This window comes from Triticum aestivum, chromosome 7D (genome assembly GCF_018294505.1).
Source record: "Triticum aestivum cultivar Chinese Spring chromosome 7D, IWGSC CS RefSeq v2.1, whole genome shotgun sequence".
Lineage (NCBI taxonomy): Eukaryota > Viridiplantae > Streptophyta > Magnoliopsida > Poales > Poaceae > Triticum > Triticum aestivum.
The window spans coordinates 31,794,503-31,866,591 of record NC_057814.1 but is presented as its reverse complement, the minus strand read 5'-3'; the positions used below and the strand labels follow the sequence as shown (position 1 = coordinate 31,866,591).

The 72,089-nt window shown below is 44.2% G+C and overlaps 2 protein-coding genes across 6 annotated transcripts; one reads left to right on the top strand and one right to left on the bottom strand.

The window, feature by feature from the left end:
- The first annotated feature begins 34,070 nt into the window (after window positions 1–34,070).
- Window positions 34,071–38,465, top strand: LOC123164958 (pentatricopeptide repeat-containing protein At1g11290, chloroplastic). 5 transcript variants are annotated; one of them, XM_044582579.1, is made up of 4 exons: window positions 34,071–36,370; window positions 36,549–36,673; window positions 37,201–37,317; window positions 38,254–38,465. In XM_044582579.1, exon 1 carries the CDS (start codon window positions 34,119–34,121, stop codon window positions 36,303–36,305), a length of 2,187 nt encoding a protein of 728 aa, XP_044438514.1. In that variant the 5' UTR covers window positions 34,071–34,118; the 3' UTR covers window positions 36,306–36,370; window positions 36,549–36,673; window positions 37,201–37,317; window positions 38,254–38,465. The 5 variants fall into 5 exon arrangements, with proteins under 5 accessions (XP_044438514.1, XP_044438513.1, XP_044438515.1 ...); XM_044582578.1 differs by having other exon boundaries at window positions 38,178–38,365; XM_044582580.1 differs by lacking the exon at window positions 36,549–36,673.
- On the bottom strand, window positions 36,909–39,649 carry LOC123164960 (bark storage protein A). The gene is made up of 6 exons (XM_044582582.1): window positions 39,375–39,649; window positions 38,649–38,716; window positions 38,318–38,473; window positions 37,721–37,912; window positions 37,455–37,628; window positions 36,909–37,339 (listed from the first exon to the last, which is right to left on the bottom strand). The coding sequence occupies exons 1-6, from the start codon at window positions 39,619–39,621 to the stop codon at window positions 37,148–37,150; spliced, it is 1,029 nt and encodes a 342-aa protein (XP_044438517.1). The 5' UTR covers window positions 39,622–39,649; the 3' UTR covers window positions 36,909–37,147.
- Between the last annotated feature and the right edge of the window lie 32,440 nt (window positions 39,650–72,089).

Genomic DNA, 72,089 nt, shown 5'->3' with positions numbered 1-72,089 from the left:
AAATCAGAAAAATAAAACTAATTCATTTTAAAATCTTAAAAATACAATTAATATATCAAAAAAATCAGAAAAATAAAACTAATTCATTTTAAAATCTTAAAAATACAAATAATATATCAAAAAATTCAGTTCATCGATCCCTTGAAGGTTTGACAAAAGGTTCGATACATCATTCAGTTCATCGACCAAATACAAAGTTTGGTACAATAAATTATTACACATCAATTCTTCCCTTGTGTCCCTGCTTGCTTACGATTGTGCCATATCCATGGAGCATCCTCATCATTTAACTTAATGCTTGGGTCAGTGTTCACTTTGAAGGGCGGAATTTCACCAAACATATTATAATCTTCTGACATGTCTGTCTTGTCCTCCACTCCCACGATGTTTCTTTTCCCTGAAAGAACAATGTGGCGCTTTGGATCATCGCATGATGTAATGATCTTTTTCTTATCTTTCCGTTTCCTCGGTTTGCTACTCATGTCCTTCAAATAAAAAACCTGAGCGACATCTTTGGCAAGGACGAATGGTTCGTCAAGGTAACCAAGATTGTTGAAATCCACCATTGTCATTCCGTATTGATCGTCCACCTTTACCCCACCTCCTGATAGCTTGAACCATTTGCACCGGAACAAAGGGACCTTAAAGGAGGGTCCATAGTCAAGTTCCCATATCTCCTCTATGTAACCATAATATGTGACCTTTTGCCCATTCTCGGTTGCTGCATCAAAGCGGATGCCACTGTTTTGGTTGGTGCTCTTTTTATCTTGGGCGATGGTGTAAAATGTATTCCCATTTATCTCGTACCCTTGGAAAATCGTTATAGTCGAAGATGGTTTCTTGGCCAACATGTACAGCTGATCTCCAACATCATTGTCATTCATTAAATGTTTTCGCAACCAATTGCCGAAAGTCTCCATGTGGGCCTTTCTAATCCAGGATTCAGGCTTCCCCGGGTTGTCCGAGCGTAAAATATTCTTGTGTTGCTCGAAGTACGGAGCCACAAAGCTGGAATTTTGCAGAACTGTGTGGTGTGCTTCAGTCATAGAATGACCGTCCATACATATCGTGGATTTCCTTCCGATCTTGCCTTTTCCACTTAGTCTCCCCTTGTGCCGCGATTGAGGAATACCAATCGGCTTAAGGTTAGGAACATAGTCAATACAGAACTCAATTACCTCCTCATTTCCATAGCCCTTGACGATGCTTCCTTCTGGCCTAGCACGGTTACGAACATATTTCTTTAATACTCCCATGAACCTCTCAAAGGGGAACATATTGTGTAGAAATACAGGACCGAGAATGGAAATCTCTTCGACTAGGTGGAGCAGGAGGTGCGTCATAATATCGAAGAAGGATGGTGGGAACACCAACTCGAAACTGACAAGGCATTGGACCACATCGTTCTGTAACCGTGGTAGATCTTCTGGATTGATTACCTTCTGAGAGATTGCATTGAGGAATGCACATAGCTTCACAATGGCTACTCGAACATTTTCCGGTAGGAGCCCCCTCAAAGCAATCGGAAGCAATTGCGTCATAATCACGTGGCAGTCGTGAGACTTCAGGTTTTGGAACTTTTTCTCCGCCATGTTTATTATTCCCTTTATATTCGACGAGAAGCCAGACGGGACCTTCATACTGCTCAGGCATTCAAAAAAAATGACCTTCTCTTCTTTGGTAAGAGCGTAGCTGGCACGACCTTGAAACCATTCCGGATGCCGGTCATCTGGGTCTTTCAAAAGTTGCTGGCCCTGCCGTGCTTCCTTTGTATCATTTGTCTTCCCATACATGCCCAAGAAGCTTAGCAGGTTCACGCAAATATTCTTCGTAACATGCATCACGTCGATTGCAGAGCGGACATCTAGGACTTTCCAATATTCTAGCTCCCAAAATATAGATTTCTTCTTCCACATGGGTGCGTGCCCGTCAACTCACCGCGGAACTGATTGTCCGCCAGGACCCTTTCCAAAGATGACTTTCAAATCCTTGACCATATCAAATATCTCAGCACCAGTACGTTCCACAGGCTTCGGCCGGTGATCTGCCTTGCCGTTTAAATGCTTGCCTTTCTTTCTTACGTTATGATTTCGGGGAAGAAATCGACGATGACCCAGGTACACGTTCTTCTTACAATTAACCAAACGTACACTTTCAGTCTCATGTAAGCAGTGCGTGCATGCATTGTATCCCTTATTTGTCTGTCCCGAAAGGTTACTGAGAGCAGGCCAATCGTTGATGATTACAAAAAGCAACGCTCGTAGGTCAAATTCCTCTCCTTTGTGCTCATCCCAGACACGTACACCAGGTCTGCCCCACAACTGTAAAAGTTCATCAACTAATGGCCTTAGGTACACATCGATGTCGTTCCCGGGTTGCTTTGGACCTTGGATGAGCACTGGCATCATAATGAACTTCCGCTTCATGCACAACCAAGGAGGAAGGTTGTAGATGCATAGAGTCACGGGCCAGGTGCTATGGCTGGAGCTCTGCTCGCCAAAAGGATTCATGCCATCAGTACTTAGACCAAATCTTATGTTCCTTGCGTCAGCTGCAAAATCTTTGAACACTCTATCGATCTTTCTCCATTGCGTTCCATCAGCGGGGTGTCTCAACTCCCCGTCGGACTTACGGTCCTCTTTGTGCCATCGCAACGACTTGGCATGCTTTTTGTTCATGAACAGACGTTTCAACCGTGGTATTATAGGAGCATACCACATCACCTTGGCGGGAACCCTCTTCCTGGGTTTCTCGCCCTCAACATCGTCACCAGGGTCATCGCCTCTGATCTTATAACGCAATGCAGTGCATACAGGGCATTCATTCAAATTCTCGTATTCACCGCGGTAGAGGATGCAGTCGTTAATGCATGCATGAATCTTCAGAACCTCTAAACCTAGAGGGCAGACAACCTTCTTTGCTTCATACGTACTGGCGGGCAACTCGTTATTCTTCGAAAACATATTCTTCAACATTTTCAGCAAATTTTCAAATGATGAGTCACCTACACCTTCCTGTGCCTTCCATTTTAGCAAATCCAGTGTGCAACCTAGCTTTTTCAGACTATTATCGCATCCTGGATACAACGACTTTTTGTGATCCTCTAACATGCGATCCAAATTCTCCCTATCCTTGTCAGTTTCGCAGCATCTCCGTGCATCAGCAATGGTCCGACCAAGATCATCAGCGGGCTCATCATGTGCCTCTTCTTCACCTTCACCTAACCCTTCCCCACCTTCAGCATCATCCTCCATGAAAGTATCACCGAAATGATCATGATAGTTGTCATCGATATCATCCCCTTCTTCATCTTCTTCCATTCTAACCCCTCTTTCTCCATGCTTGGTCCAACAATTATAGCTTGGCATGAAACCGTGCTGAAGCAGGTGCATGTGAACGTCTCTTGAGGAGGAGTAACCCTTCTGATTCTTACAGACAGCACATGGACAGATAATAAAACCTTGCTGCTTGTTCGCATTTGCCACTACAAGGAAATCTTTCAAACCCGTAGTGAACTCGCCGGAGAGTCGGGGACCGTACATCCATTGCCGATTCATCTGCATTATTATTATATAAAGTATATAATTAACCATCATGCATTTGTTAAACTAACTAGCTAGAAATAATACAAATTAAACAATGAACTACACACATGCATATTTTATCAATGACACATGAAAGGTTCAAGTTGCTAACCGCGATCGCGGAGGAAAAATAAATGAGAAAGCTCAAGTGTGGCTCGGACACTTCATATCATGTTTGTTTCAGGCTCTCAGGCATTTCATCGAACACCTTGTGTGCATAGGAGGAACCAAAAGCAAACCCACCACCCCCTTCTGAAAATTGTGAAGTGAGCTGAGTCCTATATATAGGGATGGGCCTTCAGTCCCGGTTGGCCTGGCCAACCGCGACTAAAGGCCTTCGGGGACCTTTAGTCCCGGTTGGCCAGGCCAACCGGGACTAAAGCCCCTCCCGTCCGCCAGCTGTCGACCGAGCGCGCTGGGCCCAGATAGTTGGTCGCGGGTCTCCTCCTGAACCGCGACTAAAGGCCCCTTTTGTCGCGGTTCGATTGTTTTGGGGACTAATGGGGGCGTATGGAAGCCTCTTTTTCTACTAGTGTGGTGCGCCTCGCTTGTCTGGTTGTACGGCTGGTGCTGGAATTGGACGCCGGGTTGTGGCACCGTTGCCAACGGGGGCTATCGCTAGTCCGAGAGGCGCGGGGATGCCGGGGGCCCGTGTGGTTGCTGCAGAGCAGGGGCCTGCGGGCGCGGAGGATGTGGTGGTGGTGGTGGGTGGATCACCGTCGGGGATCCCGATTCCTGCGGTGAGGGGGGGCGCTCCAGCGCCTTGTGGGTTTCATCGGCGTCCGCCTGCGTGAGGTCGACTTGCTTGGCGAGGGAGCGCAGATCCTGCGAGACCTGGGTGTTGAAGGCGATCTGGGCCTCGAGCCGCCTGTCGCTGTCGACCTTCTGCTCGTCGAGGCGCGCGAGGATCGTCTCCATCATGGCCTTGCTGCTGGTGGTGTTCCCGTCCATGGACGCCAGCAGCTGCCGGGTCTGGACGGAGGTCTTGGATGGTGCCGTCTCGCACTCCTGCTAGATCTGAATCAGGAGGCAACAGAGAAAAAAAAATTGGCCAGGATTTGTGTCTCTGATTACCAATTGTAACGCCCCGATCTGGATTAGGAGCGACCAGGGTAGGCTGCGGATCGGATCGGGAGGGGAAAGGTGAGAAGGCTTGGAGAAGGGGATGAGCGAAGGGAGAGTAGGTGAGGAAGAGTAGGTGAGGGAAATCAGATTACTTTCAATCAGCATACCGATACATCCCTTCTCCAGGGTTTAAGTACACATGCTACACCACTGGCTCCTGGCCTCTTACACGCTTACAGGTGGAACCCACTCATGCCTACACTTGACCATGCCAACTGGCAGTCACGCGGTGGCGTGTACTACCGCTGTGACACCACCACGTTCTTCAAATATATAGCTAGTAGCCACCGGCAGCTGGGGATCTCATATTGTCTAAGATAATGGTGCTACTGCCAAATAATACGATTAGATGTAAATTTACTATTTCTGGCTGCCATGCCTATTTGTCGTGCTGCGTGGTCCACATGCATGGTGCTCATAGTTTTAAGTACCCCGCTATAGCGTTTGGAGAGGGACAAAATAACTTTTTGAACTTTTTGTTAAAGTTTAGCGAGATTTCACCCTATTTCTATAAAAATTCCATATCTGGCCTTTTTTTTATGACGCCAACATCCATGGCATTTTGGTTGTATGGAAACACCATGGTCCATTGCCTTTACCACCGGGCCAAACGCTAGGGTTCGTGGCGTTTCGCCATCTGTCAAAAATGTCATGTCCCATGAAAAATTGCCAAGAAGAAAATGCCATCCATGCAATAAAAACGCCATGGGTGTTGGCGTCACGTCAGAAGAGGATATTGTTTTTTGAAAGGACGTCAAATCTTGCTAAACTTTGACAAAAAGGTGAAAATAGTGATTTCGTCCTTTGGAGAGAATCGATCAAGTAGATCGTTATATATATGCAAATATTCTCGTCTATTCTTGTGTACTAGTACCAACCTGTGGTTGGTTGGTTAGAGGACAATGATATCCCCAGCCCATTAGGGTTCAAATCATGATGCCCGCATTACTCCTAGACTTATTTCAGGATTTTCAGCGATGAGAGTACAGTGAAACAAGACATTATCATCGACTACGAGGTATCCATGGTGAGTTCGTCAATCGCAAGATGATATGTCGGCTCAGTCTCTATAAGGTGTTCATGTGGGTAGCGTATGCGTGTGTGTTGATAGGGATGAGTCTATGCACGTATATATAAGCGCCTGCGTCGGTACTGCGTTAAGTACAATTCTAAATAATTTAGGGCGCTGATAACGCCCACACGTGTGGTGGGAGCAACACCCTCCCACACAACCTATAATACACAGATTGCGCCACGTCACCGCATGCATGCATGTGGGAATCTTTTTTATTTCCAGTTTTTAAAGTGTTTTATCTCTTAAACGAAAAATCCGATTGAAGATCCGTTTTCACAATCAAATCCATCGTGACGAGATCTTTGAAACTGGATCTCATATCAATATGTTTCGACAACTTTTTTTGGGTTAAAAGTTGCCATGTCTATTGCACATGAATTGACATGGTGTTTACACTGAAATTGCCATGATATGTTTCAGCTATTTTTTCTTCTAGCTTTAAAAGTAATTTTTCCATATTATATAGCGAGGAATTAAGAAACTAGACTTGCATGAACCATAAACTAAAATTGCCATGATACATGCACTAAAAATTGCCATGGTTCATACAAAAGTTAATTTTCATGGTCAAAGTACTGGAATTTCCATGGTCCAAATACTAAAATTGTCATGATCTATAAACAAAAATTTCCACATGGCAACTTTAGTGTAAACACTATTGCCACTACAGTGTAGACATCATGACAACTTTTGGCAAAAAGAAAATCGTTGAAACATATCAACATGTGATCTAGTTTTGAAGATCTCGTCGAGACGGATTTAGTGGTGAAAACGGATTTTTATTTGGACTTTTTAATTAGGAGATAAAACATTTTTACGCAGAAGACCAAAAAGAGTCCCGCTGATGTCATCTGTTTTGAGGTGGCAAAATGAATGGAACTTGAGTCGTTTGGGCCATGTTGCTTCGTGCCACACGTGTGGGCTTTATCGTTTGGAATAATTTATACCGCCTTGTGGACCACGAGCATGTCCAGCATAAGTTGCTTGCCACCAAAGACAGCTCATGCCACATGGTTGATGGTTGTTGGCTCCCACAGCTCATGGATCGGAATCGGATACTTATCTTTTTAAGGAAAGCTCACCCTTCATTCATGAGAGCACAACATCTGCCAAGGATTCATAAGAAAATTTACGTACATGGGTTACCAATTTAGGGAGCACATCAGAAATTAACTACAAATCAATTCTAGTTGAATTATTTCTGTGAATGGACAATACATGACTATTGAAAGACTGGTAAAAAATCATGCCAATTCTCGAGCTGGGTATTTGGCAAGTGTTTATACTGAACTTAAGTTTCAAATGCTCATTTGCTGTCTATGAGACAAAAATTCGTTTCATATAGAAACAATAGGACCAGGACTCTATCCAAGGTGTACACGAGGCTCAATATCATCTAACACCAGGTACAAAGACACAGCAAACAACTGAGAAATACCGGATCGTCATGTGCCAGTACATCATGGGTGCTAGCCTCTCGTTTTCTTTTCTTTAATTTGGTTCTCTTAAGATAGTACAATAATTATTTATTGGTTAGTCCCTCCTTTTCGGTTTATAGGGCTCAAATCTAAAATCTCATCAACCAATGCATTTTGTGAGTGGAGGAATGTATCTCGTACTTTACAAAACTACCCAAATTAAACTCATGCATTAATTTAGATTAATTGCAGTGCATGCATGCTTGGTCACTAGATGAGTAGGAACATTTACATGCATTGTTGTGTTTCTTTTTAATTCTTGCATGCAAAAATTTAATGCGCCTCGAAAACTAAAAATGTGATGGAGACGAGTCCTTTAAATTAGAAAAACAAAAAAATTGAAATAAGCCCTATAAACCGAAAAAAAAAAGTAGTATTCTACTTGTGGAGCTTGCATCTTGATCGAGGCCCTCTAACATGCGCACGCAACTGCTACGTGGCTCCTTCAATTCCAACAAGAAACTCTCTGGGACCTCTCAAGCTAGCAAGTCAAACTTCGTGGAGAGGCTAGCTAGTGATTAATTAACCCTTCCCGTACGATCGGATCGGATCGGATCAGATCAGATGGGCATGAACTGTCAACCTTGATTCGGTGGTCGGTGATTGATACGCTACGGTCAAATTACGTACCCTCACTCGCTCAGCGCGCTGACGCTGCCTGCGAATTATGCTATAAATAGACGATGCGTGGCCCAGGATCACCACTCATTTGCAATGTTGTTCATGCATTTCTTTTTGCGATGGTTATTCCTATATTGTGTGGACTCAAAAATTGTTTATAAATATAGGTAATGTTTTTTTAACACAATACAGTCGAAGTTGCTCACATACACGAGCATACACTAACCCGTATGAATGCATGTATCACGCGCACGCTATCCCTATGAGCACCTCCAAGAGACCGAGCCTGCATGGCATCTTGAGAGTTTACGAAGTCACCACAGACGCCTAGGAGTCGATGAGAATGCCTCCTCCCGCTGAACAAACATTACAGAAAGCCTGAAATAAATCCAAGAATAATGCGAGCAACAATGTCAAGTTTAGGACTTGAACCCTCATGGGTTGGGGATACAACTATGCTCCTAACCATCCAACCACAGGTTGATTCGCTAAATATAAGTAATGCTTCTATGCCATGAATGCATGCGAATACGTTTGATTCGTATGCTTCTTTTTCGCGTCGTCTGAGTTCTTACTTTCAATCCTTTAATCCTCTTCATTCTCTATTCATTCCCCTTATATTCAATTTATTTCTTTTGAGCGATTTATACTCATCAGTTCATGTTGTTCTATCCATTCCCTGCTTCTCCCCATCCTCTTTGCCATGAATATTCTCTACACTCTTAGTGCCTACCTTTTGTTTTCCTATGATACATGATAGCATCTCTCAAATATCTATCTTTCGATTTGCCAGTTCAATCCTCGTATGATCAAATCTGAAATTTTGGGAAGAATTTAATGCCTTCCTTAAAGAAAAATCTTTTAGAGATTTCTTTCTTCCAACTGCAATGAATTTTCAAACATTTGATTTCATTTTCACTCCCACGGTTGTCGGAACTAGACTACCTTAATCATCGATGAGCCTTGCTCCGGTGCACCCCCCTAACTCAATTTCCTAGGGGTATTCTTGACCCCGCCATATAATTTTTTCTCCGGCCCGCCGCTGCCCATATCCAAGCCCCGTAGCCCATATCCAAGCCCCGTATAACCCGTATGACCCATATGTATGTATACGGTGACATCCCGAAAAAAAAAGGATGACACGACCCCACGACCAGGTAGGACCTACCGACGGCCGATCCATCAATCACGCAGCTCAATCAATCACGCAGCTCCATCATTCACGTAGCTCCTCCATCATTCTGGTGAGGTTCTGTAGGAAATCGGCGGCGGCGATCTTATCGCCGGCGATCTCGTCCGAGAGCGCGCGTGGCACCGTCGTCAACCTCCAGCGCTCGCAGGTACCGAATCCCGTTTCTCCACGTTTGTCTCGCTCGCGGCAACATCAAACGAACTGCCGCTGTTTTCGTCGTAGTGGTTAACCTAGCGGGGCGGGTAACCTAGCTTTCTGGCGGTCCGGGCCATCGCAGATCTTGTTCTGGTAGTGCTGCTCGTCGTGATATACACAGTGATCATGCGGGCTAAAGTGGGTTTCTTCTTTCTAGGGTTAACCTAGCGTCGGTTGTCGTCGGTTGTGTGCACGACGGCTCTGTTATTTGATGCGGCGGCTTACCTAGGTATCCGGCGATCCAAAGTAATCACGACTGGTGCCGTGGACTAGGAATCCGGCGGCGCATGTTATCACGGGTAGCGCTGCTTCTCGCGATCCAAAGTGATCACGTACTGGATTCGTGGGACGTACCTTAACGCCTCTCGGTGTGGAGAGGGGGGAGGATCCATGGGCGATCAGAGGTCGTTGGCGTCGGTTGTGTGCACGGTCTGAACGCCCTCGGTTGGGGCGCTCTCCGGTTGGGGTAGTTTATTTAACATCCGTGATCGTGCGCTAGGTGTTGTATATGTCAGCATTGATAATGTTTGCACATGTGATCATACATATTAATTGTTGTAGGAAATGGCGGACGATGAGTTAACTGATATGATGTATGACATGGAGTTTGGAGAACTGATGAAAGACTGGATAGAAGATTGGTCAGATGATGAAAATTCAGATCGTGGAGATAGGTCAGAGAATGCGAACGTATTGGAAGATCTTAATGTGAGTGGCATTATCATGTTGCAATTTTTTGGTGGCATCCGACAATATTATATTTTGAAAATTTATAGATGGATGAACATGATGATGGTCAGGAAAACAATGAGCATGATGATGGTGTGGAAAACAACTCGGAGATCTCGAATGAAAATTACATTAGTCAGGTATGGAAGTGGAATTTTTTGTTGGCATGCATGCAAATTGAATTAATCCTGGAATATTATATGATAAGTACTTATGTATTTGTGTTATATTTTTCAGCTCATTTCCGAATGTCATAATGCGTACGACTATCATGGTGAATCCGACGCGGAGACAGGCCTTGATGTCGAATCATTAGATGCACCTGATTCTGGGGAGTCGCTGTCGTCGGTCATCATGAGTGAGGTATGTATGTAATCAATGTTGTATGGAAGTAATGTTATACCATAGAAAACTGTTTTCATGGCTATGTTATGATTGTGTAGGTGACAGAAGATGAGGGGAAAAAGAATGTCCAAGATACTGCTAGTGCAGATGATAAGAGGGATATGTTCATGCAGATAATACAAATGACTTTTACGTCTCATGAGGCTGCGTATGATTTCTACAACAGCTATGCTAGAGATAATGGTTTCAGCATTAGAAAGAATAGGGTCAGATATAGCAAATCCGAGTCACGTCATATGCGTTATAGGCTGTTTGTTTGTTCCGGACAAGGAAAACGTGATAGCAGGTTGCTAACCGAGGAAGGACACAGCCGTAGGCTCAGACCCGAGACACGCTGCCACTGCGAAGCGCACCTGACCGTGAAGCTTGACCAAAAGCGTGGGGTTTGGTATGTTGATAGTTTTGAGGACAAGCATAGCCATATCTTGGCAGGACCGGACGATGTACCTTTTCTTTGGTCCCACAGAAAAATCAAAGAGTACCAGAGAGCTGAGATACTGTCCATGGGAGCTGCAGGGATTAGAATTCACGACATGATGGATTCCTTCATCAGCAAACATGTATGGTATGGCGGTGTTGGTTTTACCAGGCGTGAAATATACAACCTTTGCGCCAGGGAGAAGAGGAAGCTGCTTTCAAAAGGTGATGCTGCCACAGTCATAGGCTCATGGCCAGTAGGAAACAGAGGGATCCTAGCTTCTTTTTCGAGTACAAGCTAGACAAGGAAGGACATATGAATAGGATGTTCTGGTGTGACTCCCAGTCTCGTCATGACTATGAGGACTTCGGCGACGTGCTTGTATTTGACAGCACGTACAAGATGAACCAGTATGGTATGCCATTCATACCCTTTGTTGGTCTTAACAATCACCGGAAGACCACTGTTTTTGCTTGTGCCATAGTTTCGGACGAGAACGAAGAGACATATGTGTGGCTGCTGGAGACTTTTTTTAGGTCCATGTGTCAAAAGATGCCGAAGAGTGTTATCACGGACGCCGACGCTGCGATGATCAAGGCAATTCGCCAAGTCTTGCCAGACATGTGGCACCGTATATGTACGTGGCATATAGAAAAAAATATGAAGATTCACCTCAGTCACAAGTCCTTGAAGGAGTTCCAAACTTTTCTGTACTACAGCACGTCCACGTTTGAGGAGAGATGTCACGCATTTTCCAAAAGATGGCAGTCGGAAAAAACAGTAACATGGTTGAGACGGATGTATAAGAAGAGGAGACTGTGGGCCGCGGCTTATCTGACAGAGGGTTTTTGGCTTGGCATGAAAAGCAACCAGAGGAGTGAAAGTCTAAACTCATGCCTCCACCTCCACCTAGACGGTGAAATGACCCTGGTGGATATGATTTTGCACTATGAGAACGCCGTTGTACGTATCCGTGAGAATGAGGCACGAGATGATTGCACGGCCTCACAGAGTTTACCGGTGCCAGTTACTAGCTCGATGGAACTTGAGATAGCTGCTTCTCACGTCTTCACTCCAGCAAACTTCTATATGTTGCAAGCTGATCTTAGGAAAATTGGCGGCATGGAGATTGTAGAAATAAAGCTCGGAGACGGATCACAGCAGTACATCGTGACCTGGAAGAATAACCAGAAGAGCCGTTTTTGGGTGGAGTACACTCCAGTAAATTCCGCGGAAACTATAAGGTGCAGCTGCAGAAGAATGATTCGAAAGGGTCTAGCTTGCAAGCACATATTCCATGTACTGAAGTACTTGAATATATCTAAAATACCAAAGTGTTTAGTTCTTGTGCGGTTCACGAAAGACACAAGGTTGGGACTGCCCGCGAGGCGCACAAGCGATCTGTTGGGATTTGGATGGACTGGAGCAGCTGAAAGAATGAAATATAGCCAGGTCAGTGTGTTGGCTTCAGAAGCTATGCATGCAGCATGCAAACACCCAGCTTTGTGGGATCAGTTACAGGAGAGTTTGAAGACCGTGATAGCTAAGAGCCATGAGTATGATCAGCTAAAGGAAAATTTGAGTAAGAAAACGGTTGATCTTAGTACTTGTGCAATTGAATATGTAGACGATGGTGAAGGCAACATAGTTGAAGTTCAAGATCCTATTAAAGTATCAACGAAAGGTGCAACTAAGGTAGATGAGAACCGCCCTATGTCGAAAAATGGTAGGCCACTTTCGTACGACGAGATCAGAATCAGGTGCGGCGCATGCAAATTGCTAGGGCATACTAAACGCAGCAAGAAATGCAAACTAAATAAGAAGTAAGTTTTTGTACGCATTGTAGGTTATAATTGTTTTTAACTTGTCATTCATTAACTTTTCCTGTTATCATGTGCAGAAGCGTGGTGGGCGAAGAAGAGTAGAACAGTTGCTAGAGTTATGTTAGGATGAATCCAGTGATCTAATAGTGAGGTGTTTACAATGTGTTACCGCATACATGATACATGATATATACTATTGCAAGAGGCCAGGACCTTGAGATAGTGCTTGTAGCATATATGGACTAAACAGGAGGCAGTCACTAGGGACTTTAATCATGGAAAATGGATAGCATTTTAGCCATTGTAATAATGGCATCTTTTGTGTTGTCCACTCTAGTTATATTATATTAGAAAACTAGTCAATACCCGGCATGTTGTTGCGGGAATGTTTTGCAATATATTCATAGAGAAAACGTTACATGTAACATGTATATGTTGTTGCGGGAATCTTTTGTTTGCATGTTGTGGTGGACCTTTCTCCATACATGTTGAATGACGAGGTGGCAAACTTGCATGTTAAGAGAAATAGGTTAGTGGTGGCTAGTTGTTTAGATATAGAAGATGTAATTATGTGTGGTAATAATTAAATTTTTTTCACTCCTTTGGTTCACCACCATTTAGATATAGAAGATACCAGCTCACTTTGGTCAATAGTATAGACTTCGTACCAAAAACCCACCATTTTCCCCTCATAAAGAAAAGAAAAACCCACCATTTTATGGGTTGTAGTGTAACTCGGGCCGCTTGTCGCGATGACGTGGAGGGGGTGACGGATGCAGTTAGACGGCACGACACACGGCCGCTCCCGTTGCCGAGCCCATTTAACAATTTTTATTTTGATTACAGCCCGTTTAAATGGGCCGCGCTGGCCACCTGGTCGGGGCGGTTCTTCCCTCGCGATCTCCACACGTGTTCTATCTATCCACTGCGACCGCTGCCGCCGCCGCCACCGATCCACGTCTTGCCGCCGGTCACGTTACGCCATGGTTTCGTGGAGCGACGAGTCGAGCTCTTCTTCGGACGGCGAATCCGTGACTAGCCTGCAGGTACGCTCCTACTATATAATCTCCAGATAGTGCTAGGCTTAGGGTTAGGGTTCTTCATTTTCGGTCTTTAACGCAGGGCGTTGATTTGTGCATTATCTCTGTTGTTTCGTTTAGCTTCCTACGACTATCCCTTGCTATAAATGGAGTGGCATTGCTCACTATCTGTCTTCTCGTTGTCTGCATCAAGAACCTTGCGTCAGGCTAGTTGCTTTTGATTCCTTGGACACTGGCAGACGTTTTCTTGCCTGTGGTCAGAAGGTATGTTGTTCCGTACTGTAAATATATGTTTACATTACCTCATGCTCGATTTACTTTGCGGTAATCCATTGTTCTGCCCAAAATTGCATACAATTTCAATTAATTTGTGCATTTACAAAGTTCGTATTTATGTTGTCTTTTTTCCGCGGTCTAATATTTGAAGACGTACAAGTAGCATATAGCACTTCTTATCTGAGCTACAGAAAAGATTATGTATTCAAGATCGATACGTGCATACAACAAATGCACGGCTTTTTCTTAGCTTGGTCAACCAAGTCATGACAAAATGGGCGTGCAAGTGAGACAAGTATAAATAAAAATTGAGAATATGATTCGCGCAAAAGGAACTATAAACATGCACAAACAAAAGATTGATTCCTCACTATTGATACAACTGCAACACCATGATCGGCGAAGAGGCTATGAACTACTCCACGCTTCTGGTTAATCTATATGCACTATGTATGCTGCCAAGATAAATAGATGGTGCACATAGTGATCATGACTTGATGCACAACGATGTTGGACCATACTGCTATATTGAGTTGTTTACTGCAACAGAACACATCCTTGAAGGTAAACACCTTTTTTTTTGCATGGACCTATAAAGATACAGTGCAATTTATTTACTGGTGTGGCTCTTCCTAGTTGCGTTGTCGTTTTCCTTTTGTTGGAAACCAAACCTAGTGATTCACTTCTAAATATCCCAAATGGTTTTGATCATGTTTCCATAAATATCAGATGCATCGTAGCTCTTAGTTGTAGATATTTGATGATTCTGCATGATGCAAATAACCAACTTAAAATATTATTTTTAGATAAGAGTATTATGTGCAACAATACGGCCAGAAACAAAAACTATATTACATACACAAAAATTACAAGTCCCGTGCATGGTGTATGAAATCACGTAGAAAAGTCCAAAGAGTTATTTTTTTGTGAGAAAATTTTAATTTGTCATGTCTTTGCTAAAAAGTGCATTAGCACATTTGAGATTGGCTCAAACTTATATAACTATTCACCATACCATTTGTAAAAACACCGATGAATTAATTGTAGACATATGAAGAACCTAAAGCTTGCGAAACTATTTTAATTGGCTATGCAAATCGTTATGATGAAGTATCATATTAAAACATATTATTTTCTCCCATATGAGAGCTGTGTTTCGGAGTTCGTGCGCATCTGCACCAGAGTGAACAGTAAACTAAAAAAACAAATTCACACAAATCTAAAATCTTTACAAATCAAAGATGAGAAACTCTTCTAGGAGCATATCATCTCGGAATCAGATTTGAATTTTGGTTCTCAGACGACATTTTGTTTAGTGAGTATATCGATCCATCAAATACAGCTGAAAAAACATCACCACATTTGTGTCCTCCCATCTGCTTGTCTAAAATGGAGGGGCCAATTTTTTTTGCAGTTATGGCCCAGAAAAGCAAATAAATCCTTTTAATGTGTCAATAGCTATATGCTCATGTAATCACTAGATTGATTTGCCATTTATGCCTAGTTTTTGTCCCTATCTGGAGGTACAACATCGTCGTCAAGAGACAACCACTCCATCTGCACATAATTGGATTATCAACAATGGATACGGATGGCTGACCTATACGTATCATACACATATGCTGCAATTAATATCTATAAACAGTATTGAAAGAAATAATGATTGCAGAAAGTAAATTAAAATATATTATAAAACTTACCCATACAAACATGCATGCATTTTCTCTTCAGGCGGAAGTTGGTCTTTCAGTTTTGGCGAGATCAAACACGATATCAGCCCGTTTAGATGGGTAGATCAAACACTATAGTGTGCTTCCTTATACACCGAGTAGAAATGTGTTCAACATTTTCCGTTCTTTATGTATTTGAATATATATGGTACTCCAAGAAATTGTATATAGTTAGATAACACCAACCATTTGTAGTGTTTTTGATTGGTCAGTCGTTGTGATACGACTTGCATGCCCCATCCACGGGCCAAGAAAGCGACCATCATTCATTATGTAGGTCGATCAACTTGTTTAGAAAGCTGTGAGGCAGTGGGCGGATAGTGATGGCGTGCAGCGGTGGTTCTCATAGTAATGTGTATGTGACCGGTTGACGAATACTTACATATCGATACTTACATAGCGATGATTCTCATAATAATGTGTTTGCGCCCATCCGTTGATCGGTACTGATTTGGTTGTAGGTAGAGACGGGGATCTCTTAGAGTGCAGTTCATATGTGGTAGTAATATTAGATCATATGTTGATTATTGTATACTGGTCTTTTGGGCGATTCACCTTTGGGTATCTCTATTTCAATTTTGTTTTCAGAAGGACAATTTGAACCACATGTTAGAGAAAGGGTAAAATAAGCATGTGCCCCGGTAAAAACAGGTTTGGCTTTGCCTGGAAAACATAAATCCATGTTAATCGATTTACCGCCGCCTTCCCATCAACCCGGCCTCTAGAACTGACGCCTCCCACCAGCACCGCTAGTATCGCGTTTCCCGAGCCACCTCCTTTACCTTGTTGTTGCCACATCAGCCATCCCTCCACCCTGCGGAATTAAATCACCCCCAAAATAGCTGCGCTATTTGCTGCCTTGAAACCTTGCTGCTACGCTATAGCTGCTGCCGCAAAATTCTCTGCAAATCCATGTAAACGGCTCCAAAATCAGCAAAGACCTCGAGAAATCCCACTTGAAAAATTGATGCTATTGCCATGATTGCCGCTATGGCGGCAGCTACAGCGGCCGCTATAGCTGCTAGAAGAGGCTGCCTCGAAAACATATGTCTCCCACAATTTAATCTTTGCGCCTACACCCTCCCCCCTCACACACAGACACGCACACACACGCACACACACACACACACACACACACACACACACACACACACACACACACACCCTCTCTCTCTCTCTCTCTTTTTCTCTGGCGTCGGCGACTATTCCGCACCTGCACCCGTCAACCCTCGGTCTTCCCTCCGGCCGCAATGCTGTAACCACCAGGTTCAATTTTATGCGATTGACAATTAACAAACACGGTAAAACTAATAATGCGCCCATACCCTCATTGGTAGTTCAAGGTGCGCGCCCGTCCCCACCCTAGTGGGTTTCTGTGGGTCGTCGAACCATAAGTAATTGGTTTACCTTATATATTGTTGATTGGTTTCGAGATAGCTTATTGTTTATGACGAACGGTGATTTGCCTTATATAACCTTGATCGGTGAAGGACATAGCATATATATTGCTTCTGTAAAGTCTCATCTTCCTTGATCATAGTAATTAGCCAGACCATTCAAATACATTATTAGCCAGTATATTAGACTCATATAGAAAAAATCACACTTCGCTCCTCTTTTTTTTTCCTCTCGAGATAAGAGAGAACAGAGAAGCATAATTATTTGGAAAAGGATGCATTTTTGAATTGCTTCTAGATGACACACACTCATTGTTCAGCCTACAATACTCGTCTCCTGCTAAACCGTTTGTATGCTCGTGGCTGGGAGAAGGAACTTCAAGGCTTCAAGCCATCAGAGGGGTGGTCAGGAGAAAGGAAACAAGATGCAGCTGATGACTGGTAATATAAGTTGTGTACTTATTCGTCTACTTCTGACAAATTGTACTTGACACCTTTTCTTTTCCTTTTCTTATTTTGCGATGGGTCTCCATATATGCTTTACTAACTACCCACCTAGCAAGAAACAGAAAGGGAGTTCTGTTGGCTAGCTATCAAGAGCTAAATTACTACTCCCTCCTTCGGAATTACTTGTCCGAGAAATGGATGTATCTAGATATATTTTAGTTCTAGATACACCCACTTTTATCCATTTTTGCGACAAGTAATTCCGGACGGAGGGAGTACATGCTAGCACAGATACAAACAAGAAATGCTAGCTTCAAGATTAGGAGACATCGGGAAGCAGGATGATGCAGCTGGGCATGCTGGTGCAGTTTTTTGCTTGGTGTCAGACCGCTGTCTACTGGCCAGTGGCAATGGCAAATTGCATTTTTACCGTGCAAAATTAGCAGTGGACATGATCGACAGAATTTTTGTATGCATGTGTGTTGAGCATCGATGCGGGTGTAGACTACTGGGCCGTCTGTCCAACTGAAATTGAGATGAATGATTTCTATTCTCCCGATACCGAGCCGCGGTGTAAATGTTTATCTCCTGCAATATCGTGCCAGGAATGTTACAACATAAGGGTTACAATGTGAGGATCAAGGAAGATAAAAGAAAATCAAAATAGAGTAGGTTTGGTTTGTATCGCACCAAATCTTGTTTAACATGATGAGATCAACCTTCTCAAACATCCTCCCTCAATCATAATTTGTGCAAGTTGAGATTTTCCTTCACTGCTCGGAGCCAGTGGATATAGTCTTTGGGTTGCTCCTCTTCGATTGTGCTCCGTGCTAATACCAATTTGTGCTTCATGAATCTTGGCCCAATCCCTCATCCATTGTCGGTTCAACGATCTTCAAGATCAAGTAAATGTTAAATATGAGCTAGATTGTTGAACCGGGCGACCTTTCTTGGCTAGCGACTTTTCAGGTGCTTTAAAGGGAGATCTCTATTTTCTCTCCTTCTATTGATTGTATCTCTCTAGATAGTCGGCGAAAACGGCGCCCAGAGTAGCATCAACAAAGTGGGATAGAATAGGTTGTTGGCTTACTTTTTATGTCCTTGTTTGTTTGGATACAACTCTAGTACACAACACGTCGTCTCAGTCGGTATGTAAAAGCCCATTGTTGGCGAGTAATCATGCCGTCTAGGTTGGGGGTCAGTGATCCTAGGGACATTCACAGTTGGGTGAAGAGCCGATCGAGAAAGCAATATGTCAAAGGGATCACAACAAGAGCCTCTAGTAATAACCTCCATCACATGCGGCTTTTAGTGGATATTCGTCTGTGAAATAAGGAGCATAGTCTGTTATATGTATCAACCATCTGCTTTATGTTTATCGCAGATGGATCTTACAAGCATGAATATATCACATTCATATATATAAATAAAATGACATATCACATTCGTTTGATTCTCAATCTCTGGAATTGTGGTGGTCTAGTTGTGAATATTGAGTCTCGGAGATCATCATATTTGTCACAGAGTCAACTGAATTCCGGACCGACAGTCTCTTCGGTGAGCAATCCGTGGTTGGTTTGAAGAGTATGTCGTCTTTTGGTCTTTGAGAGGTACCCCTTCTATGCTAGTGTGATCTTTTAGTTGGCCTTCTTCGATTTGTGTTCCACAAAATATTGATCTTTGCTTCATCAATCCCAGTTCAATAGAATGTTCATATTAGGATATCATTATTGAAGCGAACCACCTTCCTAGGCTACCAACTTTTGCAAGTGCTTCTAAGGGGCATCTCTATTTTCTCTCCTTTGAGCATTTAGGTGTCTAGCCCGTGACGGCGGTGTCTAGAGCAACTCCATTTATGAGTTGGCTCAACAAATTAAAACTATCAGTATAAGTCTAGACAATGCTTAAAATAGCTTGGAAGTGGAAACTTTTGATGAAGACGTACATAAAAATTTCACCAACAATACTTTACATGGCTAACAATTAATGTACATGTATACATATACACAACCATCTGTCGATTGTGTGTTCTTCAAATTCCTCGCATCATTGAGTATCACCACCGTAACTAACCTTCTCCTACACCAATCATCAGAAGAAATGATGCAAGAAAGAAGAAAAATAAATAATGATAAGAGAATAGGTAGCTTGAGAATAGGAGACACCAGGAAGGGAACACTTCGAGTGCATCAAGCATGCTGTACTCTAGTATGTGTTGCTTTGGCACGAGATCATTTTCTACTCTCCCAGAATCAGCATAGAACCTTGTCAAGTCAGGCAACCGGAAGCAATGACATCTTTCTGGCAAAAAGATGCACAATGACTTTTGGACGTGTGGTATGGACCTTTCGCACGTTTACTTACCGTTGAAATTTCTCTTGGGATTAAACTCTGAGATGCCTTTTTAGGCACTAGTAGGAAAAGGGGCTTTTACCCCAGTTTGTAAGGGCCTTTTGTCCTGGTTTTTGAACCGGGACTAAAGGGTCGTTACTAAAGTCCTAACCCTTTAGTCCCGGTTCTTACACGAACCGGGACAGAAGGTCCTCCACATGGCCGCTGCTGCCAGCCCAGGCAGGGGGGCCTTTGGTCCCGGTTGGTGCCACCAACCGGGACCAATAGGCAGAGCCTTTTGTCCCGGTTGGTGTCATCAACCGGGACCAATAGGCAGAGCCTTTTGTCCCGGTTGGCGCGTCAGCATTTCAGGGGCTGGGGTTTTTGTTTTTTTTTTTGAAAGGGGGGGTTGGGGGGTTTGGGGGGGTTAATTTAGGTGTTTCATATATTGTGTTAGCTAGCTAATTAATAGAGAGAAGTGTCCTCTCTTATCTCCGTGCTTGGTCGACGCTACGTACTATATACATATGGAGAGGACTAGACACGCTAGCTAGTAAGCAAATGAAGGAAACAGAAGATCGTCATGAACATATGCATACAGAGAGAAGTGATATCGACCACCTCTCCTTCTCCGAGAGATTGGTCGAACAACAAGTTCTCGTATATCTATCTGACACTACCGGCTACATATATACAATAATTATCTCTTACAATATAATCTCCTAATTAAATTGTAAGAACACAGGGTCCACATAGTATTCTCCGTTTTCAGCGATCACGTGGTCAAGAAAGAATGCCACCAATTCCTCTTGAATTCCTCGCATACGATCTTCTGTAAGGAGTTCATCCCGCATCCGAAACATCTAATTTGAAGAAGGGGGTCAATACATATATATATATATATAAATAAATGAAACTCGACACAAATGATGGTAATAAAATAAAATTGTGAATATTACTGCTTACACACTTCATATTGTTCGTCAGAGTAGCCCCGCTCACAGGTCGTGTGGCGGATAGACTCGCAAATGTAGTATCCACAGAAATCATTCCCTTGTTCCTGCCACAACCACTTTACAAGAAATAGAGGTCAATCTAACTGATAAGCAAGCATGCTAAATGGTATTGATGAAACTAGCGCTTGAATCACTAGGAGATGTGCGGAACATGCTACTATAGTACTTACTTTCGGGTGTCTAAATTGCAGCTTCTTCGGCAGTCCTGGAGCTTTTGTGGTGAATTTTCTCCAAACCCTGCCAGACAAAGAAAACAATTACTTGATATCAGGAAATGAACAAAGTTGCTGATATGGTGGATAATGATCGATTTAACTTACTTCTCGAGCATTTGAGTCATGTCTGCATAGTCCTAGGGATCTTTTCGTCTCGAGTCTAAGACGGTTACTACTCCCTGCTCAAGCTTAATCTCTAGGAGAATATAGTGGAAGCTGCGCATGCATGCATAAGTCATAAATTACATTACCATAACCTGGACTAATAAGGGAAACCGAATATGCACAAGACAGTAACACTCACTTGAAGTTGTAAGGAAAGAGTATTATATCTTTGTTTTGATTTAATATCAACGATCGTAGCAAGTTGGCCTCGGCTTCTTTGGCATGTTTTTCAACCGTATATGCATCTATGAGATTTATGTTAATGAACCCAATATCACCGATTTGTCTTTTCTTCAATTCGGCGATCTTCAATCTGCATAATATAGTGAGGATAATTATAAATACATGCAATGAAAGAGCTGACCTATATAGAGAGACTTAATGACAGAAGTAGTACTACTTACAGACAGTAGCAAGTGATCGTTGATTTATCGAGGGCCTTTTGATTGAAAAACTGGAAGAACTCCTCAAATGGAACATTCAGTAGTTCAATTCCAACGAGGTCATGCTCCGGTTTAACTCTCAGCGTCAAAGTATTCATCCCATCAGACTCTCTGCAGGTTTTCATGTACCAATCATGTAATCTTCGCATCATCGTTGTTAGAGATCTTTCATCTTTGACGAGAGGCTTCCCGTAATGGTATTTGTGTTCGTCCACCTCCATGATTTCATAATATACATCGTCGGGCAGGTAATCTCCAAGATTGCTACAACCGGCCACCATCCTCGGATCATTAGCGACGATGTCTTTAGACACCTTGAGCGGGGGGCACGATTGGTTCGCTTGTTCGCCGAGCTGGGCAATTTTTTTCCCAGCTCGTCGTTCTTTTAACCTTTGATCACTAACAGTCCTTCCCGACCGCTCCGCTTTGACAAATGTCTTTGCAATAATGCGCTCATAGTTGCCTTTCGACGGAGACTTTGGTGGTTTTGTCAGGGCATCCAGAGTACGCTTCGCTTTCACCGGATCTACCTTCTCCTCCGGAGGTGGATGTTTCTTTGCTTTCACCCCTTCAAAGAAGTTCTTCACTTTGGCTCGCACGATCTTCGCGTTCTCCTCCTCGGTCCTCTCGTATGGTAACTTCTCTGGAGTCTTCAGAGAAGGACCGAATCTGTATTGCCTCCCGCCTCTGGCAGCTGTACTGCTAGACGCCGGCAGAGCAGACGGAGCGGCTGCGGCTGTCTTCTTTCCTTGCTTACGAGGCGGAGGAGAAGGACTACGACGCCCCGGAGCAGCCGGAGCGGCGACGGGTCTCTTCCGCTGTTGCTGACGAGGCGGAGAAGGAGGAGGCTGTCTGCTCTGGCACGCCGGCGCGGGAGGAGAAGGAGGCGGAGTGCCACCACGCGCCAGAGAAGGAGGCTGGTGAGTGCCCTGATCACTCGCCGGAGGAGGAGGCGGAGTGCCGCCACATGCCGGAGAAGGAGGCTGAGTGCCCTGATCACTCGCCGGAGGAGGAGGCGGCGGCGGAGTGCCCTGATCACTCGCCGGAGGAGGAGGCAGCGGCGGAGTGCCCTTACTCGCCGGAGGCGTCCAGTTCGGAAGGTTAATGAGCTCCTTCCGCCATAGGCACGGAGTCTTCAGAGCTAAACCCAGTCGAGTCTCCCCTTCACCGGTAGGGTGGTCAAGCTGGAGGTCCTCAAATCCCTCCGTTATTTCATCCACCATCACCCTAGCATATCCTTCTGGAATCGGCCGGCAGTGGTAGGTTGCGCCGGGTTCAGGAGGTAAAACAGAGCCAACGGCCGCCTTGACTTTGAAGTTCTGCCATTCCGCCATAAGGTGGCAATGTTGAGACTCCGTGATAGCATCCACGGGGTAGCTAGCAGGAGCCGTCAAGACATGCTCCGGCTGAAGCAGCTCGGTGGAAGCCACGCTGCTTCTCCGCTGAGATGGCGGGGTAGCTTCGGAGGTAGTTTCAGCATGTCGATTGATGTCTCGTTCCTCTAGCGCTTGAACCCTTTCATGCAGCTTCTGAATTTGGGTCTGCTCCATTTTTTTCCTCCTCTCTTGGCTTTGTAACCGCCTGCGTCCGGAAAACCAGCCTTCCACGGAACGGAGCCTGGCGTGCCTCGTGTCCGTCCAGGATGCTCAGGATTCCCGAGGGCCATTGTGAGCTCGTCGTTCTCTCTGTCTGGAACGAACGTCCCTTCCTGCGCTGCATCGATATATTGTTGAATCTTCTTGACTGGTATTCTCAAAAGCTCGTTCGTCCAAATGCACCTCCCTGATACAGGGTCCAAGGTTCCGCCAGCCCCGAAGAACCAAGTCCGGCAACGGTCTGTCCAGTTCATTGTCTGTGGTTCGATCCCTTTTTCAAGCAGATCATTCTCAGCCTTGGCCAACTTAGGCCGGGCTTTGAGGTAGCCACCTGACCCCGTGCGATGGTGAAGCTTCTTCTTCGCAGCATTCTTCTTGTTTGTCGCTGACATCTTCTTACTCTTTTCTGATGTCTTGTGGGCCACAAATGCGGGCCAGTGATCTCTGATCTTCTCATACCGGCCGATGAATTCTAGTGTCTCTTCTTTGTCGACAAACGTTTTCAGCTCATTCTTCCACCTCCTGAATAGGTCTGCCATCTTCTTAAGAGCGTGAGACTTGATTAATTGCTCTTTAACTGGCTTCTCCGGATCCTCCTTTGGCGGTAGGGTGAAATTTGCCTTCAGCTCAGTCCAAAGATCATCTTTCTGCATATCATTGACATAAGACACCTTAGGGTCTTCCTTCTTAGGCTTATACCATTGGTGGATGCTGATCGGGATCTTGTCCCTAACTAGAACCCCGCACTGAGCAGCAAATGCATCCTTTGTCCGGATGGGTTCAATCGGTTGGCCGTCGCGCGCGATTGCTGTGATCTCAAACCTTTCATCCGAGCGCAACTTTCTCTTCGGGCCTCGTCTCTTTACCGAAGTTGTGCTCGATCCAGAGGGCTAGAAAAAATAAGAAAGACGAGTGTTAATTAATATGTATACATACCAAAACAATGAATGCATCAATTAGCTAGTCAGCATAGGCTTAACTAATATATTTACCTGGCCGGACTCTGTTCGGTCACCGGAGCCGTCACCACGGGCTCCTTCTTGCACCAGCATTGGGTCACCGGAGCCATCATAATCATGTCTTTCCTCCTCCACTCTTCGATCACCGTAGCCTGCTTCTTCACCCTGTTCTTCCAGACCATCATTGTCGTTAAGATACGACAAGATATCACCTCCGGCTAAGATTATGTCCCCCAACACCTCTTCTGCTTGCTCGTCTCGTCCGTGCTCCATTGTTTCTGCAAATATTACAACATGGCAATTATTACACAAACATGACAGCGGGTGGATATATTAGTGCAAACGTAGACCTAGCTTATTCCGGGTTTGGGGTGGCCTCGGCAACGCTTCAAGGGTAGGGGCGCGGCGGGAGGGGGTAGGAGACCGACATCGTTTTTTTCTAGCGTTTGGGTGTCCTCGAGAGTTTTGGTCGAGCGAGAGGGCCGGGGGGTGCTCCCGTGGTATAAGTTATCATGGTCGAGAGGGGGTATAAATATCGACCGTCCATCATGTCGAAGTTATCTGGGAGGGAGTTATATATATCGACAACGACGACATACATACATGGGAAAATAATGTTATCGGGGAGGGGGTATATCGACCCCCCCCCCCACGTGTTGAAGTTATCGGGAGGGGGTTATATCGACAACGACGACATACGTACATGGGAAAATAATATTATCGGGGAGGGGTATATCGACCCCCCCTCGTGTTGAAGTTATCGGGAGAGGGGTATATCGACGACGACAGACCCGATAAAACATAAGAAAACGAAGAAGAAATAAAAAGAGGAGAAGAAGAAAAGGAATAGAGGAGAAGATCGAAGAAAAAAAGAAGAAGAAAAATAGGAGAAGAAGAAAGGAATAGAGGAGAGGAGAAGAAAAAATAGAATTTTTTCTATTTTTTTCTTCTTCTCTTCTATTCCTTTCTTCTTCTCCTCTTCTTTTTCTTCTTTTTTCCTCTTCTTATTTATTTCTCCTCTTCTTCCTCTCCTCTTCTTCTCCTTTCTTCCTCTTCTTATTTTCCTTTTTCCTCTCATTCATAAAAAAATGTTCAAATAGAAAATTTCGAAAAAAGTAAAGGTTTTGCCTAATGCATTGTTCATATTTCATCATGTTCTATGAACAAAAAAACATCATATTTCATCCACATCCATGCATACATCATATATGTGATCATCTATGAAAAAAACATCATATTCTATAAAAAAAATCATTACATATATATATATGAACAAAAACAATTATGATAACAAGCATATATATCATCATATATATAAAAATAAGCATATATATGAAAAAAAAACAAGCATATATATGAAAAAATGCTAGGGAGGGCGCCGGCCGGACCAAGGTGAGGAGGACCGCGGGGTCGGCGGCGAGGATGGCGACGGGGCAGTGGGCGCGCGCTCGGGGTAGGGGGCGACGGCGGCGAAGGGCGGGGCAGGGCGACGGCGACGACGGGGACGGGCCGGGGCGGCGCGCGTCGGGGTAGGGGCGCGGCTGACTGCGAGGGCGCGGGCAACGGTGACGGCGACGACGGGCACGGGTGACGGCGACGGCGACGGCGGGGGCGGCGGGCGGCGTCGAGGCAGCCTGGCGGCGTCTGGGCGGCGGGCGGCGGGCGGCGTCGGGGCAGCCTGGCGGCGGCGGGGCGGCGGGCGGCGTCGGCGTCGTTGGGGCGGCAACTGCTAGGTGAGAGTGAAAATTTCCTAAGTGTGAACTTATATAGCAAAGCCTTTAGTCCCGGTTCGTGGCACCAACCGGGACTAAAGGTGGGCATTAGTCCCGGTTTGTGCCACCAACCGGGACCAAAGCCCTCTTTTCAGCAGCCCAAAGGGCGGGAAGCGGCGGCCTTTGGTCCCGGTTGGTGGCACCAACCGGGACTAAAGGGGGGCATTGGTCCCGGTTGGTGGCACGAACCGGGACCAAAGGGTGGCATTGGTCCACCCTTTGGTCCCGGTTCGTGCCACCAACCGGGACCAATGGCCTTGCACAGCGGCGTGGTGGTGGGACTTTAGTCCCACCTCGCTAGCTGAGAGAGAGCCGCACCTGTTTATAAGGTGCGGTGCGCCTGAACTGTCGAGCTCCTCTCTAAAGTAGGCTTACGGGTCTAACCTCTCTGTACATGCCTGTGGGCCTACTGGGCCTTCTGCGGGCCTGAATCCTGGCCCATGGATGGGTTTCTAGTCGTATTCACGCCGTGGTTGCCCAGTAGGTGGTATAATTTTTATTTTTTGCCTATTTTTTGTTTTATTTTTTACTTTATTTATTTTGTTTTGTTTCTACTTACAACAAAAAACTTATTTATTTTATTTTATTTTGTTTCTAATTACTTATTTATTTTACTTTATGATAATTCTTTTTGCTATTAAAGTTTCTAACAATAAAAGTTCTTTATGAAAATTATTTTTGCTTTCAATGATTTTGAACAGAAAATACTTCGATAATTTAGTTGCATCAATTTTATATAATTTTAGTTTCAATAATACTAGAGGTTGCTTATAATGTTTTGAACAGAAAATACTTTGATAATTTTAGTTTCATAGATTTTATTTATGTTATTAAAGTTTATTTTATTTTGTTTCTACTTATATATTTTGTTAAAGTTTATATTATTTTGTTTCTAATTACTTATTTATTTTATTTGTTATTTTTCATGCATCATTTTTCATGCATTTACTGATTATTTTGAGCTATAAGACCCTAAAATTGAAAAGCATTTCAAATGAACTCTGAAAAGGTTGAAAGTTGGCATGGTATCATCATTTCATCCACATAGCATGTGCAAGAAAGTTGAGAGGGTTACGGCAAAAACTGGATGCACTTCGTGTACAAAACGGAAAATCTCTTTCGAAGTATCAGGATTTCATACGGAAACTCGTCTGTTACAAAGGGATTTCATTTTTTAAAACTTATTTGAACTCCTGACTTTTTGTGTGTTCAAAATGCACCATTCAAAGCAACATCTCATCAATTTTCAACCCTTTCTGACTTCATTTGTTATTTTTCATGCATTTACTAATTATTTTGAGCTATAAGACCCTAAAATTGAAAAGCATTTCAAATGAACTCTGAAAAGGTTGAAAGTTGGCATGGTATCATCATTTCATCCACATAGCATGTGCAAGAAAGTTGAGAGGGTTACGGCAAAAACTAGATGCACTTCGTGCACAAACCGGACAATGGTATCATACTCGTCTGTTACAAAGTTGGCATGGTATCATCATAATAGTTGCGGGAGAAAGTCTTCACTTTTTCTTCGCTTGTGTCATTTGCTTATTGCGCCGTAACCATGGATAATCTTCATCGTTTATCAGGATGCTTGGGTCAGCCTTGACTTTGAAGGGAGGAATTTCATGAAACTTTTCATAATTTTCAGACATGTCTGTCTTGCCCTCCACTCCCACAATGTCCCTTTTTCCTGAAAGAACTATGTGGCGCTTTGGCTCATCGTATGATGTATTCGCTTCCTTATCTTTTCTTTTTCTCGGTCTGGTAGACATGTCCTTCACATAGATAACCTGTGCCACATCATTGGCTAGGACGAACGGTTCGTCAGTGTACCCAAGATTGTTCAGATCCACTGTTGTCATTCCGTACTATGGGTCTACCTGTACCCCGCCTCCTGACAGATTGACTCATTTACACTTAAATAAAGGGACCTTAAAATCATGTCCGTATTCAAGTTCCCATATGTCCATTATGTAACCACAATCTGTGTCCTTTCCCCTCTCGGTTGCTGCATCAAAGCGGACACCGCTGTTTTGGTTGGTGCTCTTTTGATCTTGGGTGATCGTGTAAAATGTATTCCCATTTATCTCGTATCCTTTGTAAGTCAATACAGTCGAAGATGGTCCCCTGGACAACGAGTACAACTCATCACAAACAGTGGTGTCACCTCTGAGACGTGTTTCCAACCAACTGCTGAAAGTCTTGATGTGTTCACATGTAATCCAGTCGTCACACTGCTCCGGGTGTTTGCAGCGTAGACTGTTCTTGTGTTCATCGACATACGGGGTCACCAAGGTAGAGTTCTGTAGAACTGTGTAGTGTGCTTGAGATCAAGAATATCCGTCCCTGCATATTATTGAGTCCCCTCCAAGCGTGCCTTTTCCAGTCAGTCTCCCCTCATACCGCGATTTAGGGAGATCTATCTTCTTAAGGCCAGGAATGAAGTCAACACAAAACCCAATGACATCCTCTGTTTGATGGCCCATGGAGATGCTTCCTTCTGGCCTAGCGTGGTTACGGACATATTTCTTTAGGACTCCCATGAACCTCTCAAAGGGGAACATATTATGTAGAAATACGGGCCCCAGAATGACAATCTCGTCGACTAGATGAACTAGGACGTGCATCATGATATTGAAGAAGGATGGTGGGAACACCAGCTCGAAACTGACAAGACATTGCGCCACATCACTCCTTAGCCTTGGTATGATTTCTGGATCGATCACCTTCTGATAGATTGCATTGAGGAATGCACATAGCTTCACAATGGCTAATCGGACGTTTTCCGGTAGAAGCCCCCTCAATGCAACCGGAAGCATTTGCGTCATAATCACGTGGCAGTCATGAGATTTTAGGTTCTGGAACTTTTTCTCTGGCATATTTATTATTCCCTTTATATTCGACGAGAAGCCAGTCGGGACCTTCATACTGAGCAGGCATTCAAAGAAGATTTCTTTCTCTTCTTTCGTAAGAGCGTAGCTGGCAGGACCTTCATACTGCTTCGGAGGCATGCCGTATTTTTCGTGCAAACGTTGCAGGTCCTCCCGTGCCTCAGGTGTATCTTTTGTCTTCCCATACACGCCTAAGAAGCCTAGCAGGTTCACGCAAAGGTTCTTCGTCACGTGCATCACGTCGATTGAAGAGCGGACCTATAGCTCTTTCCAGTAGGGTAGGTCCCAAAATATAGATTTCTTCTTCCACATGGGTGCGTGTCCCTTAGCGTCATTCGGAACAGCTAGTCTGCCGGGACCCTTTCCAAAGATTACGTGTAAATCATTGACCATAGCAAGTACGTGATCACCGGTACGCATGGTGGGCTTCTTCCGGTGATCTGCCTCGCCTTTGAAATGCTTGCCTTTCTTTCGACATTGATGGTTGGTCGGAAGAAATCGACGATGGCCCAGGTACACATTCTTCCTGCATTTGTCCAGGTATATACTTCCAGTGTCATCTAAACAGTGTGTGCATGCGTGGTATCCCTTGTTTGTCTGTCCTGAAAGGTTACTGAGAGCGGGCCAATCGTTGATGGTTACAAACAGCAACGCGTGCAGGTTAAATTCCTCCTGTTTGTGCTCATCCCACGTACGTACATCGTTTCCATTCCACAGCTGTAAAAGTTCTTCAACTAATGGCCTTAGGTACACATCAATGTCGTTGCCGGGTTGCTTAGGGCCTTGGATAAGAACTGACATCATAATGAACTTTCGCTTCATGCACATCCAAGGAGGAAGGTTATACATACATAGAGTCACAAGCCAGGTGCGGTGATTGCTGCTCTGCTCCCCGAAAGGATTAATGCCATCCGCGCTTAAACCAAACCATACGTTCCTTGGGTCAGCTGCAAACTCAGCCCAGTACTTTCTCTCGATTTTTCTCCACTGCGACCCGTCAGCGGGTGCTCTCAACTTCCCGTCTTTCTTACGATCCTCACTGTGCCATCGCATCAACTTGGCATGCTCTTCGTTTCTGAACAGACGTTTCAACCATGGTATTATAGGAGCATACCACATCACCTTCGCAGGAACCTTCTTCCTGGGGGGCTCGCCGTCAACATCACCAGGGTCATCTCGTCTGATCTTATACTGCAATGCACCGCATACCGGGCATGCGTTCAGATCCTTGTACGCACCGCGGTAGAGGATGCAGTCATTAGGGCATGCATGTATCTTCTGCACCTCCAATCCTAGAGGGCATACGACCTTCTTTGCTGCGTATGTACTGTCGGGCAATTCGTTATCCTTTGGAAGCTTCTTCTTCAATATTTTCAATAGCTTCCCAAATCCTTTGTCAGGCATAGAATTCTCTGCCTTCCACTGCAGCAATTACAGTACAGTACCGAGCTTTGTGTTGCCATCTTCGCAATTGGGGTACAACCCTTTTTTGTGATCCTCTAACATGCGATCGAACTTCAGCTTCTCCTTTTGACTTTCGCATTGCGTCCTTGCATCGACAATGACCCGGCGGAGATCATCATCATCGGGCACTGGTTCCTCTTGATCTTCAGCAGCTTCCCCCCTTGCAGCATCATTGGGCACATCGTCTGGTTCCTCTTGATCTTCAGCAGCTTCCCCCGTTGCAGCATCACCGTATTCAGGGGGCACATAGTTGTCATCGTCCTCTTCTTCTTCGCCGTCTTCCATCATAACCCCTATTTCTCCGTGCCTCGTCCAAACATTATAGTGTGGCATGAAACCCTTGTAAAGCAGGTGGGTGTGAAGGATTTTCCGGTCAGAGTAAGACTTCGTATTCCCACATATAGGGCATGGACAACACATAAAACCATTCTGCTTGTTTGCCTCAGCCACTTCAAGAAAATCATGCACGCCCTTAATGTACTCGGAGGTGTGTCTGTCACCGTACATCCATTGCCGGTTCATCTGCGTGCATTATATATAATTAAGTGTGTCAAAAACCATTACAGAACATTATGAATAGATAATTAAGTGACCAAATTAATAGAAGTTCATCATCACATTAAAACCAAAGTACATACATAGTTCTCATCTAACAACATATATATAGCTCTCCAGAGCATCTAATTAATTAAACTATACATTGAAACTATGTAAAACATTTCAATGCGAAAACAAATGCGATCATAATCGCAACCAAGGTAACAATTGATCCAACGGCATAATGATACCAAGCCTCGGTATGAATGGCATATTTTCTAATCTTTCTAATCTTCAAGCGCATTGCATCCATCTTGATCTTGTGATCATCGACGACATCCGCAACATGCAACTCCAATATCATTTTCTCCTCCTCAATTTTTTTTATTTTTTCCTTCAAGTAATTGTTTTCTTCTTCAACTAAATTTAACCTCTCGACAATAGGGTCGGTTAGAATTTCTGGTTCAACCACCTCCTAGATAAATAAAATCTATGTCACGTTGGTCGGCATATTTGTCATAAACAATAAATGAACCAAATAGTTATAAAAAGATAATATATACCACATCCGAATCATAGACAGGACGAGGGCCGACGGGGGTGGATACCAAAACCATCGCACTATGTAATAAGAAGGAATAATAAAAGTAACAAAATTAGACAAGTATCTATCTAAAGTAAGAATTTTTTTTTCTTTCAGAAAGAAGATAAGAACAAGAGGCTCACCACGGTGGTGCTGGCGACGAGATCGGCGCGGGTGATCGACGGCGGTGAAGACGGGGACGGGACGTGACAGACCGCTAAACCTAGACAAATCTCGGGGAAAATGGAGCTCGGAGGTCGAGTTTCGAGAGGAGAAAGAACTAGTGTGGCTCAGACATTTCATCGAACACCTCATGTGCATAGGAGGTGAGCTAGAGCACCCAAATGCCCTCCCCGCGCCGGCCAGAAAAAACAGAGCACTGTGGAGTGCTCTGCTGTGGCGATGGGGTATATATAGGGAACTCATTGGTCCCCGTTCGTGGCACCAACCGGGACTAAAGGCCTTTGGTCCCAGTTGGGGCCACGAACCGGGACCAATGCCCCCTTTAGTCCCGGTTGGTGGCACCAACCGGGACCAAAGGCCTTGTGCTGCCCCGCGTCAAAAGTTTAGTCCCACCTTACTAGTTGAGAGAGCTCGAGAGTGAATTATAAGCGCTGCTGCGCCCACCCTCTCGAGCTCCTCTCAACTGCAGGCTTTCGGGCCTAACCGTTCTCTTTGCCTGTGGGGCCTACTGGGCCTTCTGCGGGCCTGAATCCTGGCCCATGGATGGGTTTCTAGTCGTATTCAGGCCGTGGTGGCCCAGTAGGTGGCATAATTTTTTTTCTCTGTTTTTTGTTTTCTCTTTTGCTTTATTTTGTTTTGTTTTGTTTCTACTTACAACAAAAAACTTATTTATTTTATTTCTAATTACTTATGTATTTTACTTTAATTATTTTATTTTTATTTATTTTACTGCTGCTATTTTTATTTATTTTACTATTGCTATTTTTATTTAATTTATTAAGGTTTATTTATTTTAGTTACTATAGTTTATTTTATTTTATTTTATTAAGGTTTATTTATTTTATTAAGGTTTATTTATCTTATTTACTATAAAAAAATGAACATAGATGCGCCTATAGAGAAAATTCAACCTAAATTCATAATAAATTTCTATGAAATTCAAAGAAATTTACTGTGAATTTAGGTCAAATTCCCTGTATAAGGGCATCTATTTTCACTTTGAGAGGAGCTCAACAAGGCAGAGTGGGACGGACTTATAAACTGGTGTGAGCGCCCTTCGGTTGGCGAGGTGGGACTAAACACTGACCGCAACTAGGACCAGCCCTTTAGTCCCGGTTTGTGGTATGAACCGGAACTAAAGGGTGAGCCTCTGGTCCCGGTTTAAGCCACCAACCGGGACCAATGGTGGTGGGCCAGGAGCGAGGCCCATTGGTCCCGGTTCGTCCCACCAACCGGGACCAATGCCCCCACGAGGCCCGGCAGGCCCCTGGCCGCACGAACCGGGACCAATGCTCACATTAGTCCCGGTTCGTGACTGAACCGGGACTAATGTGATTATTTCCCTGTGAGCAAAGCCCAGTTTTCTACTAGTGAGGGTTGCCTTGCCACATTGATTTCATTGATGTTATAGACACATATAGACCACATGAGAAAAGACACACGGACAACTTGTTGGAAAATAATAAGGTTTTAAAATGTGAAGACACACACTTGCAAAGGAAAAGTGTGCGCGTGGGTGGGATGACTTGCTTGGCCTCATTGATGTCTCCTCCTGCTAGCAGGCATGTTGCCATCGACCACCTCGCATGCCTGAAGACTGCATTTGCATGTTCCGACCTTCCTCTGCACCTTCATTTTTCACCTCAAGCTTTGCCCATAAGACATACCCCCCACGCCCAACTGTTAGCACAGGCTCTTGCGGTAGAGATGCTCGCCAAAATACAGTAACTAATCAACATATAACTAAGTGAGTTGGCTCTCCAATTTTAAATGACAAGCATAAGTTTGGGCCAAGCTTAAAATAAAAGGCATCCTCTTGCTCTTCATCTCATCGCATTGGATCGTGAAAAAAAAACATTTCATAAAATCGACATGAGATGAATATTCTCACCAACCACGTATTGTATGACTTACACAAATAACACGAACATCGGTCAAAGGGGTTCTCTAATTGTTCCGTGAGTCATTTAGGAAACGTTTGGATCCCTCGCCTGATTGCCTCGCTAGGCAGGGCCAGCCTTGCCCACGGAGGCGAGCCAAATCGGCTCGCTCGCTCAAACGCGAGAAAAGCTGGAAACTGCTGATAACGAGGTGTGCTCGTCCAGAAACCAAATGCTTCGCCTGCTTGCTGGGTCAGGCTAGGCGAGCGCTTGCCTGAGATCCAAATGTTCCCTTAGTTTCACCACCACAATTTATATACTACAAGAAAAATTCTCCCGCACTGCCGCAAAAAAGACCAACAACAATGCAATTGAAGAAAAGAAGAAATAGAAGAAAAAAAGAGGCATTGAGACACCGAACATTTGGGGGAAACCTGGAGATTCGTGCGGAATAACTTGGAGATTCGTGTGGATGCTTAGCTGCCCTGTGACTGTCAGGTTGTGATGGGATAACTCTGATAAAAAAAAAAGGAATACAAGAGGACGGACATGCTGTGCTCGGCCTCGTCGCCGCCTCCTCCCGCCGGCGGGCATGCCGCCGCCGACCACCACGCGCGCCTGAGGTCCGCGGCCGCGCGCTCCGACCTGCCGGGCGCGCTCGCGGCCTTCGCCGCCATGTCCTCCTCCGCGTCCGCCAGCCCCGTCCTCCGCACCTTCACTTCCCTCCTCAAGCTCTGCGCGGCGCGCGCCGACCTCGCGACCGGCCGCGCCGTCCACGCGCAGCTCGCCGCGCGGGGGCTCTCCGCGGAGTCCCTCGCCGCCACGGCGCTGGCCAACATGTACGCCAAGTGCCGCCGGCCGGGCGACGCGCGCAGGGTGTTCGACCGTATGCCCGTGCGCGACCGCGTCGCCTGGAACGCGCTCGTGGCCGGGTACGCGCGGAACGGGCTCGCCGGCGCCGCCATGGAGATGGTCGTCCGGATGCAGGAGGAGGACGGCGAGCGGCCCGACTCCGTCACTCTGGTGTCCGTGCTGCCCGCCTGCGCCGACGCCCAGGCGCTCAGGGCCTGCCGCGAGGTGCACGGGTTCGCGGTCCGTGCTGGCTTCGACGAGCTCGTCAATGTGTCCACGGCGATCCTTGACGTGTACTGCAAGTGCGGGGCGGTTGAGGTTGCTAGGGCTGTCTTTGATCGGATGCCGGGCAAGAACTCTGTGTCTTGGAATGCCATGATCAAGGGGTATGCTGAAAATGGGGATGCTACTGAGGCTCTCGCGCTGTTCAAGAGGATGGTGGGGGAGGGCGTTGATGTGACGGATGTATCTGTTCTGGCAGCATTGCACGCCTGTGGCGAGCTTGGGTATCTTGATGAGGGGAGGCGTGTCCATGAGCTACTTATGAGGATTGGGCTGGAGTCAAATGTGTCGGTGATGAATGCTCTGATCACCATGTACTCCAAGTGCAAGAGGACCGACCTCGCTGCCCAGGTTTTCGATGAGGTGCGCTACAAGACACGGATCTCCTGGAACGCCATGATCCTCGGGTGCACACAGAATGGAAGGTCAGAAGATGCAGTGAGGCTCTTCTCTAGGATGCAGCTGAAAAATGTGAAGCCTGATTCGTTCACTCTCGTCAGTGTCATTCCTGCACTTGCAGACATCTCAGATCCACTGCAGGCAAGATGGATCCATGGATACTCTATCAGGATGCACCTAGATCAGGATGTGTATGTTCTGACAGCCCTTATTGACATGTACGCAAAATGCGGCCGTGTCAGTATAGCTAGAAGTCTCTTCAAATCAGCAAGGGAAAGGCATGTTATCACATGGAATGCGATGATCCATGGGTACGGCTCACATGGTTTTGGCAAGGTTGCAGTTGAGCTGTTTGAAGAGATGAAAAGTTCTGGCAGAGTGCCCAACGAGACAACATTCCTTTCGGTCCTATCGGCATGCAGTCATGCTGGTTTGGTTGATGAAGGGCGGAAATATTTTTCGAGCATGAACGAGGACTATGGGCTTGAGCCTGGGATGGAGCACTATGGTACCATGGTGGATCTTCTTGGCCGAGCTGGGAAGCTAGATGAAGCGTGGTCTTTTATCCAAAAGATGCCTGTGGACCCTGGCATTAGTGTTTATGGTGCAATGTTAGGCGCTTGCAAGTTGCACAAGAATGTGGAATTGGCAGAAGAATCAGCGCAGAGGATCTTTGAGCTAGGGCCAGATGAAGGTGTGTATCATGTCCTCCTAGCTAACATTTATGCAAATGCTTCAATGTGGAAGGATGTTGCAAGGGTTAGAACTGCTATGGAGAAGAAAGGCCTCCAAAAGACTCCTGGATGGAGTATTGTGCAGCTCAAGAACGAGATTCATACCTTCTATTCTGGAAGCACAAATCACCAGCAGGCAAAGGACATTTATGCAAGGTTGGCTAAGCTAATAGAAGAGATCAAAGCTGTGGGGTATGTGCCGGACACTGATTCTATACATGATGTAGAAGATGATGTCAAGGCACAGTTACTCAACACCCACAGTGAGAAACTTGCGATTGCATATGGGCTCATCCGCACATCCCCTGGTACAACAATTCAGATAAAGAAGAACCTCCGCGTCTGTAACGACTGTCACAATGCAACCAAGTTAATATCTCTGGTGACAGGACGGGAAATAATCATGAGAGATATTCAACGATTTCACCATTTTAAGGACGGTAAATGTTCATGTGGAGATTACTGGTAATGAAGTGTTGAAGGCAGTCTAATATGGATTTTGAGATGATAAAACTTCGCACAGCTACTATACAAGTAAGCCTATGAATTCGGTACTATCATGTGGACTAAACTAATTGGAACATATATTAAGGCACTTGCCAAGTTTTATTTGTGGCACACTTTGTGTGACCATAGCACTCTCTAGAAATGATTTTTTGTTATTGATGATCAGAATTTTAGATCTGAATTACCTTGCCACACTTTTTCACAGGTCTAGCAGGTGCCTTTTGTATTGGCATCATGGCTAAAATTCTGAAGCACCAGGCAGCTCTTAGCCTCTTATGATCATCTAACCTTCTCAGGGAACATTCTGTAGATCCCAGTCCATTTACATTGGTATTGTAACACATTTAACAATTGTAATGTTTCTACCTTCATTTGAAATAGTGCACATGGAAGTTGTTGACCACAGAAAACACTGCTATTTTATTTTCGTCTGGAATTAGATGATGTACATGATGAGTGCAAACTGTTGATAACTAATAAACACTTGGTCTTGCCATTTTGCATACTTGAGACTGTGAGATGAGTATGTAACAACATCTTGTATCCTGTAATGAAAATCAAGGACTGTAAGAACATTCTGTCTTTTATTCACCACTTTGTTCCCGCATTATCCCAAAATCCCATTAAAAACGGATTGACATATGCATGTGTACAATTGAGTATATATTGAATACATAATTCTTCTGTTGAATGTTTTGTGTACTTTGAAGCTAAGGGTCACTTATCACTCTGAATTTTGTTCCCAATTGCTGTTTAAAACTATTCTACAGTCCTGCTCCATGGACATGTCAGCTCTCTTTTGTCTCAGTTTTTTGAACTTTGTGCTAATGGTGTCGACATCTGCCTGCCAATTGTAGCAATGAACTCCACTGCCACTTTGAGTGCATTAATAGATGCCAGGTTCATCAGGCTTGTTGATGACCATGTTGGTTCCCCTCCAGCCAGATCAGATACTCCCCGGAACACAATCACAGGTACGCCAGGAGATGTTGTTGTCTGTTGAAATATCAAGTGCTCTTAATTAGTGATATCTTAGATTTTATGATTGAGCTGATATGTTGGAGCGCAAATGTTTAAGTAAAGACTATGAGAGATAAGATACGGAACCCACCATCACCACTGCTGCGCTCTCCTCATCTATTGTTGACACTGCAAATTCTCTGAAAAGGAACTTCCGGTATTCTGCATTGTCTAGAAACATGTCGGCTGATGCTCCTTTTAGCCCATGAACCACTTGTGGCGTTTTTGGTAAGCAGAAAGTGTCATTACATCTTTCAAGGTTGACCTACAGAAATTTTACAGGTAGTGCAAATTTTAGGCTGTGATTCTATGCATTAGCCCGTACTTGCTTAGCTGAAATATAGTGGTATCTCTCACCTTAAGTCCTTCTGCTATTTTGAACCATGCTGAATCTACAGGTAACCAGAAAACTTCTTCCATGGGCTTGCCAACTGAGTATAGCTCCTCATTTCTGTATTTCAGAGACCCTAGCAGGTTCTCTCCTCCATTCGGGACGTTAAATTGTCCAAAGTTTAGTTCTGTTGACTCTTCTTTAAGTGATTTGTACTTCTGGAAAAATCAAAATCAAAATACCAGAGGTCTTGTTAAGTAGTGAGTTCAAAGTATGAGATGGTTGATGGTAAATTATCTTCTAAATTCTAATTCTGTGGTTCTTAAATTATCTTCTCTTTGGAGTCCAGATGTGTTTACATTCTACTAGTGTGATTCCCCTTGTTTTAGTGTACCACACAGTTTAAACTGCACATATGCTTTTAGAAGAACTATTTACTTGGTTTCTTCTTCTTTGAACTAATTAATTTATATTTTATCTCAGCGCAATAAATTTTGTGTCCTTGCAAGAAAACTGGATTTAAAGATGACCAGATTCCAGTTTTTATCTGTATCCGCAGTTCTGCACTCACCAGTATTGCAACATGAAATGGGGAATTAAAGCTAATTACACTAGGAGGGTACCTTCCATGTCCAAGCGCCTGTATAAGCAACTAACTTGGGGACACTGACATCTCCAAATGACATTGAATCATTAGAGCTTCCTGCTGTGCCATAATGGACAATACCAGACACGGTAAAGACGTCGACGAGAGTTTGTACAGTGACAGCTGCATTCAACTGGAAGAACAAAGAAACAGTGGTAACAGGTAAGCATAGTACAATTCGTATTTGAATTCATACGTTGTTGTTTACTGCCTACAAGTATTTCTTTCTTGATTTCTTTTTATAAATCAAAAGGAGCTCCTCCATATAACAGCAGGAGTGATAAATGCAGAAGTTCAGGTTTTAGTACCCTGCGTTGCCCTGTCAATGCGTATATAACATTCACACCTCGAATACTCCCGATGTGAAACCTCCGTCCTGGAAAAATGAGGTTAGACTATTCTTCAGGCCATAGGAAGATAAATACATATATGCATTAAAGACTGTGAAATACTTGGTCATGGAGCTTGAATGAGAGCTCAGTCCTATCAGGAGAAAGCAAAATCAGTGAACATGTAAAAAAGATTACGGTACAGCGGAGAACTTGTTATGATTGTATCTTCCTTTTCCATTTTCTTTTTCTAATGGAGTATGTTATCTTCTTGTGTGTCATGTTTTCCTTCTAGTCGCTTTCTGGACCCCCTTTCCATAGCTGTTATCGAAAATGAGTAAATGGGTCAATCTGCATTCAGGTCTTGGAAGGGAGTCCAGGTCTTTGTGAGCGCAGATCATGCAAATTTGCAGAGCCAGTAAGGTTCGTCGTGTGTGCACAGCTTCAGGCATCTCTTAATTTCAAGTTGATATTCGCCACTCTTAAGTGTTATAAACACCACACTATCATGTCTACCTGTTGCCCCACTCTGTTCTGTGTTGTGTGTTGGTGTCTCGGTCCAGTTAGCAGCAGTTCAGCACTCGCTGCTTGCTGTCTGATAACAACCAAAAAGTCAACTAGGAATGCCCAAACTCACCCACTGCTTGCTCAATCTACAGAAAAGCCGAAAGCGATTCGGATCAGAAACGGGAGGCTGAGACTCACCGTAGAGGTCAATGAAGGGCTGGACGTGCCAAGGCCTGAAGTAGCCGGAGGCCTGGAGCGCGGTGTCCTCGGCGACGTACGACATGACGAGCCCAATGGACGGGCCGTGCCTGTTCGCCCTGTCGACCTGCTGCCGCACCCTGTCCATCCCGGGCAGCGCCGGCAGGGCAGCCGTCGACGAGCCCGCCATCAAGCAGAGCAGCAGGACTAGCGGCAGGCTGGAGAGCTCCATGGCCGTGGCTGGCATGGACAAGGAGCAAGCAAGCCAGCTAGGAGCAAACTTAGAAGCACAACGATACGAGAGGATGGAGCAGTTTAATTAGCTCCGCTGGTCTGTGGTCCGCGATGGCGACGGTGATTGGGTCGGGTTGGTGGAGAACGTGATGAGCGTTTTCCCATTTTTTATATTCGGATGTGATTCGGGATGTCTCTGTCAGAGGATTTGGGCCACCAAGCAAAATCACGTGCTGAATGTTGTACTGGGAAAAACATGGCAAAATAGAGGAGGGTTATTCGTTCTTTTTATTTGTTTTTGTTTTTGGGTACCTCAACACTGTTTATTTCTGTTAGTGGAACTGGGCTTGCCCTTGCTTAAGAAAATGTAAATATTGCTGAAAATCATTTGTGGAGTTGGTTTTCTGGATCACAAAGTCCGACATCATATCTCAGACTTCATGATAAGTGAAACAGAATGGTAGAATATGCATGTGTTTATATAGAAGCCGGGCCGCCATCTATACCTGGTGCGTTTTATTAATTTCCCCATCGACCTTCATGTGACATACATGCCTAAACTACACTTACCCGCTCCTATATATTTCACCCCATGTTCGCATGAACGCGTAGGAAAGCCCATCATCTCGTCCATTCATCCATGCATTTTACATTTGCACATCTGCCTCTTTTCACCATTTTCATTCAATAAGTATATTTCAATACACATAAACATAGGACATGATGGCGGACACATAATCAAGAGGATGTTAGCAAACATGCATGACTGGGAGGCACCAAGAAAGAAACAAATACATGAATTTATCGTTCCGCACCAGATAGCGATCATGTTGCCACATCCAAGGAGCGCACTCCTCGATTGATAGTTGGACTGGAAACATGGCAGCTCCTAACCGGCCCCTTTAGCACCGGTTAGGGTGCGTTCGGTTTGTAGGATTTTCGCACGAATCTCGAAGGAATACTGTTCACGAAGGTTTATGTTGCTTTCTGGTGTTCGGAATGCAGGAATCTCCTACAGTAGTTCTGAGGAAATCTGCCCTTCCGATGCTCATTCCAGAGGAAATGGAACTTCTGCGTGGAGCACATTTTTTCGCGGAAGACCGAGGCGAGATGCCTTGAGCGTTGGCAGTTAGTATACAGAGCTAATTAAATTAAAATAAGCTGATGTGTGACGCAATGAGGTGAGAAGTAGAGATAAAGCTGCCCTTGTTCACCGCTATTGCCATGCTTTCCCATCGTTTTTCTATGGCCACTCAAGCGTGATCCGAACAGCCTACTTTTTTAGATTCCCATGTTCCTAGACCCTATAGGTTCTCTGGTAACCTTCAGCCCTATTCCTGTGAAGTGTCTTTTTTCCTTTGTTTTTTCTCCCTACGTACCGAACACAGCCTTAATAGTTACTCCCTCCGGTCCAAATTACTCGTCGTGGTTTTAGTTCAAATTTGAACTAAAACCACAACGAGTAATTTAGAACGGAGGGAGTACATCGCATAGGGGCGCGCGGGCATGGGCCAACCCATGAATCGCCAAGTATGTTCCTCACTCGCACGAGTCACACTTGTTTTCCTTCGTTTGCACAGCGGCACAGGGGCATAACTTGCCTTTTTCTTTCACTCATTCTGTAGAAATCTATTGGTCTAGGGAGAAAAAAAAGAATAATTTTCTAGTATTTAAAAATTTGTGAATAGGAAAAATGTTCCGTGGGTTTGAAAAAACTCAAGAATTAGAAAAAATGGTTTGCGAATTTACAAAATTCATGAATTTGAAAAAGTCCATTGATTTTGGAATTTTTCCAGAAATTTGAAAAAACTTCATCAATTTTGAAAAAAATCACCGATTTTGAAAAAGAGGACTGTATATCAATTTTGAAAAAATCTCATCAATTTTGAAAAAATCTCATCAATTTTGGAAAAATCTCATCAATTTTGAAAATAAACTGCTAGCTGTTTGAAGACCACCAAGAAGTCAACCTAGTGCTTCATTTGCACAATCTACAACAGGCGATTTGGATCAGAAACGGGAGGCCCAGACTCACCATAGAGGTCAACATAGGGCTGGACATGCCAAGGCCTGAAGTAGCATGGTGTCCTCATCGAGGTACGACATGACGAGCCAATGGACGAGCCACGTTTGTTCGCCTTGTCGACCTGCTGTCTCACTCTGTTCATCCCAGGCAGTGCTGGCAGGGCTGGTCGTCAACGATCCCGACGGTAAGCAGAGCAGCAGGACTAGCGGCAGGAGAGCTCCATGGCCGATGCTGGCTTGGACAGGGAGCAAGCAAGCCAGCGAGGAGCAAACTTAGAAGCACAACAATAGGAGAGAATGGGGCAGTTTAATGCCTTGTACGATGGTAGGTGCCTACAGAAAAAAAAACCGGGTTTTCTGAAGCACAGTGCCTATTTTTATAAGAGAGACGTTTAATTAAGCGTTTATCATCTACCGTAAGTATTAATGCTTAAATAAAGACTAATTTATTTCTCTAAGCACCTCGCTAAGCGTCTTGCATTGTACAAGTCCTAATTAGCTACCCTGGTCTGTTTTCCACGATGGGGATTAGGTTGGTGGAGAACGTGATGAGCGTCCTCCCATTTTTTATACTGGGATGTAATTGGGGATGTCTCTGTCAAAAGATTTGGGTCACTAAGCAAAATCACGTGTTGAATGTTGTACTGGAAAAGCATTTTCAAAACGGAGGATGATTATTTGTTGTTTTACCTTTTCTTATTGTTTTGTGGTAGCTAAAATACTGTACGTTTGTGTTAGTTAAATTGTATATCTATATACCTACTAATAAAAAGAGAACCATTTCTTACCACCGTAATTTCGTCCGTCCATTTTGCTCCAATTTTTGCACATGTATGTAAACCGGTTTGTTTCTTCGTTATCTTTCCAGCTCGGCCAGCCGTTTTGGGCCTGTTGTACGGCCCAACCCATGCAGCCCAGAAAAATAAAATAGGCGCTGTGTTCCATGATCAAACGAGAGGTCCTATGGGACGCTCGCGAGCGGCAAAGAGCAGAGCATTCACTGAAGAGCGTGCATAAAGGGCTGGCCCATTCGTAAGCACTGAACGTAAAAAATCACGGAAATTTAAAAGCAGGCGCCTGGACTCTAACTCCTGACCGCATGCTAGAAAGTACAGTTCGTAACCGATTGAGTTAGCAACTGTTGTTGGCCGCAGCGCAGCGCAAGTACTTAGTAATAGCTACAACAGTTTTTTTTTAAGGAATACCTACAGCGGCAGACCCGTTTTCTAAAAAAGCTTTCAAAATTTCTTGGGAAAATGTGAAAAAATTTCCTTATAAAATGCGAATATTGTTTGAAAATATAAAAAAAATTCAAAATTTGAACAACTTCTAAAACGCGAACAATAATGAAAAAGTGAACAATTTTTTATATAGGATGAACAATTTTTAAATATACATTGAACATTTTTGTAATATACGCCGAACAATTTTTTAAAAAAATTGAAAATTCTTGTGATATACACTGATTTTTTTGTCAAAATACACAATGAAAATTTTGTAGTATATGCAGGACAATTTCTTGATATATGAAACACGTTTCAAATACATGGTGATAATTTCTTAATATACGATGACATTTTTGTAATACACGATGAGTATTTTTATAACGCATGGTGAACTTTTTAATAATATAAGGTGAATATCTTCTTAATATATTATAAACATTTTTAATAGACGATGAACTTTTTAAGAAATAGAGAGAAAAGAAACTGAAAACTGAAAAAATATAAAATATAATAAAATAAATAAGAAGAGAAAAGAAAAAGAAATTGAAAAACGAATAAAACCGGGTTAAATAACAAAACAGGAAAAACATGTTCATTCTTGCAAAAAAAAAGGAAAGAGCGGTTCAGGGAACCTTCTACCAAAACCAGCCAGACCCCACACAGGGATCCCGCAACGAAGAAACAGGAGCGAAGCCGAATCGTGGGCCGGTCCAAGTGGAAGCGATGGGGTTGCTCGCTCTCAGCGAAGCTGCGATGATTTGACGCTAACATGTGTCATATAGGAACCACCGGGGAAGGTCAGGAGCGTGGAATACATTGTGGAGTACTGCAGTCCCGGGGAAGGTCAGAATGTTTCAATGGAGATTATCGAAACAATCGCTGCCAACAAATGACGTACGTGCGCACCGTCATATGACAGACTCCAGCCTATGCGGGTTTTGTGGAGTACAAGACTCGTGGCGACATTCGCTACTGGAGTGCGTCGTATCGCGGAGTGTGTGGGCGCTGGGAGATGAGGAAGTGATGCATAAAATCATGGCGACTACATAGCCGAATGCAAAAAATTGGCTGTTCACTCTGATCAAGAGCTTGTCGCATGAGAATTTTGCTTTGTTGGCGGTCACGGCGTGGTCGATATGGCATGCCCATCGTAAAGCTATTCATGAGGCAATCTTCCAAAGCCCCCATTAGACACACTCCTTCATCAAAAGTTTTATGGCAGAACTCGGCGTGATCAATGATGCAAACCGGCGCCCCCGACAAGGAGTGATTCAGGCTCCGCAACAAAGACAGAACCCCAAGAAGCCACCTCCCGGAGCGTGCAAAATACATGTTGATGCCGCTGTTCGCGCCAGAAGAGGAGGATCGGCTGCCGCAGTATGCAGAGATGAGGCGGGAAACTATATTGGGGCTTCGGCGCTGGTTTTGCAGGGTGTCACTGACCCTGCGTCTTTGGAAGCGATAGCATGCCGTGAGGCGTTGTGTTTGGCGGAAGATCTGAATATCCACAATTTCGTCATTGCATCAGATTGCAAACAGGTAGTGGCAAACATTGGCCACAATGCTAGAGGAAGATATGGGGCAATTATCAGCGAGATTCACAGTAGAACTGTTAATGTCCAATGTAAATTTACTTTCGAGTGTCGTGCTGCGAATTATGAAGCACATAGTTTAGCAAAATTTTCCCTTTCTAGAGGTCCTGGTCGCCACGTCTGGTTTGGCGTTCCTTATAACCAGAACCGTATCCCACTTCATGTGGCTTATGATGAATAAAGTTATTTATCACCCCTAAAAAAAAGGAACCACCGGGTCGAACTCTTGACCTGCGTCCTGTCGGGAAGGCTTCGTTCCCCAGAGCTACACCATCTTTGTATGCATACCACAAGATTCGTCCATCTATGAAATAGTCCCACCTCGCTAGCTTACACCCCCAACCCATTGATTTAGATATGTCTGTGATTTGAAATTAGTAAGCAGCCTCAAGAATCAAAGTAGAGGGTAAGGAACCTGTCCCGTTTGCTCACAAGTAATATATGAGCACCAAGAAAGAAAAGGATCTAAAAGAAAAAGAAAAAGCTTTCAAATGTGCATGTGGACTGTATGGCGTCAGTTGGGGCTGGAGGGCACCCGTATAGAACTGGAAAGCACAAACTCAGCCGCGGAAGGGCGCAACATGGTGTAGAACTAACTGAGAAGGAGCAATCAGAGGTGATCTATTTCCACTGATATCCATGAGCAAGGATGGATTGGCGATGGCGATTTGAACGTCAATCAGTAATAAAGCCTCATGATTAACCCTAAAAAAAAGTACTACACTCCAAATCTAATTAATACATTACTCACAGGAAGTGTTCACCAGTTCCAACTTTTTGTGTAATCTAAAAATTGTTTGCTTTTGAAAAATGTTAGTATGTAATTTTTAAAAGTTATTCACGCATTTTTAAATGTCTGTATAGTTCTAAGAAAAGTGCTCACGTATTAAAATCATGCTCATATAACCTGAAAATTGTTTACCCTTTTCTCAAAAAAAAGTTTATGTAATTCTAAACATTGTTCACATGCTTAAAAATATACTATTCGTTATTTAAAAAATATTTGTAAAAGTACAAGCAATCTAAAAAGTGTTCATATGTTTTAAAAATAATGTTGATGCATTTTGAAAACGTATACACAATTTAAAAGGGAGTGGGCGTATGAGGGGGGTATAGACTACATCAAAATCGAAAAAACGATGTTTCCTTGAAAAAGTCTAAGAAATAGTAGTAGTAGTCAAAAAGTGCACTTTTTCCATATATTTCGATTTATAGGGATCCCTATCTTTATCTCTATCCACAGAGATACCTATAGGCCGTAGGTCGGGAGGCGAGGCCATCACACCCAGCTCGACTAGATTAGTTTTCAAACTATTAGCCGTTCACTTGTGATAATATGTTCAATGATAGGTGTACCTGTGGTCCAAGATCATCACCATGCGATTGACCATATTCGGACACATTGTGATCAGGTCGACACCGTGACCTATTTTCCGTGAAGGCGAGGATGATAAGCGACAAGACGAATTAGGTGCTATGTTGAAATAGATAACGTGGACCTGTGGAGGGGTCTTGAGTCATGCTTAATGTGCAAGGAGAATGCAATTGTTTTTCTTCTATTGCAACGCATGGGCATGTTTGCTAGTACTAATATAATGGATAGATAGAAATAGAATAGCTTGAGATCAACTCAAAAATAAATGAGCTGAGTTTGAGCTCCTTACGTAGCTTGATCTAATGACAAGCTGATCTTTGACACCTCCATGGCTAAAATAGTATAATTATGTATAATGATCTCATTATATATACTAAAAGGAGCCAGACATCGTGTACGTATAGTTATTACACCAACGGTGTAGGTTGTTAAAATAATGCTCATATAAACTGAAAATTGTTTACCCTTTTCTCAAAAAAAATATGTAATTCTAAACAGTGTTCACATGCTTAAAAATACACTATTCGTTATTAAAAACATTTCTAAAAGTTCATGCAATCTAAAAGGTGTTCATATGTTTTAAAAAGAATGTTGATGCATTTTGAAAACGTATACAATTTAAAAGGGAGCGAGCATATGAGGGTTTATAGACTACGTGTAGGCCGTAGCAAGGGAAGAGTGGCCATCACACCCAGCTCGACTAGATTAGTTTTAAAACTATTAGCCATTCACTTATAATATGGTTCATTGATAGGTGTACGTGTGGTCCAAGATCATCACCATGCGATTGACCACATTCAGACGCATTGGGATCAGGTCGACACAATGACCTATTGTCCGTGAAGGCGAGGAGGATAAGCGACAAGAGAATTAGGTGCTATGTTGAAACAGATAACGTGGACCTGTGGAGGGGTCTTGAGTCGTGACTATTGTGCTAGGAGAATGTGTTTTCTTTCTCCATTGCAATGTACGGGCATGTTTGCTAGCACTAATATAATAGATAGATAGAAATAAAATAGCTTGAGATCAACTCAAAAATAAATGAGCTGAGTTTGAGCTCCTTACGATAGCTTGATCTAAAGACAAACTGTTCTTTGACACCTCCATGGCTACAATAGTATAGTTATGTATAATGATCCTGTTATATATACTAAATGGAGCCAGACATCGTGTACATATATTTATTACACCTACGGTGTAGGTTGTGTATGTATATTTTCTCTCCCTTTATATCTGAGAGCAAACATGAAAAGTTAATTAAGCATAGAGAAAATTAGGTGTCAATACGGTATGTGGTTAGGACATATGCTAAATATCATGTTGTGGTCTATCAAATATAGGAAATTACGTTGTAAAATTTCCATCGTCTAATTTGAATCGAAACTAGCTTGAGATCTGACTCGCAATCATTGTATGTGGTTTGGGTCATTCAGCAAAATCACATGTTAAATGTTGTACCGGGAAAACATTACAAACATAACAAGATTATTTTTTGTTTCTAATTTTGATTTATTTAGTGATAGCTAAAACACTGTTTTGTACTTAATATAATTTGTACAATCAATTTTCTTGATCACAATGCCAGACATCATGTGAGACCCCATGAAAAGTGAAATAGAACGGTAAAATTTGCATTTGTGTCTGTAAGAAACCAGGCTGCCACCTCTTCCCAGTGTATTTTATTAATTTTGCCACCTACCTTCACAGGCATGCAACATCACTTTGCATCTCCTATATATTTCACCTCATTTTCTCGTGAACATACATGCAGAGCCATCATCTCTCATTCATTCACTGTTACACTTTCGCATAACTTTGTCTTGGTTATCTTCCTATAATTGGTACATCCTAATACACACAGGCAAGGGAAACGATAGACATAAAACCAAAACTGTCAATAAACACATATGACTAGGAGGCATAGGGAAAGAAACAAATACGTGCATGATCCCTTTGACAACCATAAACAGCCATGTTGCCATGAGTGAGAAACACACTCCTGCATTGATGGTTTGGATTGCGACCTCATCGGCTATGCTTAGGGCTGGATGAGCCGAGCGGGATTTTGGGCTCAGCCCAAGCAAGAATTAGCTTGGTGCAGGCATGGATCTTCTTGAGAGATGAAGGCCAAGCCGAGTCAGCTTGTTTGACTTATTCCTGCCACGTGCCGAGCCCAATTCAACCCGAGCTAGCTAATCAGCTTTTAGCCTGAGTGCAGCCCAACATGCCAAGACTCAAAAACTTGTAGGTTATGTCTTCAACACCTTGTAGGCTATGCCGTTATACATTGTACCACTTAAAGTATGTTCATGGGTAAGGGCTACTTCTCTCTTTTGTTGTTTCCCATCACAAAGGTCTTGATGTGTGGTGTTTTGGTAAAATCTGGCGATTACTATGGATTTGTGTATGGGTCATTTGCCTGCTTGTGCAATTTGGATCCGGGGTAAATGTTTCATTCCAAACCAAAATGAGTGGCTAACAATTATTACATATATATCTTTGGCCCATTTCAACACACTGATCTACTACACAGACAACGCAAGGTAAAAAGAAAGTTGACTTAAGAAGGAGACATTATGAACATGTACTGGTTGTCTCTTATTTTGTAACTGAGTATGTCACCCTCCCACAACTTATTCGTTGTAATAATAATTTCGTGAATAAAGTATGCTTGAGCTCAAAATAATCAAATATAATACTGGATCAATTAATCATTATTGGATTGTGGAGCATATGTTTTCGACTCATAGTTGTTCATGAGAGACGTCGGGCCGCGTTGGCCGGTCTTCTAGAGCAAGCCAGCACGGAGGATGGTGTTGCTGAGAAGATTTATTCCAACCTGGCGTAGCCTGGTACCCATGCAAGCGATGAGTTGTTGACATCTAAAGGCATTTCTAGTCAATCCCCAAAAATCGATTAGAAGAGTAAAAATTTCGGTTTACTGCTTTAACCGGCAACTAGCCATAGTGGCAAATCAAATAGTGAAATAATTGTTTCACTCCGAGTGGCCACCAAGGAGTAAGGGGGTGTTTGTTTCCAGGGACATTTTTGTTTAGGGACTAGAAAAAGTCCCTCTTAGAGACTTTTTTACCAAACGGGAGAGACTTTTAGGGACTAAACTAGGCATTTGGGACTAAAAAGAAGAAGTCCCTCTTAGAGAGTCTTTTTGAGACTTTTTCCTGCCCTGCCCCCTACCGCGCCTCACCTTATCCTTTTATCCACACCGCTCCAGCTCCCTGCCCCGCTCTGCACAGCAGAGTCGCCGCCGCTCCCCGCCTCCACGCCGCACCTCCAGTCGCCGCCGCTCCCCGCCCCCGCACAGCACCTCCAGTCGCCGCCGCTCCCCGCCCCCGCACCGCACCTCCAGTCGCCGCCCCGTGCCCCGCCTCCATTGCCCGGAGCCGCCGCCGCCATGGATGGCGATGAAGACGATGGTCTTCACTTCTTCTCTCAGGTCCTCCCATCACCAGGCTTCACAGGGCTCATCCGCGGGCGGAAATTTGGGGAGGGGCATGGGCTTCTTCGATCTGAACAACAACGTCGACGACTACCCCGACTTGGGCTCGTACCAGCAACTCCTCCGTCGATGAACAAGTGGTTTTTCTGTTTTTATTATTTATGTAGTCTGTACTAGTTAATTATTAGGGGCAGCATGGTCTTTTAGCATGTCATTTATTATCCTCTAATCCATATTTAGTCCCTGGAAACAAACAGGTAGGGACTAGAGACTTTTTAGTTGGGACTAAAAAAAGTCCTAGGACTTTTTAAACAAATAAGGCCTAAAACACTCCTAAGCGCACCACTGCCCAAATCCACCACCGCACGTCTCCTCCTATGGCTGGATCCGGCCGGCGCGGCTCGTAGCCACCCATCCGCAGCGTTTGGCCAGCGGATCGACGCCGGCAGGGATGAGCCCGCCAGTAAGCAAAGCAGCAGGACTAGCGGCAGGCTGGAGCGCTCCATGGCTGTGGCTGGCATGGACAGGGAGCAAGCCAACAAGGTGCAAACTTAGAAGCACAACAATACGAGAGGATGGAGCAGTTTAATTAGCTTCGTCGGTCTGTGATCTGCGATGGTGATTGGGTTGGGCTGGTGGAGAACGTGATGACCGTGCTCCCATTTTTTCTACTAGGATGTGATTGGGGATGCCTCTGTCAAAGGATTTGGGCCATTAAGGAAAATCATGTGTTAAATGTTGTACTGGAAAAAACATGGAAAAACAAAGGAGGATTATTTGTCGTTTCTATTTGTTTGTTTATTTCCCTTTTTATTTTCGTTTGTGGTACGTATAGTGGGGGAATTTGGGGGTTCCCTTTCTAAAGAAAATAAAAAGATTGGTGAAAATAATTTATTCAGTCAGTTTTCTTGATCACAGTGGCGGGCATCATATCTCATACCCCATGAAAAGTGAAATAGAATGGTAGAATATGCATGTGTTTATATAGAAACCGGGCTGCCACCTCTACCTGGTCCATTTTCTTGATTTCCCCACCTACCTTCACATGTCTAAACAACACTTGTCCACTCCTATATATTTGACCCCGGTTTCGTGTGAACGCGTAGGAAAGCTAGCCCATCATGTCTCATTGATCCATGCTTTTTTACATTTCCATATAACTCTCTCTTGACCATGTTCATACATTAAGTAGATTTCAATACAAAGAAACACGGGAGGTAATGGTAGACAGAAAATCAAGGAAATACACATATGACTGGGAGACATACGGAAAGAAATAAATACAAACCCTGTACGCTATGCATAGGGTTGGCCGAGCAGAGTTGGCTTTTGAGCTTGTCTCAAGCTAGAAATAAACCAGTGCAGTCTTGGCTAGGCCTGATAGATGAGCTGGTTTGTGTGAGTTATGTTGTTTGACACGTTCGTGCCATGGGTCATGCCCAGCACGATCCGAGCTTGCTGGTCGTCTTTTAGCCTGAGCGTAACCCAACAAACCAAGTCCCAAAGACTAGAAAGCTATGTCCTCAACACCTTGTAGGATACGTTTGTTATATAATTTGTTCACATTCCTTGGTTGATATCACATTATTTCGTATCGCAAAGGGCTTGTCATGTGGTTTTTTGGGAAAAATCTTGATTACTGTGAATTTGAGGATGGCTCATTTGTCCCGTTTGCACACAAAAAATAGGGTATGCGTGTGTTCCAGGGGTGGGGGTCACCCACATGAATATATCACTGAAGTTGTGATCTGATGTTAACTGATTACAGGGTATTACATAGTTACATGGACACATTTGCGCGTGAAGAGAGGTACATCCGCCATGAGAATTCGATATTCTTGGCATCAGGTTAGCGGTGAGACCAAAGATACATATCTTGAATCAGAAGTCGCAGGGAGAGGGGGCCTTATGGATGTTTTGGCCTCAAACAGTCATGGAGTTTCTGGCGTCCCAAATCTTCTACCCATCGAAAAGTGATGCTCCCCATAAGAACTACCCATCGAGAAGAGAGTGTCTCGCTCCCGACCTCGCCCAGCCCCGATTCACATCGCCCTGAAGCTAGCTCCCACCGCATATCGCTATTAAAATTTTATTTGCATTTTGCAACCTAATTGCAACAACTCTTCTTTGTGCACTAGCGATAAAAATAACATGTCACTACTGGAAACAGAGAATTTGCCTTCTATCAGATCTTTGCCGTCTGCTAGCGGACGGCAAAGAAGGCCTTTGCCGTCTGCTTCTAAAAAATGGACGACAAAGAATTGGTTGACCACAAAGATCCTATTTTCCATCAGCCAGTTCTTTGCCGTCGGCTGGCAGACGACAAAGATTCTTTGCCGTCCGCCAGGGTGGGGTCCAATGAAGGCCCAAACCCTAACGTCCACCAGCCCCCCTCTTTGCCATCCGCTAGCCGATGGCAAAGATTCTTTGCCGTCCCTTGGCTGACGGCAAAGAACGTGCCCACTAACGGCCTCTAGCGGCCACCCTCCCACTCTCCCCGGCCCCACCCCTCTCTCTTCCCCTCTCTCTCCACCCGCGCGCCCTCGCGCCGCACTGTCGCCGCCCAGCACCGCCGCCGCCCCACCATCCTCCCTGCCCTGGAGCCCTCCGCCCCACCGTCCCGTCGCCCTTGCCGCCCGCCGCCCAGCCGCCACCCCACCACCCTCCCTGCCCCGGATCTCCCCGCCCCCGCCGTCCCGTCGCCCCTGCCGCCCCCGTCCCAGCCGGCCCGTCGCCCACGCCGCCCCGCCGCCCCGTCACCCCCGATCTCCGTCGCCCCCGCCGCCGCCGCCCGGGCGCCGCCACCACGCGGCGCCACCCGCCCCCACTCTCCCTGCCCCGGAGCCCCGTCGGCCCCACCCTCCTCCTCCACTGCCGCCCAGCCCCCCTCCTCCACCGCCGCCCGTCGCCACCGCTGCCCTCTCTCTGGTGAGCTCCACCGCTGCCATCTCTCCTTTTTTTCTTCTTTTTTCTATTTTTTAGATTTACTTTAGTTTAGGCTTAGTTTAGTTGAATTTTAGTTAGGTTGATGGCAATCCTTCTTCTTGTGCTCCGTTTACACTTCCACATAACTCTATCATCTTAAGATTTTCATATAATAAAGATCATGCATGTGAGTAGTTAGTGGTGGGCTTTATAAATGACTAGTTTTCTGTTCCATCGGAAAAATGTAGCTTGGAGGTAAGGCCAGTAGCATGTAAGTAGCGCAAGCTGGAGATGGAGGAGGCGGAGATCGAAAACTATCAGGACGAGGACCGACTGACTTAGGGTCTATCAAACACTACTCCGTAACTGGGTAAAGTGCATGACTTGCTGCCTCACCCTGTCCATCCCAGGCAGCGCCGGCAGGGCCGTCGTCGACGAGCCGGCCAGCAAGCAGAGCAGCAGGACCAGCGTCAGGTGGGAGAGCTCCATGGCCGATCCTGGCATGGACAGGCAGCAGCAAAGCCAACGATCAGCAATCTTAGAAGCGCGATGAGGGGATCGGGCAGTATAATTAGCTCGGCTGGTCTATGGCCCACGACCACGATGGTGATTGGATTGGGTTGGTGGTGAACGTGATGGGTGTGCTCCAAATTTTTTTTATGCTTGGACATGGTTGAAGTTGTCTCTGTTAAGGGATTCGGTCATCAAGCAAAATCACGTGTTGAATGTTGTACTGGGGAAAACATGGCAAAAACAGAGAAGGATTTTTTTGATATTTCTATTTGTTTTGATCTATTGTTAATTTCCTTTTGGTTTTGGGGTACCTGAACACTGTTTCTGTTAGTGGAACTGGGGGTTGCCCTTGCTAAAGAAAATGTAAGTGTTACGGAAATAATTTGTCAAATCAGTTTTCTGGATCACAAAGCCCGACATCATATCTCAGACTTCATGAAAAGTGAAATATAATCGTAGAATATGCATGTGTTTATATAGAAGCAGGGCGGCCATCTCTGCCTGTGCATTTTATTCATTTCCCCACATACCTTCACGTGACATGCCTAAACAACACTTACCCGCTCCTACATATTTCATCTCATTTTCGAATGAATGCGTAGGAAAGCCCATCATCTCTCATTCATTTTACATTTCCACATAACTCTCTCTTCACCATTTTCTTATAATAAGTAGATTTCAATACACATAAACATAGGACATGATGTTCGACACATAATCAAGATGATGTTAGCAAACACGTATGACTGGGAGGCATCAAGAAAGAAACAAATACGAGAATGAATCCTTCCACACCCAATAGTGATCATGTTGGCACGCCCAAGGAGCGCACTCTTCCGCTGATAGTTGGACTGCAAACATGGCAGCTCCTAACCGGCCCCTTTAGCAACGGTTAAGAGTTACAACGCATAGGGGCGCGCGGGTATGGGCCGGCCCATGAATCGCCAAGTCTGTTCCTCGCTCGTACGAGTCGTACCCGTCGTTCGTTCGTTCGCACAGCGGCACAGGGGCATAACTTGCCTTTCCTTCGCTTGTTCTATAGAAATCTATTGGTCTAGGGAGGAAAAACATGACTAGCTTTTCCCGTATTTAATAGAAATCTGGTCTAGGGAGAAAAACCTTTTTCTAGTATTTAAAAACTTGTGAATAAAACAATGTATGTGGGTTTGACAAAACTCAAGAATTAGAAATAGGTTCGCAAATTTTCAAAATTCATGATTTAGAAAAGTTCATCGATTTTGGAAAAAAGTCAGAAATTTGAAAAAGTTCATCAATTTTGAAAAAACTTCACCGATTTTGAAAAAAGTACTGTCTATCAATTATGAAAAAAGCTTATCGATTTTGAAAACAAACTGCTAGCAGTTTGAAGACAACCAAGAATTATCAATTATGAAACCAAAAAAAGATTTGGGTCATTAAGCAAAATCACGTGTTGAGTGTTATACTAGAAAAACATTGCAAAACAGAGGATGATTATTTGTTGCTTACTTATTCTTATTATTTTGTGGTAGCTTAAATATTCTATGTTTGTGTTGGTTGAATTAAAGGCCGGGTGTTTATTAATGTGAGATTTTCTAGCCTATTTTTTATCATAATTTTATTTTAACACACACACACACACTCCCTCTAAACGCTCTTATAGTTCTTTACAGAGAGAGTAAGAGCATCTACAGCTCGACTAGGCAAAAAAAATCTGGCAGTGACCGGTCAGTCATCAAATTTGCACATCTGCATCCGGATACCTCGTACTAGAAATCTTCAAGCACTACGTCGATCAACTACCCTAGTCCTCTTCGGAGATGTCCACTATCTCTGTGCCTGGCTCTGGGTACATGGGCGGCAGCTGCAGCGCTGGCTCCTGCGGTCCTCCGTGCCGGCCTCCACATACATCTTCGCTTCGACCTCGTCGAAGAGCGCGTCGGTCGCCGCCTATTCCTGCCAGTTGTCCTCCACATATGCCTCATCTTGGATGGACTACATGATGGTCTGCTGCTTCACCATCTCGTCCACTGGGGCGATGGCAAACTCCGCCTCCGCGTCCTCCATGTTGCTGCTCCGCCTCGTTTGCCTCCTCGTCCTCCTCCACCTCCATCGGAGCCGAGTGCTGCTCCTCTCCCTCCTTCTCCTCCTCCTCCGCCTCCGACGAGTCCGGAGGAAGCACAACAGCGATGCGGACGGCGCGCATGACGTACCTTGCTCGGATCTCCTGCACGATCTGGTACAGGCACTCCGGCATGAGGATAGCGTAGGTGGTTATCTTTTGCCGGGCCATGGCGAAGCCGAAGAGCATGGGAAGAGTGGTGTACAGGGAGACAGGAGGTGGATGGGCTCGGGCTGGCGGCGCGGAGAGGGAGGAGGTGGATGGGCTAGGGTTGGGGCACACCTGCCAGATTTGACTTCGGGCGGCGAACCAGAGTGGTGCCACACGACGTTCACCCGCCCACCAGAGGAGATGTCCGTCGGACCGCCGGGTTTCCGACCGATTCCGCATGGGACCCCGTTGTCAGTCCGACGTGGCGGATGCGCCCGAGCGCCCTCATATTCACCGCATATTTGGGCTGGATATGAGAGGTGCCGGTCATCCCGGGCTTTTGAGGACCGTTTGAGGTGCCCGTCTGGGTCGAATTTTCATGACCGGGCCATCCACCCGGGCGTTTGAGATCGGTTTGGGGTGTCTGGCTGTAGATGCTCTCTAATAGATACTCCCTTCGTCCCATAATATAAGAACATTTTTCAAGTTAAAACAATTTGAAAAATGTTCTTATATAATACGGGGCAGAGGATGTAGATAGAAACAGAATAGATGAGATCAACTAAAAAATAAAATGAGATGAGTTTGAGCTCCTTACGTAGCTCATCTAAAGACAAGCTGATCTTTGACACCTCCATGGCTAACACAGTACAACAGTTATGTATAATGATCTTGTTATATATACCAAAAGGAGCAAGACATCGTGTACGTATATTTATTACACCTACGGTGTAGGTTGTGTATGTATATTCTCTCTCCCTTTTTATCTTAGAGCAAACATGAAAAGTGAATTAAACGTACAGAAAATTAGGCGTCAATACGGTATGTGGTTAGGCCATGTGCTAAATATCATGTTGTGGTCTATCAAATATAGAAAATTATGTTATGGAATTTACATCATCTAATTTGAATTGAAACTAGCTCGATATCGACTCGAAATTGGTTTGGGTCATTCTGCAAAATCACTTGTTAAATGTTGTATCGGGAAAACATTGCAAACAAACAAGATTGTTCTTGTTTCTATTTTTGATTTTTTTTATTTGGTGATAGCTAAAACACTGCTTGTTTACTTAATATATAATTTCTACAGTCAATTTTCTTGATCACAGTGCAAGACATCATGTCAGACCCGACAATAAGTAAAATAGAATTGTAAAATTTGCGTGTGTCTATAAGAAACCAAGCTGCCACCTCTTCCCGGTGTATTTTATTAATTTTGCTACCTACCTTCAAAGGAATGCAACATCACTTTGCCTTTACTATATATTTCACCTCATTTTCGCGTGAACACGCAGGCAGAGCCATCATCTCTCATTCATTCACGCTCTACACTTTCGCACAACTCTTTCTTGGTTATTTTCGTATAATCGGTACATTTCAATACACACAGGTAAGGGAAACGATCACCCGCAAAAAGAAGGGGAAACGATCGACACAAAACCAAGACTATCAATGAACACATATGACTAGGACTAGGAGGCATAGGGAAAGAAACATATACATGTGTGATCCCCTTGACAACCAAGAGCAGTCGTGTTGGCATGAGCGACAAACACACTCTTGCGTTTATGGTTGGATTGTGATCCTCGTCGGGTATGCTTAGGGCTGGATGTGCCGAGCGGGCTTTTGGGCTCAGACCAAGCAAGAAATAGCTTGGTGCGGGCTTGACTTTTCTTGAGAGATATGAAGGCCGAGCCAAGTCAGCTTGTTTGACTTGTTGCTGCCATGTGCCAAGCCCAGTTCAACCCGAGTTAGCTAATCAGCTTTTAGCCCGAGTGCAGCCAATCATGTGAAGGCCCAAAAACTTGTAGCTTATGTCTTCAACACCTTGTAGTGTACGTTGTTATACACTTCTCTTTTGCGTTGTTATGCATCACAAATGGCTTGTTGTGTATTGTTTTGTTAAAAGCCTGATTACAATGGATTTGTGGTTGGTTCCTTTGCTGGTTTGTGCAATTTGGATCCAGGGTAGCAATGAGTTGTTGTCAGCTCAGTGTGAAGAATGTGCAAGCAAGTTGCTTCTTAATATCTTAATGTTTAGTACATGTATGCGAGGTCTAATGAGTGATCTGTACTTCGATGATCTCCTTATACTTCTTGTTCAATACAAGGATGGATCGATAAGTACAGTTCTATTTGTTGGTGTTCTGAAATTATATTTCTGGTAATAAGAAAGCTCCTTGATGAGTCGCAACATGAACAGATCATTCTATTATTCATATAACCAAATTCATGTTTTTTGTACTTGTTTACAATATCTATTGCCCCAGAGGCAAAGAAATAGCGAGAGGCACGAAGTTTGATGTCCCCGTCGATGTACGACAGCATCACAAATCCAATGGACAAACCTTCCTGTTCGCCCTGGCAAAACCTGTCGTCACACCCTAGTCTATCCCAGGCACAACCATCGACCAGCCCGTAAGTAATTAAGTAGAATAGCAGGATGATAAGAACCGCTTACTATAGGAGGACAAGATCTATGTACATTTTTTTTCGGAAGGGGGGACTCCCCGGCCTCTGCATCAGAACGATGCATACGGCCACTTAGATAAATAAATTGGTTCAACAAAGTCGTAGAGTCATAAAACAAAATAAAGTCGAGCTCACATAGACCTCGACGCTAAAACAGAAAAAGGCCATAAAGCCACAACCGGCTGGCATAATAAAGATAGGAAAACTAATTGCCTATCATATTACATGACCGCCATCCAAACCGGTTGAAGATATCCCGCGCTACCATCTCCCACCGGACAGATCCAGTAACCAAACGCTCCCTGGCCTCCGTCGGAGTGAGTAAGGACCACATACGGATCAGCGCCGTAGCACGGAATACAACCTGCAAAAAATGAATAGTAGTTATTCTGTTAAAAGCCAAATCATTTCTGCAGTTCCAAATTGCCCATAACAACGCACAAACTCCTACACGAATGTGTCTAGCTGTAACGGACTCTATCCCATCCAGCCACATTTCAAATAACGACCCGACCGAACTCGGAGGAGTAATGTTAAAGGCAATTTGCACGGAGCACCATAAAATTCTCGCCAACAGGCACTCAAAGAAGAGATGCTTAATGGTCTCATGCCGATCACAGAAACTACACCTAGTAGATCCTGTCCAATTGCGCTTAACCAAGTTGTCCTTTGTTAGGTGGCCATGGCTGAAATGGATTAAACATACCAACTAGCTAATTCACTCTATTGGTCTTATTAGCCGGTGTTGCCTATGTATTTTGCCTCATATTGATGTGTGTGTTGTCTTGCCTATGTATATACAGGCCGGTGAGAAGTCATTATGTTTTTATCTCTTTGATGCAAAGTAAGTCAAGAAAAGTGTCCTTTTTTGGATAAAAATCCATCGGTCTATGGTCCATATTTCGGCGTGTGTTAGAGAATGCGGTGATTGGCCAGTATAAGATGGTGAATGGGTTTGTGGAGGATGTGATGAGCGTGCTCCAATTCTCTACTTAGACAGATGAAGATGATGTCAACCTTAAGGATTTGAATTGTTATGTATACCCATGGTTTTAAATGTGATTATATTGGAACAGAGCTTTTGGAACAAAAACATGCCGAAACAAAGGAGGAATATTTGCAGTTTGACAGCAAGCTTTGCAAGTTGTTAATCATGGAGACTTAATTAATTTGAGTGTTTCTGTACAATAGAAGTGTAGAAACAAAAATCTACTATATGTAATGTGCATTTACCTGCCTCATTTTGACTATCCTCCTTGTCCATTAGAGATGAAAAAGACACGTTCGAGTTAGAATTGAGTATTTACCTCAGAAAAGTGAAATGCCACAGATTATACAAGGATAGATAAAAGTGATTTCATCGGTCATTTCTCTTGTCCACATCACCGAAAGATCAAGACTCATGAAAACTGAAAGAGAGGTAATTAAAGTCTTTAGTTGGGCTCCGTGATTCTGTCAGCCATTAATCTGTGCAAGTTTTTGCCCATAGAGACTTACTTAATTTACCTAGAGAGACATAGTTGCAACTAGCCTCCTGTGCACTACAGACTGACAAAAAGATGTTCCAGTTAGTACCCTGTAATTTATTTTTGCGGAAAAGTTAGTACCCTGTAATTATCTTAGGAAGAACAAAGGCTATGGTTTATTATTCTTTTTTGTTTTTATCTTCCTACATTAAAAAAGATCATTTGTTTCTCTTGGTGAAAATTGGCAGTTGTCCTTGCTAAAGAAAAGTAGAAAACGCAAGGATTGCTGAAAATCATTTCTTCAATCATTTTTCATGATATCAATGCCACACATGGTAGGGCATATGGAACTGAAATATAATTGATGGTTTTGCATGTGTTTCTTACAGAAAGGAACACCGCCACCTATATCAAGTGCATCTTATTAACTTTCCACCGCCTACCTTCACATGTTTAGACAACGCTTTCCATCCTATATATTTAACCCCATCCTTGTGTGAACATGCATACCCCATCCACGTTTACACGTCCACATAACTTGGTATTCTGAAACTTTTTTGTGTAATAAATAGATTCAGTTAAACACGAGATATGGTGGCATACACGAAACCAAGATGATACCGATAAACTTGTATGACTAGGAGGCAGAGGGAAAGAAACATATTCAGAGATGGTTGGCTTAACTTGTAGCAAGACCAACCAGTGTAGCCACGGTCTTGCTTGACTCATCCATGCTTGTGCCATAGGAACAAAACTGCATCCCGACCCTTCACAATCGTTGACTATCCGGCGGTTACAAATAACCTAAGCTAAGTCGGCTAGCACTCTATTTGTTCTTTAGGGAAACAACAGGACTCTGCTGTTTTTTATATTAATTTTAAATAAATAGTACGAAGAGGTTTCCAAAAAGAAAGGAAAAGAAATATAACAAAAGAGCTATACAGATAAAAAAACAAAGAAAACGGCAGAAAAGATAAATAAACATACAACATATACAGCAAGATCAAGTGCTACAAATAGCATCATCTCAAGGCATTGACCCTGTACTCCTGCCTCTTTGACCTGTAGGTAAGCCATTTCATTTCTGCCTCTAATTTGTGCCTGCACGTTTGTAAGCTTGGAATGATATTTTGGAAGATGAAATCGTTTCTCATAGTCCGGCTAGCACTCTTCAGCCGGGTAGATTTATTTGACTGCTCTTTCCACCGAAGATTGCTACAATTCATTCATATAAACATATAGATTAAGCAATAAAGCTGTTGTGATTCTAGAAAGAATGAAAATAAAGCAACTGGATATATATGGTGGCATACCTCGCATGCATATTTGTTCGGTAGTTAGGACCCTAACCTTTCTTTCTAACCTCTAGTGTAATCCCGTGTATGCCTTGTAAACCAAGGCACGTGAATATATACGTACAAGTTTCCCGACTCTTAAGTGTTATAAACACCACACTATCATGTCTACCTGTTGCCCCATTCTGTTCTGTGTTATGTGTTGGTGTCTGGGTTCAGTTAGCAGCAGTTCAACACTCACTGCTAGCTGTTTGAAGAAACCAAAAAGTGTACCAGGAACAGTCAAACTCATCCAGTGCTTCATTTGCACAACCTACAGGCGAGCAATCTGGATCAGAAATGGGAGGCGGAGACTCACCGTACAGGACAACAAACGGCTGGGCATGCCAAGGCCTCAAGTAGCCGGAGTCCTGGAGCGCGGTGTGCTCGTCGATGTACGACATGACGAGACCGATGGACGGGCCGCGCAGGTTTGCCCTGTCGACCTGTTGCCGCACCTTGTCTATCCCGGGCAGCACCGGCAGGGTCGTCGTCGATGAGCCGGCCAGCAAGCAGAGCAGCAGGACCAGCGGAAGGCGGGAGAGCTCCATGGCGGATGCTAGCATCGACAGGCAGCAGCAAAGCCAGCGAGCAGCAAACTTAGAAGCACGATGAGGGGATCCAGCAGTTTAATTAGCTCGGTAGTTGGTGGTGCGCCGTGAGCGTGATGAGTGTGCTCCAATTTTTTATACTTGGATATGGTTGAAGATGTCTCTGTCAAAGGATTTGGGTCATCAACCAAAATCACGTGTTGAGTGTTGTACATGGAAAACATGGCAAAACAGAGGACGGTTATTTGTCATTTCTATTTTCCCTTTTTTTGCTCGTGGTAGCTAAAACACTGTTTCTTTTTTTAGTGGGGATTCCCTAGCTGATTTCTGAAAATAATTTCTTCAGTCAGTTCTCTTGATCACAATGGCTGGCGTCATATCTCATATCCCATGAAAACTGAAATAGACTGGTAGAATATGCATCTGTTTATATAGAAACCGGGCTGCCACCTCTATCTGGTACATTTTATTGATTTCCCCATTGACCTTCACATGTCTAAACGACACTTACCCACTCCTATATATTTGACCCTAGTTTTGCTTGAATGCGTAGGAAAGCTAGCCCATAATTTCTCATTGAGCCATGCTTTTTTACAATTCCATATAACTCTCTCTTGACCATTTAGATACAGTAAGTAGATTTGAGTTCACATAAACACGGGAGATAATGGTAGACAGAAAATCAAGACAATATTAGTAAACACACGTACGACTGGGAGACATAGGGAAAGAAACAAATACATTGACAAAATCTATGACACCCCAGAGTGGTCATGTTACCATGCCCGAGGATTAGACTCTTTCATTGATGGTTAGACTCCAAACATTGTAGGCTATGCTTAGGGCTCGTTGAGTCAAGTTAGCTTTTGGGCTTGGCTCAAGCTAGAAACAACCAGTGCTGTCTTGGCTCGACCAGAGAGATGAGCAGGTTTGTCCAAGCCAATGTGTCTGATTCGTTCCTACCACGGGCCATGTCTAGCTCAACCCGAGTTTGTTAGTCATCTTTTAGCCCGAGCGCAGCCCAGCAAGCCAAGTCCCACAAACTAGAAGGCTATGTCCTCAACACCTTGTAGGCTACGTTGCTGTGTACTTTGTTCACATTCCTTGGTTGATATCACTTATTGTGTGTTCATGGGCGAGGGCTAGATATATCACTTATTGGTGTTTCGCCATCGCAAAGGGCTTGTCGGGTGGCGTTTTCGGAAAATCTTGATTACTACGAATTGGGGATGGATCACACAAAAAAATAGTGTATGTGCCCGCGCGCAAGGCACATCTACAGGGTGGACAGAGTGGGTTGCAACCCACCCTCGGAATGTTGGTTTGGTCTGTATACCATGGGAGAATAGAAGATAGGGCAGAGAGAAAAATTAGACAATGCCCAGAAAGCACTGCAACTCGTCCCCGACCCGGGCGAACAACTGACCAACCAGTCAACCACCTGCCTCGCGTCTGCGATCCCCTCAGCCCTCTCCCAATTTCACTCGCTGCAGCAGCATGCCTCGCTGGTGACTCGTCGTTGTTGTATACCATGAGCCATGGCCTGAGCGGCAGACGACAGATGCACAGAAGCCGACCTTGGCCAGTTGGCCTTGCCCAGCCCTGCTGGGCCAACAGTGGTACCACCGCGCCCGTGCGCTCAGACGCCCAATATGCACTCATCCGGCGGCAGCAGCGTGCAGCCAGCCCATTGTTTCGTTGTCTTTGAGCAACTACAACGGGCCTACGGATTTCATCCGTCTGTTTCCGTTTCTGTCCGAACGACGCGTCGGTGCAAACGGACCGATGTTCGGTTCACTGTACGCTTTGACCCATTTCTAGCCCAAATTTGGGTGGGGTTTGCGTCCGTGCGGACATGCCACACTTGCATGCGTTGTCCTCCCTTGCCTGCCCGTTGATGGCACACAGGACAGTACCCCACCCACCCCATCCATTTCGACCTCCCTGGGCTCTTCATGCTTGCCGCCGCCACCTAGCTTCCGTCCTCTTCGCGAACCCCAACGAATATTTGCAGTTTCGAGGAATGAGATATCGCTACCAAAAGTGCAAATTAGAAAGATTACTGAATTTGAGTTTTTGAAGTGATTGGATTGGGTTGGTGGTGAGCGTGATGAGTGTGCTCCAATTTTTTATACTTGGATGTGGTTGAAGATGTCTCTGTCAAGGGATTTGGGCCATCAAGCAAATCACGTGTTGAGTGTTGTATTGGGGAAAACAGAGGAGGATTATTGGTTGTTTTGATTTATTTTTTATTTCCTTTTGGTTTCGAGGGTCCTGAACACTGAGTTGCCCTTGCAAATGACAATGTAAATATTGCTGAAAATAATGTGTCGAGTTAGTTTTCTTGATCACAAAGCCAGACATCATATCTCAGACTTCGATAGAATGATAGAATATGCATGTGTTTATATTGAAGCCGGGCCGCCATCTCTACCCAGTGGATTTTATTAATTTCCTCAACTACCTACACGTGACATGCCTAAACAAAAAGTACCCGCTCCTATATATTTCACCTCATTTGAACACGTAGGAAAGCCCATCATCTCCAATTCATTCATCCATGCATTTTAAATTTCCACATAACTCTCTCTTCACCATTTTCATTCAATAAGTAGATTTTAGGACAGATAAACATAGGACCTAATGGTGGACACATAATTAAGATGATGTTACCAAACACGTATGACTGGGAGGCATCGGGAAAGAAACAAATACGAGAACCAATCCTTCGGCACCCAATAGTGATCATGTTGCCACACACAAGAAGAACACTCTTCCATTGATAGTTGGACAGCAAACCGGAAAATCCTAACGGACGCTCGTTGCGTCAAGTTGCCGCTGCTTCGCACAGAGGCGAGCGTGTTAGAAATATGCCCTAGAGGCAATAATAAATTGGTTATTATTATATTTTCTTGTTCATGATAATCGTTTATTATCCATGCTAAAATTGTATTGATAGGAAACTCAGATACATGTGTGGATACATAGACAACACCATGTCCCTAGTAAGCCTCTAGTTGACTTGCTCGTTGATCAATAGATGGTTACGGTTTCCTGACCATGGACATTGGATGTCGTTGATAACGGGATCACATCATTAGGAGAATGATGTGATGGACAAGACCCAATCCTAAGCCTAGCACAAGATCGTGTAGTTCGTTTGCTAAGAGCTTTTCTAATGTCAAGTATCATTTCCTTAGACCATGAGATTGTGCAACTCCCGGATACCGTAGGAATGCTTTGGGTGTACCAAACGTCACAACGTAACTGGGTGGCTATAAAGGTGCACTACAGGTATCTCCGAAAGTGTCTGTTGGGTTGGCACGAATCGAGACTGGGATTTGTCACTCCATGTAAACGGAGAGGTATCTCTGGGCCCACTCGGTAGGACATCATCATAATGTGCACAATGTGACCAAGGAGTTGATCACGGGATGATGTGTTACGGAACGAGTAAAGAGACTTGCTGGTAACGAGATTGAACAAGGTATCGGGATACCAACGATCGAATCTCGGGCAAGTACTATACCGGTAGACAAAGGGAATTGTATACGAGATTGATTGAATCCCCGACATCGTGGTTCATCCGATGAGATCATCGTGGAACATGTGGGAGCCAACATGGGTATCCAGATCCCGCTGTTGGTTATTGACCGGAGAACGTCTCGGTCATGTCTGCATGTTTCCCGAACCCGTAGGGTCTACACACTTAAGGTTCGATGACGCTAGGGTTATAGGGAATAGATATACGTGGTTACCGAATGTTGTTCGGAGTCCCAGATGAGAGCCCGGACGTCACGAGGAGTTCCGGAATGGTCCGGAGGTAAAGATTTATATATGGGAAGTCCTGTTTTGGTCACCGAAAAAGTTTCGGGTGCTATCGGTAACGTACCGGGACCACCAGGAGGGTCCCGGGGGTCCACCAGGTGGGGCCACCAGCCCCAGAGGCCTACGTGGGCCAATAGTGGGAAGGGACCAGCCCCTAGGTGGGCTGGGGCGCCTCCCACCAAGGCCCAAGGCGCCCTCAAGAGGAGAGGGGGCAAACCCTAGGAGCAGATGGGCCCTAAGGCCCACCCTAGGTGCGCCCCCCTTTCTCCCCCTTGGCCGCCACCCAGATGGGATCTAGGGGCTGCCGCCACCCCTGGGGAGGGAACCCTAGGTGGGGGCGCAGCCCCTCCTCTTCCCCTATATATACTTGAGGTATGGGGGCTGCCCAACACATGATTTGCTCTCCCTCTTGGCGCAGCCCTTCCCCTCTTCCATGTCCTCCTCCTCTCCCGCGGTGCTTGGCGAAGCCCTGCAGGATTGCCACGCTCCTCCATCACCACCACGCCGTCGTGCTGCTGCTGGACGGAGTCTTCCCTAACCTCTCCCTCTCTCCTTGCTGGATCAAGGCGTGGGAGACGTCACCGGGCTGCATGTGTGTTGAACGCGGAGGCGCTGTGGTTCGGCGCTTATATCGGAATCAACCGCGATCTGAATCGCTACGAGTACGACTCCTTCATCCGCGTTCTTGCAACGCTTCCGCATCGCGATCTACAATGGTATGTAGATGCACTCCCCTTCCCTTCGTTGTTAGATTACTCCATAGATTACGCCCAACATGCCAAGGCCTAAAAACTTGTAAGTTATGTCCTCAACACCTTGTAGGCTATGATGTTATATGCCTTGTATGCATCACAAAGATTTGTCGTGTGCTATTAAAAGAGGGTTGACTATTTTTCCAGTCAGTTCTCCTGATCACGACCCCGGACATTAATTTTAAACGGGGAACATTTTTTGAAATTCCAATTTGCCTTTTGAAAGTTATAGAGAATATTTGAAAAGCCAAGAATATTTCTTTTGTATCCAAATAATATTTCAAACTTTTGAACAAGTTTCAAAATAATTATAAACTTTAAAAAGGGGGAAAATGAATTATAACGAAAAAAGAGAAGAAAAAACGAAATATTAGAAAAGAAAAAAAGCACTTAGGCGTTGGCCCAACTAGACCACAGCATCGCTCCCGTTGGGCTACTTTTGTGCCGGCCCTACCGTTATTTTTTCTGTTTCTTTTCCGTTATTCTTTTTTTCTGTTTCTTTTTTCGTCTCCTTTTTTTTCTTTTTTCCTTTTCTGTTGCTTTTTATTTTCTTACATTTTAATTTTCCCTCTGAATGTGTAATTCTCCTTTCAACAATTGTTCATAAATTTTAGTAAATTTCAGAATTTTTCAAATTTTCAAAAAATATTCCTGTTTAGGAATTCCAAAAAAAAGAATTCCAAAATATGTTAGTTTCTTTTTCAAGAATGTTCCACAATTCAAAAAAACATTAGACTTTAAAAATTTATTCGCTTCTTTTCATAAAATGTTCAAAAATAAAAAATGCTTATTTTGCAAATTACAAAAGATATTTTTGCAAAATGTTAGTCACAAATTCAAAAAATGTTATTTGCTTCTTTTTATAAAATGTTATTCACAAATTCAAAAAAGTTACAATTTTTGCAAATATTTTTGCAAATACAAGTTTTGCAAATATATTTGCAAATACAAGTTTTGCCAAATTTGTTTACAAATCCAAAAAAAGTTCGGGACATTTCACAAAATCTTTGCGTTTTCAGAAATTGTTCATAATTTGGAAGATAACTGTGTTTTCAATCTTGTTCCTGTTTTTAAAAAATATTCACGTTTTCATCAAATTGTTCGTAATGTCGAAAAATGTTTGTGTTTTCAATTTTGTTCTTATTTTCCCAAAAATATTTTGTGATTCCAAAAAATTGTTTGGGTTTCCACAAAATTTAAAAAGTGTTTTGAATTACGTAAACAATTTCATAAATTATTTTAAAAAAGGTTCTACCGCCAGTTCTTATAAAGTGGTGTAGGTACTCGGGCTCGCTAGCTCCACTGGCTTTGTACTCGCTTAAACGTGTGTGAGGTCTGGGGTTTGATTCCTAGGCACACTTTTTTTTACATTTTAGTTTGCGCAACGCAGCCTATGGGCAGGACTGGGCCGTGTTGGGACTATATGTAATGGCTGCGTATCGGGCTATGTATATTTAGAAAAGACCATCCTACTCTTTATTATTATGAAGGGGTATGCAGATCTTCTCTGTTAATGTGTTTAGGGGTTGTACCAGAGCAGAAGTGATAATTCATATAAATATGAGATATTGTTTGGGTTGGTGCAGAATTGTGATGAGCATGGTCTATATTTTATATGCGATGGGATTGCTGAAAATGATTTCTTCAATCATTTTTCTTGATCTCAGTTCTAGACACATAACTACTCAGGCATGAGGAAAATTAAAATAGAATGGTAAATCTGCAGATGTTTCTACATAAACCACACTGCCATATCTTCCCGGTATATCTTATTAATTTCGTTACCCACATTCACATGTCCGAGCAACATTTTCCATCCTATATATTTGACCCCATCTTTGTGAAACATACAAGGAACCACATCCACGTTTTACACTTCCACGTAGCTCTGTCATCTGAACATTTTCATACAATGATTAGTTTTCACTTAACGCACCTGAGTTGATGTTGTACACTAGATAAAGATGATATCAATGCGCGTATGAATAGGATGCATACGGAAAAAATTAAATACGCGAATGGCGTCTTCAACATATAGCGAGTTGTCATGTTGCTTGGCAAGGAAGTCCGACAACGGATACTGGATCATAATATTTGTTTGTACTCAATTAGGATCGTACCCTCTCCTGATCTCGTGTATATCTTCTAACCAAGATATGTGAACATGTAAGCACTAGCCCTCCAGGATTTTTCCATAGGCTAATCTGAAATCTGACTTGGCATCCATCTACGCCACCATGACGGTTGCCGCAAGTTCTGGCCAGGAGCTCACGAAATACATGGCAGGCCCACGTGCATAACGCCAGTGCCCTATAGCACTCGCTAGGGGTGCAGAGCGGCGCCCGATCCGCCCCGCTTCGTAGGCAAAATAGGTTTCGGTTAATTATAAATATCCCTCTCAGATTTAGTTCAATTTGAACTAATCCTCTATTTATGCGGGACTATGCGGGACACCCACTTGTATCCCTAGCACTCGCTTCTGGGGCCTATGGGCCTCGACTGTTGCCTCATTAGGCCACATCATTTCTTGGGGTATTTTAAACACTTCTGTATTTTTCTGGAACCAAAAACAACACCAAATAGGAACTGACAATAGGCACTAAATTAATATGTTACTTCCTTTTATTAAAAAAAAAATATGTTACTTCCAAAATAGTATTCAAAAATATAGCATAAATGATGGACATAGGCCTAAAACATTACAAAAAACGCTGGAGATGCATCAATTACTTACTCACATTTATAAAGAAAAAAGAGAAAACTAGATCAGTTGACTCATCGAACTTGAAAGCAACACCAAGGTCATTTGGCACCTTAGGCTGGAGAGCTAAGACAAGTGAGAGTAAACTTGGGTTTCCAATTGCTGTTTAAAACTATTCTACAGTTCTGCTCCATGGACATGGCAGCTCTCTTTTGTCTCATTTTTTTCAACTTTGCGCTGATGGTGTTGACATCTGCCTGCCAATTGTAGTGATGAACTCCACTGCCACCTTGAGTGCATTAATAGAAGCCAGGTTCATCAGGCTTGTTGATGGCCATGTTGGTTCCCCTCCAGCCAGATCAGATACTCCCCGGAACACAATCACAACTTACAGTTATGCCAGGAGATGTTGTTGTCTATTGAAGTAGCAAGTAAATTCTCTTAATTAGTGATATCTTGAATTTTATGAATGAACCGAAATGTTGGAGCACAAATGCTGCCAGGTATTTAAGTAAAAACTATGAGATATGGAACACACCATCACCAGTGCTGCGCTCACCATCCAAAGTTGCTAACCCATGCAGTTGCACGGGTTAATGACTAGTAAAAGCTAATTACAGTAGGAGGGTACCTTCCATGTCCAAGCGCCTGTATAAGCAACTAACTTGGGGACACTGACATCGCCAAATGACATTGAATCGTTAGAGCTTCCTGCTGTGCCATAATAGACAATACCAGACACACTAAATACATCAAGGAGAGTTTGTACAGTGACAACCGCATTCAACTGGAATAACAAAGAAATAGTGGTAACGGGTAAGCATATACTGCAGTTAAAATTTGGATTCATAGCCTGTTGATTTTAGTGCCTTGCAGTAATTATTGATTAATCATGATAAATCATAAGGAGTCGTCCATATAGCAGTAGTAATGTTAAATGCAGAAGTTCAGGCTTTAGTACCCTGCGTTCTCCTGTCAATGCGTATATAACATTCACACCTCTATCACTCCCAATGTGAAACCTCCGCCCTGAAAGAATACGAGGTGAGACTGTATTCTTCAGGCCATAGGAAGAGGAAGATAAATACATATATTTTTCAATAAAGGGTGAATTTTATTTACTCAAAATGAAGCATCTAGAAGATACAAACACAAGAAGTGCACACCCGGCCTCTGCATAACTAAGATGCACACAGCCAACACCAACACACACATAAACACGCCGGCAAGTAGCAAAGTCATATAAGACCAAAACTATGCCTAAGTGTGGAAAAGGAAAAAAGAAACCCCAAAACATAGGACATTGATAGACAAGCTACAACAATGACCGTATCCGCACCAATCATTTTGGACACCACAAAGATGACCGGAAAAGTTCTTCAATAGCAACGCCTTCATGAAGGGAACGACACTGAAGCGCCGCCGTTGCCGGATCCAACCATCAAAGGCTAGATTCTAAATTTTCACCTTAAAAAACAAATCCATGCACCATATCCGAGCAATGCCTTCAACAAGGTAACGATGCTTCTGCATCGCCATTGCCAGGTAAATCCATGTCGGTTTAAACCTTGGCTTTCACCACGAAGCTACAGACTGGGCACTCGAAGTACCGCCAAATCGAAGTCAACTGCGTTGTCACCACCACTTTTCCACGATCACGACAGCTACGTGCGATAGGCCCGCTGCCCACCCATACTTGTGTGTCAAGTCATTGTCCATAGATTGCATCTTGACGTCGAAGATAATGTAACCGAAGTGGGCGCCGCCAAAACTCAAAGGAGCCTTTTGGCCGCATCCCGCAACCACGCCACTACTAGGCGCCAGCACCAGCCATTCTTGGGAGAGGAACCCTCACGCCGGTGCCCACCGCAATTCGGCCGGTGCCATGACGCAATTCCAGTGCCATCCCCCACCCACCCGCCGTCACCAGAGGAGCCGCTGGGCTAGGCCAAGCCGGATGGAACGCCCTCGGCGACACAACTCGGCCAGGCTGGACCCGACGCAATCCAGCCGCCTAGTAGAACCTGCCTCATGCTCGGGGTGGGGGATGGGCATGGCTGCACCACGGCTAATGGGTTAGCTCCGGAGCCCTCCGAGGCGCCCAACGCAGCAGGTCCAGCCGGAGCATACCCAGTCAACACCGTAGCAGATCGGATCAGGGCGTGCGGTGCAGATCGACATAGATCAGTCAGCTAGATGGGGACAAGAGAGAGGGGGGATGGATGAGAATGGAAGGAACGGGCAGCACCCTGCCGCCGCCGTCAGCACCGATAGCCTCCTCCGGCGGCGGCGGGTGGGCATGGACGGTGGTGGGAAGGCCGCTGGGTGTGGTGGCGGGGTGGCCTCCGGAGTCGCCCGTGCGGGCGACCCGGGAGGCAGTTTTCAACCAGAAAACAGAGCTAACTCCAAAAAAAACAGAGCAAACCAGATAAATACATATATGCATTACAGAACTGCGAAACACTCCATTATGGAACTCGAATGAGAGCTGAGTCTATCAGCAGAATAGCAATATTAGTGAACATGTAAAAATGATTACAGTGCAGCGCAGAACTTGGTTATGATTTTATCTCCCCTTCCCATCTTATCTTTCTAATGGATTATATTATGTTCTTGCGTGTCTCTTTCTGAACCCCGTTTTCGTAGCTGTTATCCAAAACGATTGAATTATCAATCTGCATTCAGATCTTCAAGTTTCTCTGAAATTTCAAATTTACATTCGCCACTCTTAAGTGTTATTAACACTACGGTATCATCTATACTTGTTCTGTGTTGTGTGTTGGTGTCTGGGTTCAGTTAGAATCAGTTCAGCACTCACCACCAGCTGTCTGATAACAACCGAAAAGACAACTAGGAACGCCCAAACTCACCCAGTGCTTGCTCAATCTACAGGAAATCGATTCGGATCAGAAACGGCGGCGGAGACTCACCGTAGACACGCCAAGACCTGGAGCGCCGTGTCCTCCTCGACGTACGACATGACGAGCCCAATGGACGGGCCACGCCTGTTCGCCCTGTCGACCTGCTGCCTCACCCTGTCCATCCCAAGCAGGGCTGGCAGGGCTGTCGTTGACGAGCCCGCCAGTAAGCAGAGCAGCCGGACTAGCGGCAGTCTGGAGAGCTCCATGGGCCATGGCCGTGGCTAGTATGATGGTGATTGGGTTGGGTTGGGTTGGTGGAGAAGGTGATGAGCGTGCTCCCATTTCTTATACTCGGACGTGATTGGGGATGTCCCTGCCAAAGGATTTAGGCCACTAAGCAAAATCACGTGTTAAATGGATGCAAAATAGCGGACGATTATCTGTTGGTTCTACTCCCTGCTTTCTGGTTCATTGGGCTTAATTCAAAAACCCCATCAACCAAGATAGATGATGAGTGGTTGAATAATATTTGTAGTTTACAAAAATACTTAATTAATGCACTTGTTTTCTGTAAAAAAAATATGTTTACCAATACATTAATTGCAATGCATGCATACATGACCAATAAATAACCAAAAACTTTTATATGTATTGGCGATTTAATGCACCTTCATATATGAGCGCGTGATGAGGAGTAATAAAAATGAGACTTACAAAACGGAAGAACGGAAATTTTAAGATAAGCCTTATAAACCGGAAAAGAGGTAGTATTTTTTTATTTACATACACTTTTTCATTTTGTTTTCTGGTAGCCAAAACACTGTTGTTTCTGTTATTTTTCGATAGGGTGCTCTTTATTTAACTCATAATGACGCATCAAGCGGATACAAACACAACGAGTACACACCCAGCCTCTGTATAAGTATGATGCACACAGCCAAATAGAAAGAAAAGGATCCATAGGGGTCAAGGCGAATTACCCGCTACAACAAACATCAACTACTACCACTGCCTTTGACAACACCCGAACAACGAGAAGGCTCCCCCAACAGCGACACCTTCAACAACGAAACAATGCACGAACACCGTCATCGACGGATCGAACCACATAGGACAGATCATGGGTTTTCACCCAAAAAGAAGGACCAAGTA

What these genes read in the sequence shown, in the direction of transcription:
- LOC123164958 (XM_044582580.1), top strand. Translation starts at nt 34,119, where the DNA reads ATGCTGTGCTCGGCCTCGTCGCCGCCTCCTCCCGCCGGCGGGCATGCC.
- LOC123164960 (XM_044582582.1), bottom strand. Translation starts at nt 39,621, where the DNA reads ATGCCAGCCACGGCCATGGAGCTCTCCAGCCTGCCGCTAGTCCTGCTG. An exon ending in CAGGCGCTTGGACATGGAAG is followed by an intron (nt 37,913 to 38,317) that starts GTACCCTCCTAG and finishes TGATTTTTCCAG; the next exon opens with AAGTACAAATCACTTAAAGA. An exon ending in AGAGCGCAGCAGTGGTGATG is followed by an intron (nt 37,340 to 37,454) that starts GTGGGTTCCGTA and finishes ATATTTCAACAG; the next exon opens with ACAACAACATCTCCTGGCGT.